General features: G+C 38.4%; 4 protein-coding genes across 4 annotated transcripts; all 4 read left to right on the top strand.

The window, feature by feature from the left end:
• The first annotated feature begins 14899 nt into the window (after positions 1 to 14899).
• LOC143568567 (uncharacterized) lies at positions 14900 to 16030 on the top strand. Its single transcript, XM_077054693.1, has 2 exons — positions 14900 to 15054; positions 15169 to 16030. The coding sequence occupies exons 1-2, from the start codon at positions 14900 to 14902 to the stop codon at positions 16028 to 16030; spliced, it is 1017 nt and encodes a 338-aa protein (XP_076910808.1).
• A 109-nt stretch (positions 16031 to 16139) lies between these two features.
• On the top strand, positions 16140 to 17180 carry LOC143568566 (uncharacterized). Its single transcript, XM_077054692.1, has one exon. It carries the CDS (start codon positions 16140 to 16142, stop codon positions 17178 to 17180), a length of 1041 nt encoding a protein of 346 aa, XP_076910807.1.
• Positions 17181 to 26591: 9411 nt separating this feature from the next.
• LOC143568561 (uncharacterized) lies at positions 26592 to 27803 on the top strand. Its single transcript, XM_077054687.1, has one exon. It carries the CDS (start codon positions 26933 to 26935, stop codon positions 27782 to 27784), a length of 852 nt encoding a protein of 283 aa, XP_076910802.1. The 5' UTR covers positions 26592 to 26932; the 3' UTR covers positions 27785 to 27803.
• Positions 27804 to 31025: 3222 nt separating this feature from the next.
• On the top strand, positions 31026 to 37520 carry LOC143568560 (beta-galactosidase 8-like). Its single transcript, XM_077054686.1, has 18 exons — positions 31026 to 31184; positions 32025 to 32120; positions 32296 to 32408; positions 32556 to 32622; positions 32813 to 32905; positions 32995 to 33138; positions 33302 to 33390; positions 33475 to 33580; positions 33666 to 33753; positions 34884 to 35002; positions 35170 to 35334; positions 35426 to 35628; positions 35764 to 35852; positions 35957 to 36066; positions 36340 to 36447; positions 36528 to 36638; positions 36704 to 36915; positions 36989 to 37520. The coding sequence occupies exons 1-18, from the start codon at positions 31026 to 31028 to the stop codon at positions 37374 to 37376; spliced, it is 2460 nt and encodes an 819-aa protein (XP_076910801.1). The 3' UTR covers positions 37377 to 37520.
• The last annotated feature ends 33193 nt before the right edge of the window (positions 37521 to 70713 follow it).

Here is a 70713-nt window from a genome sequence, read left to right as displayed (position 1 = left end):
GATCTTTCGTGTATAATCCTGCATAATCTCGAATGTTAGAGAGAGAGAGAGTTCAGCAAGAGAGAGAGAGAGAGAGAGAGAGAGAGAAGAGAGGGAGAGAGTATGGCGGGGTCACGAAGGCCGAAAGTTGCCGGAAAAACGAGGAAAGCTGAGAGAGATGATAGGGCTCGCCAGAAACGAGGGAAGGGAAAGTGAGGGTTCCGTGGTGGTGTGCTCGTCGGAAAAACGAGGGGGCTGAGAGGGTAGGGCTACGGTGGTGGTGTATCGGAGGCGGTGGCCGGAGGTACGCCGGAAAACGGCGCCGACAGGGGGTGGCGGCTGTGGTTTTTGTTTGTGATGTTAGGTTTAGGGTTGTTTATATATATAATATATATTTTCAAAATACCTCCCTCAAGTTTCAATCAAAGTTTAAAAGGGGATTAAAGGTTATTAAAACTTATAATAACTTTACAAAAAGATTAGTTTGGACCCCTTAAGTTTTTTTCTTAACGACACCATAATATAACCAATATAGATTTATTGAAGATTGAGGTCTATAGTAATATTATATAATAATTAAATAAGGTTCTAAGGATGTTGAGTCGGTTCTACAAATTAAAAGTTTACAAAACGAATATAACTCGAGACTCAAATTTGACGAATGTCACACCCGAGAGCTTGGTATGGCACGCTTGCCGACCATCTGACTGATAACGGCTTCAAGTGAGGGACTGTCGACTGCACTTTATTTTATAAGAATATTGGTGATGATCTTCTCATCGTTCAGATATATGTCGACGACATTATCTTTGGGTTAAAAAACGACAAGTGATGTAAGGAATTCGAGAAGTCAATGCAAACAAAGTTCGAGATGAGCAAGATGGGAGAGATGAACTTATTTTTAGGGTTGCAAGTTCACCAGTCTGCGAAAGGAATCTTTATTCACCAGACTAAATATATGAACGATGTCTTGAGCTGATTCAAGATATTTGCCGGAAAAATCCCTTCAACTCCTCTCCCCGTGGGTCATAATTTATCACCGGATGAATTGGAGGACACCGTCGATTCTACCCTCTATCGTGCTATGATTGGATCTTAGATGTATCTTACTACTTCTCGACCTGACGTTATGTTTGCGGTTTGTTTATGTGCTAGGTTCCAAGCTAGTCCCCGAGTGACTCACCTGGCAGCGGTCAAGCGTATTCTTCAACATCTGAGGGGCAATCCAGACATCGGGTTATGGTACCCCATGGACGATAACTTTGAACTTACCGCCTTTTCTGACTCAGACTATGGAGGGTGCAAGATTAATTTCAAATCGACTACGGCAGGATGTCAATTCTTAGGAAGCCGGCTTGTTTCCTGGCAGTGTAAGAAGCAGACGACGGTCTCCACTTCAACCGCTGAGGCAGAATATGTTACAGCTTCGAGTTGCTGTTCCCAGGTTTTGTGTATCCAACAACATCTGCACGACTACGGTTTGAAGTTTCTTACCACTCAAATTTTAATTGATAACTCTGCTGCCATTAGCATCACCAAAAATCCCGTACAAAATTCTAAATCGAAACATATCGAAATTCGATATGATTTCATACGGGATTGTTTTGAAAAGAAATTAATCTATCTTGAGAAAGTACATGATGACCGTCGTTCAATTCAATCAAAAACCTAATTAAACTACCTAAATAGGATAAGTAAGGTATCGTATCCACCAGGAGTATGTGTTCAATGTGATTCGTGTACAGATTTAATATTATGAAGTAACTGATTTTTAGTGCTGATCACACAAGCGAATAAAGTGTATTTATGGAACTACGCAAATAAGCAAGTAAACGTGTTTCAAGCAATTAACAAAGCAAATTACACCCGGGAATTCAAGTAAGCAACCTACAGTAATCTCATGCAACCTAACAGATAAATTATTAATGATTAACTACAGGCTTATCAATCAGACAAAACCTTAGACATCAACAATCAGTTTACACACGACACTGGTTATCAAACAGTCCTTGCCAGTGTGACTCAGTTAATGGCAATCGTATGTTTTATCGTATTCAATCTAACCAAACAATCATAAGATCAATTATCTAGCAACTGGTAACAAATCGTTCAGACTAACGTAAACCTAAACTGACTGAACACACAGAAATACCAAACATCAATAATCATATATCAATCATCAATAATTATACAAGAGTGTTCTTAATCACATGACAAAAACTGTAAAAGTTACAAACTATACTTCCCGGGTGAGATTCGAGGAGATTAGCCGAGCCTTGACATTGTTAAATCTTCAATATGGATGATATGGATCATATGTAGGGTCTTGGCACGAGCTATGATGGTGAAATCACCTCTTGGAGCAGCTGGAAATCGCATCTTTTCGTAAAAAAAACGAGCTAGGGTTCTTTTTGATGAATAATATGATTAAAACCTAATTTTCCCGTCTGCACCCCCCATCGCGATACACAATGGGGTCATCACTGGTCCATCGCGTATTGCGATGGACCAGAAAGTCAACATCAGAATTAAAACCCATCGCGATACGCGATGGGCCTTCAGCCAAGCCCATCGCGTATCGCGATGGGACTTGTCACCAGCAATCATCTATAAAACTCTTCGTTTCGCGTGCTGGACATCCCGGGTCTTCATTCTGTGCCACAACAGGTCCAAATTGAGTACTTTAATGCCTGTGACTTGAAATCCAATAATGCACGTATGAAGTATCGAAATTCCTAAAATAAACGATTAAAACTAAATAATAAACGAACTAAAACATATACAAACTAACCGACCATCACATCCCCACACTTATATTTTGCTTGCCCTCAAGCAAACTCTAAAGCAAACATCAACCTCCATCATAGGTATGTAGATTATCGCCATTAATACTAGTAGGGTTTAAGGTCATACCCAGTTTCCCAGACTGACACTTTTTTATATTGATATCCCACAAATACGGTTATGTGCTATAATAAAAAAAAATAGAGCCTCCCAGACAAGTGTACTTTGTTTCGGTTAAGGCACACATGATCATACTCCTCACAATATAATATAACTCTCCTCTCGGTTTAATATATGGACTAGCAAAAGATGTGCTAGTATCACTCTGCTCTCGGTATCACTCATAAACAGATATTCATCCATAAGACTTCTTTGACACAAATGCAAACTTAAAAAAAGGTTGTAACGGGGCTAGGTGTAAGGGTATGGAAGGGAAATTTTTAAGTAGCTCAAAAGATCCGACCCGGCTTATTACAAAACATCTAAATAAAAAAAACTAACATACAAACTGAATCTCCATTTTTTTAACACAAACGAACTACTAATTTGAATATAAACAGGCAACTTTTTTGGCCTTTTGCTATTTTTTTAAGCATAATAAACGTGATGCTTAATACTGAAAAAACTACAAAACAAAAACAAATACAAATACAAAGAAACCTATTAAGCCGGATCGTCTCGTAACATAATGTTGGGGTTAATCAAATGAAAAATAGGTCCAAGAAATGTTTTCTAAGGGAATCAACCCCCCCGCCCCTCTCATTACCCACGCTCATATGTATAATGTATGAGGCCCAACCCCCCAGTACCGACACTCTCGCTCATCCAGACGAGGCTTAACCTAGTTGCCTCTATCACTTTTGCATTTTACCAACTACGATCCCGTAATCCATGAACATCGATGAAAGCATTCAAATGACATGTGTGTACTATATATTATATGTGCATTATATATATGTGGTCAGCTCACACACGTACCGGAGGAATAAGGTTGCCGATATAAACATGTGTACCTGTCCCAATGACTCGTTATCCCCGCCTAAACGACCCCATTTTCAACTTCTCTTTATGAAAACATTTGTGAGTAAGACTATTGAGAAGCTGAAAAACCAACCATGACCAGAAACCTATAACTTGGTATTAATGGCAATAATTAACAGGTAACAACTTTGAGGTTTGCATTATCCTCAATGTGTAAATAGTTAAAAAATAAATGAACATTTGAGGGACAGGGTTGAAATTGACTTTTTGACTGTTAAGCAATTCTAAAAATTCGGGGCTCAAATGTGACGGTTCTACTAGCAACTATACAATTACACTTTTAACATTTAAACTACAAAAACAAAATAAATTATGAAACTAAAATCACCTGATATCAATGAGACTGGAAGAGGACCAGTCGGCTCGTAAACTCTCATAAACACTCGTATGCTCTCGTCTTGAGCAAGTACCAAACTGACAACCGAACTATCACACCCCGACCAAAGGCGGAACATGCCGGGGCGTAACGTATTGATTGGCCAGTAGCTCGAAAGACACTAATTAAAGTGATAATAATTATTTAATTCATTAATATCAATACAAGTACACAAATTCAATAAACAGAACAACAATTACATCATGTTCTGTATTTTGAATAATATCCTAAGGTAAAACTAAATTCTTCGATCTTGAACAATGTAACTTACTTGTACCTGTAGCATGTATAAAAATAGAGTTTGTCAACACGAATGTTGGTGAAAATACACAAGTTTTAGTTGAGATACATATACAGATAGAAACCACAATTTATATGTAAATGATGAGTATTACTATTTCTATGAAAATGTAAACAACTAAAAAGATGTGGACCTGTTCTTATTGATACGAAATCAATGTACTTGGGTAAATGTATGATCATACTAGATGAGGATAGATGAGGATGAGATACCAACCACCAAACATAAAATAAACAATTAAGCACATAGAGCATTATCATAGAGCATGCAGTAGTCACACATAAACATATATTGAATTGTGTTTTCAATAGATGTGGAAATAAAAATTGAGTAATTTAAATAGGTATACATGCCACTCCCAAAATTTAAAAGACGAAAAAGGGGGATATGTAAACTCACCTTATAGCGCAGGATAAACGAGGATGAGATAATAAAAGAAAAGACTATGATGGAAAACGGTCAAGCTCCTCGAGGTTCACCAACAAATATTCCTATTTTATATTAATATCATTAATTAAGATTAAAGAAATAATAACAAGGCGTATGACGGATATGGGATATGATAGGGTTTTTAGTCTTAGTGTCATATTTATTATGGTTGTTGTGATTCTTATCATTCATGTCATTATCATTATTGTTATTATTATTATGATTATTATTTGTTTACGTTAATAAAAGTTTATAAAGTGATATCAAAGTTGGAAAAATTAATACATACATGAACCTTTAAAATGAAAACAATTTGTATTATTAAACGAGTTATCCTTACATATATAACAGATTTTATGAAGAAAAGAGACAAGTCTAAAGGTTCGGTATGTTAATAATATACAAGAAATTGATTAAAAGTCTTTTAAAAAAAATTAAATAACAAAGAACCTGGTTTCGTGAGACTTAGAGGTTCAGTTTTAAGAAAAATAATATTTATTGCTTGATATTTATAAACATTAATAAGTATAATAAAGGAAAAACAATAATAGAAAAAGAAATACAAAAACCGGGTCCAGGGGGCTCGAACCCGCGTCTGGACCGGTTCCAAGGTGTTAACAGATCATGCACCAGCCATTGGGCTGGTGTGTTGATTTGTTATAAACATCAGTTTGTTTATACATTACCAGTTTACCAGAAACCATCATTCAACAAATAAACCCTAGATCTTTAATTGGTTCAGTTGGTGTTTGATTGTTGAAATTGTATTGGGGTTTTTGTTAATCGCACATAAACGAACATTATGCATAAACATGTTATCTCAATTGTTAGCGAATTGGGGGTGGACGGCTAACTAGAGCTAGCGGCTCAAGCTTGATTGTAGAATCAACTGTAACAATAGTTTAGAGGTTATTTGACTTAGGGGTTTAGGTCGTGGTGATGCAGAGATTGTGTGGTAGGTTTTAATTGAATCGTAAACGAGTTTATATAGGGTTTTAGGGATGAGGCCAGCCGTGGTTCGTTTTTTTGGTATGTTAGCTGTCGATTGTTATATGTTTCTACAATTAAATTGTCGGTGTAACGCGTTTAAGGTAAGTAATTGATTTGGCAAGATCAATTTGTTTGAAAATTGAGGAACAAGCAAAAGGGAGGGGGTATGGTGTCGGCAGTGAGAGGGAGAAGGAGAAAGGAAAAATTTTGGATATTATTTTGCAGGTTGGTCCTTGTCTTTGGTTGATGGTTCAAAAGTGGTTATTTTGATAGTTTAGGATTGAATTTGCACGATGCTCAAAGTTATAATTATTTATATTGAATAACTAAAAAAAATTAAACGAGTCGGGTTTTCGGGTCCGAAAATTGACGATGTTGCACGAACCTGCAAAATCTCTAGACGTGTAGAAGCAATATTCTCACAAGTGTAAGACATAGGTCTTTTACGAGTTATGAAAAAGAGTTTCTGTTAATTTTATTAAAACAATTACTGAGCCAAATTAAGTCGTTTCATAATAAATTTTGTTAAACAAGTTAAAACGTTAAAAGACCTAACTCACTTTCGTAGGAATCACGATTGCATTTAGCATATGCAACAAGCCCTGTAAACCTCCCGGTAGCCCGGGAGGACGAGTGGGGTCTCGTGAGGGTTTATAGCGAACAACACCCACAAAGTTCGATTACAACATAATATACAAATAAATCAAACATAGCAGCAATCAAAAGATATATAAACATAGACACCCAACCGGTTACCCATACAATATTCCCAATAATATAATATTAATATAATACAGATCATGAGAATAAAAAAACAAAATAAAGTAGAAAGGTAAACAAAAGCTACTACACTGGTGGATCATCAGCAATATCATCCTGCGGGCCCACAAGCTGCTCCACTGTGATAATCAATGATTGAGGGAGCGGTACCTGGTAAGAGACAAAAAATAAACGAAAATAATCATCATGTCATGCCAGGTGGTCCCTCGTCTCCTGTTTGTGTGCTCGGCCTCCTCCATCTTGGCCCGAACCTCCTGTCGATGGGCTCGAGCCTCCTCCATCTCGGCACGAGCGTCGTCCAAAATCTGCTGTTGCTGATAGATCATCGCGAGTGTGACTGGCGGCTGCGGTGGTGGTGGCTATGATGATGATGATGATGTCTCTCTCAGTGGATGCTGCTGCTGAGGGCGCTCAATGTGCGGGATCCGAATGTGCTGACGATGAGTAGGAATCCCCCTCTACATAGCCACATCAGCTGCATTGCCCGCTGGTGGTGGTACCTGCGGTCCCTCACGGGTCGGGATGAGCGTGGGTGGATCGTCCATCTCACAAATCCTGGCTCTTCGAGCATCCGCCAAATCAAACGTCACCGTTGTCGGTCCAGGGGTGAAGTATGCAACCGGATATCTGTCAAAGACCCCCAGACTCTGCGCAATCCGCGTGATATACGGCCCCAAAGATAACTGAGTCGTCGCCCCCTTGTAAACTCCGGCTCTGCCGAACGATGTGAGGAGCAGCATCGCTATGTTGTCCTCCCTGCCAGTGATGATAGATAGGAGGCACAACATATCGAAGTTGCTACACTTATCGCGGCCCGAATGACGACCAACGATAGTGTAAGCAACAATACGGTGTAAGTAGCGGTGGACGGGGTCCCGAATAGAGGATGCCACTACAGAGCTCGAGTGGGCCCCGCCCACGATCTGCCCCCAAAACTGGGATAACTCAGGCTCGATGAGCCAAAACTGTTGGTCCCGCTGTGAGTGCATCGTGTAACCACAAATGCTCTCTAAAAACGCGGGAGTCTGAACATACTCCCGCGTATACAGGCCAGTAAAAACAACAAAATCTGGTACCGACATCTCATACACGTGTCGTCCGAGTGAGAACGACACGACATGTGGCTCGTCGAAATCGGGGGCCGTGTATCGTAACGTCGAGTAGAACTCACGTGTGAGCTCGTCGTAGGATGTCGAGCGACACTCGAGCACCTCCAACCACCGATCTGAAATCATCCTCCGAAGCCGGGTCTCCACCTCCAATGTACCCAGCAACCCCCAATCAAATGTCCTCAAACCAAGGAGCCGCATACCTCGAATGCGCGTATACCTGGTGTACTCCTCAGACGTGATCATGAATCTAACCACCTGGTGCCGCGTGCGGTGTCCATCACCCATAATCTCCTCTGGATTGATGTTAGGAGTAACCGGCACCTCTTGACCATCGTACTATATAGTGCGAGGAATGTGCTGCCGAATGGGGCGGGATCTCCTGTGCCCATCTGTGATATCAGACATATAAACCCTGGGTTGCCTCCCGTAGGCGCATAATTTTATAGTCTACAGCTTGACAGTGCCTCGAACTCAATTATCTTCATATACCGGTGAAGTCACAATGAAATTCACCGATTCCTCCTCCATCTCGTGTATGTCTTTCATCTCCAAATATGGCTTCAGTTTATAGCAATTTACCACTTGCCTCAAATGATCATCAAAGTCCTCTATCTCGTACTGACCATGATTCCCGACTCTTACAATCGAATACGGGCCCATCCACTTACTTTTCAACTTACCCGGGAAGAGCTTCATCCTTGTGTTGTACAACCACACTTGTTGCCCAACTTCAAAATTCTTCAACCGGATGTTAGCATCGTGAACTTTCTTCATCTTTGCCTTGTAAGCAGACGCGCAATCATATTCCTCGTCTCTCAACTCCTTGATCTCGCACAAAGCCAATTTTCTCGCCTTACCTGCATCATTATAATCCATATTAACCTGTTTAGTAGTCCAAAACGCTCTTTGTGCAATTTCAACCGGTAAATGGCAATCTTTTCCATACACAAGTCTATAAGGAGTGGTTCCAATTGGCGTTTTATAAGCGGTTCGGTAGGCCCATAGAGCATCGGTCAACTTAGTTGACTAATCCTTTCGGTCCGCCCGAACGGTTTCTGTAAAATCTGTTTTATTTTCCTATTGGACACCTCAACTTTTCCACTCGTTTGTGGATGGTAAGGGGTTGCAATCCTATGATAAACACCATATCGTTTAAGCAATTTACCGAATTTAAAATTCTTAAAATGAGATCCCCCATCACTTATGATGGTTCGGGGAACTCCAAATCTAGAAAATATGTTACTTTGAACGAAATTGCAAGTGACTATGTGATCATTTGTCCTAGTGGCTATTGCCTCAACCCATTTAGACACATAGTTAACGCCACTAGGATGTACAAATTACCGTTTGAATTCGGAAACGGGCCCATGAAATCGATCCCCCAAACATCTAAAATGTCAACAACTAGGATCGGGTTCAAGGGCATCTCGTCCCTCTTAGAAATGCTCTCGAGTTGTTGACACTTTAAACAGTGTGTCGCGAACTCGTGAGCATCCTTAAACAATGATGGCCAAAAGAAACCACTCGTTATAATTTTTCGAGCGTTTTTCAGGCCACTAAAATGACCACCACATGCAGACGAATGTGCGTGTTCCAACACCAATTTGACATCCTCCTCGGGTATGCATCATCTGATCATCTGATTTACACCAATCTTGAACAAGTCTGGATCATCCCAAATGTACTGTTTAGCTTGGGAAATCAACTGGTTCTTCTTTCTTCTTGGCCAAGGCTCCGGTAGGTCACCTGAAACTTTAAAATTAACAATATGAGCAAACCAAAGATTTTGTGAGACTGCGAAGATCTGCTCATACAGGAAGGACTCGTTAATGGGCCCATCTGTGTTCCCATTTTCCACCATAATTCGGGACAAGTGATCTGCAACAACATTTTCACTTCCTTTCTTGTCCTGGATCTCTAGATCGAATTCCTGCAGTAGCAAAACCCATCTGATGAGCCTCGGTTTTGCATCCTTCTTATCCATGAGGTACCTAACTGCAAAGTGGTCAGAATAAATGATTACTTTACTTCCCCAAATATATGACCTGAATTTGTCTAGAGCATATACTACTGCCAGTAACTCTTTCTCGGTTGTTGTGTAATTTAATTGTGCATCTGTGAGAGCTTTACTCCCATAGTATATGGCAACGGGTTTCTTGTCAACCCGTTGACCCAAAACAGCCCCGACCACATAACCACTTGCATCACAAATTATTTGAAAAGGTAAACTCCAATCTAGTGATTGCAAGATCGGGGCTTCAACTAACTTTGACTTCAAAATGTCAAAGACTTTAGCACATTCATCATTAAAGTCAAACGGGGCATCCTTAAGCAATAAATTACATAAGGGTTTGGTAATATCACTAAAACCCTTAATAAACCGTCTATAAAACCCAACATGCCCCAAAAATGATCTAATGCCTTTGATATTCGTGGGATGAGGTAAAGTGGAGATAACTTGAACCTTAGCTCGGTCCACCTCAATCCCACGAATCGACATAACATGGCCCAATACAATCCCCTCTTGGACCATAAAATGGATCTTTTCCTAACTAAGAATCCAGTCTTTTCAACACATCTTTTCAAAACTCTTTCGAGTTGATTTAAACATGACTCAAAAGACGTGCCGAAAATCGAAAAATCGTCCATGAAGATTTCTAAAGAGTCCCCCACCATATCAGAAGAGATACTCATCATGCACATTTGAAAGGTGGCGGGGGCGTTACATTGTCCGAATGGCATTCGCCTAAACGCGAATGTGCCATACGGGCATGTAAACGTAGTCTTCTCCTAATACTCAGGATGAATAGCTATCTGGTTATACCCGGAATAACCGTCTAAAAAGCAATAAAATTTATGACCATATAGCTTTTCAACAATTTGATCGATAAACTGAAGCGGAAAGTGATCTTTCGATGTTGTCGCGTTCAGTTTTCGATAATACAAATGCGCCACCCGGTTACCGGCCGGGTGGCTATCTCGTTACCTGAGTCGTCCTTGACGACTTGGATGCCCGCCTTTTTTGGTACTGTCTGAGTCGGGCCCACGTGCTGTCTAATATGGAAAAGATAATGCCAGCATCCAACCACTTCAGCACTTCTTTCTTCACCACTTCCCTCATGTTCGGATTCAGTCTCCGATGAGCATCGTGTGCGGGTTTGACAGCCGGATCTGTTAAAATTTTGTGCATCACAATTGAGGGACTGATTCCCTTCAAATCCACTATCGTCCATCCGATTGCTTCCTTGTTCGCAACCAGCACCGCCATCAAAGCATTTTCCTGTTCAAAAGATAAATTAGAAGCTATAATAGCATGAAAAGTATTATTCTTACCAATAAAAGCATATTTTAATGCTTCGGGAGCTCTTCAGCTCGACTTTCGGTGCTTCCAACATTGACGGTTTCAACCCGGTATCGATCTGCTCGGGAAGTGGTTCCACCTGAACTGACCATGGTGGACGGTCTCCTCGCACAGCTGCGATCTCCATCTGTTTTTCATCCTCTTCCAGCAACCTGTCTGTTTCCACCTGTAACCTGTCAAACAAAAAACACGTATCCGCTGTGCCATCTGTGCTGACGACAGAATTGTAAAGCGGGATGCACTCGTCAATGACATCAGCCATGAAGCACTCGTCATCAACCGGAGAATTATATCCACGTGTGATAACATTAATCCTAAGTTTACGGTTACCAAATGCCATGTCAACAGTACCATTTCTGCAATTAATGTTGGCATTTGCGGTAGCCAAAAATGGTCTACCGAGGATAACCGTAGGCTGTTTGGTCCTTTCACCAGAAATATAATCGAGGACCAAAAAGTCAACTGGAAAATAAAAGTCTTCCACCTTAACAATAACATCAGTCAGTACTCCTCGGGGAAGTTTTGGTGTCTGATCAGCCAGGGCAACCGTGGTGGCGGCTGCCCGAAGCGGCCCAAAGATATACTGATCGTATAGACTTCTTGGGGGAATACTGATGCTAGATCCAAGATTTAAAAGCGCCCGAGTCATTTTAAAATCACCCACTTGAATGGGTATAATGGGCGTTCCCGGATCTTGTAGCTTCGGTGGAAGCGAACCCGAGAGAATTGCACTCACATTGTAGGTAAAGTCAATCTGTTTAGGAATCTTATGACTCCTTTTTTGTGTGCACAATTCCTTCAAGTACTTAGCATAGGCGGGAATTTGTTTTTTGGCATCTAAGAGGGGTATATTGATTTTAACGTGTTTAAAAGTTTCCCACATTTCCTCTTGATGTGGGCCCATTTTGATGCCATCTTCGCCTTCGATGGCGCCAACAAGGCATCGGGATAGGGGACGGTTTTCACCTTCTCCTTGTCCTTAGAATTGTTGGTGTCTTCCTTCGGAACTGGTTTGTTAATTTTAGTTTCACTTTGATTAGGTTCATTTAATTTAACCAGTTCTAGATCGTCATCACTGAAGAGATTTTCATCAATCTCTTCCACCACCCCCTTAACCAATGGTGGTGGAACCCCAACTTTATTATCATACTTTTTACCATTACGTAAAATACTTACCTGATTGACGTGCTTTTTCGAACAGGAACTGTAGTGGTTCGGGTTTACTGTGGTGTCGCTCGGGAGTTGTCCCGTATTCTTCTGTAACTTTGCCACATCTGCAGCGAGCTGACCAATCTGCTTCAACATCGTCTCTGAAGATTTATCTCGCTTTCGTTTCGGCCTTATGATCAGTCAGACATTCAACAATGCATCCAATTTTAAATGCACCGACTCATCCGAAGTTCTCGATGACCCTTTCTGTTGGTCCTGATTACCCGAAGAGTTTCCACCCCGGTTATTGTCTCTCTTGTACCCCCTATTCTGACTGTACGAACCCTGCTGCTGATAATCGCCCTGGTGGTAATTACCCTGCGACCTCTTATGGCTCGTTCCCTGAAAGTTCGGGTTCAACTGAGAAGACGCGTTCCCGTAACGAAAGTTCGGGTGATTCCTCAGGCCCGGGTGATATGTGTTTGAATTGAACCCTTGGCCTTTGGAATCCCCGTAAGCATAGTTAACCTCTTCAGTTTCATCCTCCTCGTTATCATAAAACTCGGGGCAATTTTCTGCTTTATGCCCGAGTTCACCACAATCATCACAAATCGGGAATTTAACTCCAACTTTCCCAACTTCTTTCTTCTTACCCTTTCTATACCCAACCAGTTCACGTTCTAACTTAGAAATTCTTTTAGATTCACTCGTGACTGATTTAACCAACCTGGAGGAATTACTAGGTCTTCGTCTCTCAGCTGCTGCTTCTGATTTTGAGTCTTCACACATAAACTCCAAAAAATCCCAATCATCCTTCTCAGGCTGATTCAGAAACTGACCATTATATGAGGCCTTAAGATGCTTTCGATCCTTGTATGTCAAACCATCAACAAAATACTTTACCAGTTCCCACATATCGATTTGATGATGTGGGCATTTTCTGATCATATCTTTATACCTGGTAAAGGATTCATGGAATAATTCGCCAGAAAATTGTGAAAAGTTGCGAATTTCCGAACGGGCCTCGCTAGTCTTCGACTGTGAATAAAAATCATTTAGAAACACCTGCTGCATCTCGGCCCAATTTCAGATACTATGCATCGGCAGCAAATTAAACCAGAGTTTTGCTTTTTCTTTTAGGGAAAACTGGAATAATCGCAACCGAACCTCATCCTGATCAAACGTACCATCACCAATATACCCGCAAATAGCCAAAAAATCGGTCAAGTGAGAATGAGGGTCCTCCGAAGCCATCCCATGGAAATGAAGAACAATCTTGATGTATGATGGCTGGGACTTAAAAGTTTGTTGTCCGGCACTCGTTCCTGTGGGACTAACGGGGATGCTCCATCTGAGATAGGCGGTCTAAACCGACTGTTAACACCATGAATCGGAGCCATATAATTCCTCCTGAGCCCCCCGGGGTTCGCCAAACCGCCCCGCTAACCTGAATACCACGAACTCTTTCGGGCCGTTCCGCCCGACCCTGTCTCGACCCCTTTCGTTTCTGTTAACTGCTTCAGCCCGTCTTCGATTAACTGGCTCTTCTACCTCTTCATCCCCATTATCATCACCCACTTCCAGGGGCGGATCCAGCCCAATACGAGGGTGGGCCAAGGCCCACCGTCCAGCCCATATATTTGGTGTATATATTGTACTGATTTTTTGATTAAGGCCCAAATGCCCACCCTCCTTTAACCTCAAATGCCCACCCTCCAAGCCCAAAAGTCAAGCCCAAACCTATTAAATCTTTTATGATTTTAAGTCTGGATGTAGCATGAAATATCAACTGTTCTATCGTGTTTTGCTGCAGAAACGTCAAACCCTCCCGGCTTCCGGTTGCCACTCCGTTGCTGCTCCACTTCCCACTCCTTTTATTCGCTCGGTACGGAAACAGATTTAATGTTTGATGCCCGATGGTCTTAGTTTAGCTTTGTTGAATTGTTGAATTTAATTGATTTTTATTTGTTAAATATAATAGTAGTTAGTGGTAGTGAAAGCAATACCATAAATCATAATACACTCCATTTGTTTGCTTTTTTGGAAACGGTAGCACACTAGCACAAGCAACTGTTAAGCTGTTGTGTTACTTGTGTATATATATATATTTTTTGGGTCAAAAACTTTATTAAGTCATTATCATTATTATTGTTGTTTGTTTATTATTTTGCTAAAGTTTGATAGTCCACTGTTTATATAACAATTTTATAATGTTTTATAATCTTATTAAATGTTAGTAGTTAAGTTTTTTTATTAAATTGTTCGGTTTGTAATTTTATAGGCCTTTTAAGTTGTAGCGAACATGCCTAACCTTTTCTTGTTTACATAATTTTGTGTAGATCCTTTTTAGCTTATTTGGTGAATTGCTCGTTTAGTAAACCGGTGATGTCTTCACAAGTAAAACAAAAACAAGGTACTCATTTTTACCCTCTTATATAATTGTGTATATGTGATAATTGTTTTTGTTTTGTTGTGTAAATTAATTAATTTAGTTATAATCTAGGAACTCTTAACAATTTCTTAAAAAGAAAGGTTCCATCTCAAGTGAAATTCCATCTAGTAGTAGTGATGGTCTGGTTCCTATCTCTACTCCGACTATGCCTAAGTTAGTTGATTTGGATAATCTTCCGTGGGATCCCGTTGATAGGATAAAAATTTCTAATTACCATCCAAATCAAAGAAACGAGATAAGGAGAAAATATTGGTTAAAAGGACCATGCCAACCACACGATCATGAGTTTCCAAAAACAATGTACGGGGATAAATACCGCAGCTTCCAACCTTCTTGGTTTGATTCACATCGCAGATGGTTAGATTATAGTGTAAAAGCAGACAAAGTATTTTGTTTATGTTGTTATTTATGTAGAGACACTATCAGGATTGGAAACTCTAATGAAGGTGGGTGTAATGCATATATTACAATGGGCTATAAGAATTGGAAAGAACCAAGATTTGATAAACATGTGGGTGATGTTAATAGTTTTCATAATAAAGCCCTACAAAGATGTGAAGATCTAATAAACCAAGCTCATTCTATTAGTGTTGCTACCAATAAACAAGATGATGCTGTGAGGAAAGCAAATCGAGTTCGACTGATTGCTACGATTGATGCTTGTAGGTTCTGTTTGAAATGCGCATTACCATTTCGAGGTCATGATGAGAGTGAAGCTTCTAGTTTTAAAGGAATTTTTTTGGAATTAATGGATTTGATCATAATTCAATATGTTGAACTAAAAAAGTTACCAAGAGCATTAGGAAATAACAAATATTTATCTCCAAGTACTCAAAAGGATGTTGCTCATTGTTTTGAAGATGAAGTGCTTAAACGTATCTTTGATGAAATCGGTGATGATGTGTTCGCTTTATTAGTTGATGAGTCTAGTGATGTATCCGGGAAAGAACAAATGGCGATTTTTTTGAGATATGTTGATACACATGGACTTATTAAAGAGAAGTTTGTGGGACTTGTACATGTGATGGAAACATCTTCTTCAGTTTTGAAGTCGTCTATTGACACTTTTTTTGCAAAACATAACTTGAGTTCAAGCCGGTTACGAGGTCAAGGTTATGATGGAGCAAGCAACATGCGCGGTGAATACAATGGGTTGAAGGCAAAGTTTTTAGAAGAAAACAAGTTATCGTATTATGTGCATTGTTTTGCTCACCAGCTTCAGTTGGTGGTTGTGGCGGTTGTCAAAAAACATTTGAGTGTTGGGCGTTTTTTTTGATAAGATAGCCACTTTGTTGAATGTGGTTTGTGCTTCTTGTAAGAGAAATGACATTCTTCGAGAAACCGAGAGAGAAAGGGTAGCAAAGGAGATTAATTGTGGGTTAATTATGACCGGAAGTGGGTTAAATCAAGAGCTTTCTCTTATACGTCCAGGAGATACACGGTGGAATTCTCACTACAAAACACTTATGCGCTTAATTGATATGTTTCCATCCATTGTTAATGTGCTTGAATATATTGTAAAGGAATGCCCTAATGAACCTAGCCAACGTCAAGCGGATGGCATTTTAGAATACTTCGAAACATTTGAATTTGTATTTTATCTACATTTGATGTTTCACATTTTAGGGATAACAGATACTTTATCAAGAATACTTCAAAAGAAAGATCAAGAAATGGTAGAAGCGGTTTCAATGGTGGAGTCAACCAAAACGGTCTTGCATAATTTTAGAGAAAGTGGATTTGATAAAGTTTTAGCAAAGGTATCTAAATTTTGTGGTAAGCATGATATTCAAATGTTGGACATGAAGAAAGATTATGTTTCTTCAAGATCTCGGAACCAAAGGAACAAAATCACCAATCAACATTATTTTAAAGTTGATTGCTTTAACGTTATTATGGATAAGTTGCATCAAGAATTTGGTGATCGTTTTAATGAAGTTGACATGGAATTGCTTAAAAACATGGCGGCTTTGAGTCCGCGCGACTCTTTCTCTCAGTTCAATGCATCAACGTTACTTCGGTTGAGTGAGTTATATCCGTATGATTTTGATGATAGGGAAAAGATAAAGCTTGAGCATCAACTATCCTTATATCATCAGAGTGTTCTAAAAGACACAAATTTTGCTAACTTGAAGACTATCGCCGACCTTTCTAAAATGATGGTGAAGACAAGAAAACATCTATCTTATCATTTGGTCTATCGACTATTAAAGCTAGCATTGGTTTTACCTGTTGCAACTGCATCCGTGGAGATATCTTTTTCGGCGATGAAACGAATAAAGTCAAGTTTGCGCAATCGTATTAGTGATGATTTCTTGAACGCTTGTGTCATTTGTGCCGTGGAAGTAGATAAACTTGTTAATGTAACTAATGAAGATGTAATCGAGCGTTTCCAAAAGATGAAAACACGTAGAGGACAATTGTAATCGACGTACTTTGAATTTTATTTCGAATATTTAATAAATGGTTATTTTAACATTATTTTTTTTGTTGATTTATTTTGTGTCGGTTCGTATTGTGCCCACCGTATAAAAAATTTATGGATCCGCCACTGCCCACTTCTTCTGGTTCCACAGCCTCGTTCTCGGGCTCAACCGCCCGATTTCTCCTAACTCACCGATCTACCTCGTTTTCAATCTCAAAACCCTGGTTCCTATTATTATTTTCCCCCTCTTCTTCATCTTCTGTCGGAATACTCGGTTGAACATCATCGATATCTATCCGAACTCTGCGGTTGGGGTTATTATTTGGAACTGATGGTCCGGCTTGGTCAAAGTTGAGGTTTAGGTTTCGATTTCGGTTTTGGTTTCGGTTTCGGGTTTGGGTTCTGGAAGCACGAACTGAGTGATTTTGGTCATTTAGGTTATTGAAGTTTGGTGGGTCAGGTATGTTATCTGGGTGAAACTCGTTATTTTGTGGGAGTGGGTCTTGGTTTTGGTTTTGCTTCTGGTTTTGATTTTCGTTTTGGTTTTGGTTCTGGTTCTGGTTTTGATCTTCCATCTCCGAATTTCTGTTATGAACTCGATTCTGCCGAGCTAACCTCTCGATTTCGGGCTCGAAAATTAACGGTGACTGTCGGCCCGAGTGGCGGGTGCGCATAAACCTGTTATCTGCACAACTAACACAACCCGCGTAAAATAAAGAAATCTAAAATTTAAACTAAAAACTGAAAATCAAAGCTAAAATTAAAACTGATATAAACACAAAAATCAACTAACACGAATAACACTAAGCGCACTAACTCCCCGGAAACGGCGCCATTTTAATGACCGTCGTTCAAATCAATCAAAAACCTAATTAAACTACCTAGATAGGATAAGTAAGGTATCGTATCAACCAGGAGTATGTGGTCAATGTGATTTGTGTATAGATTTAATATTATGAAGTAACTGATTTTTAGTGCTGATCACACAAGCTAATAAAGTGAATTTATGGAACTACGCAAGTAAGCAAATAAACGTGTTTCAAGCAATTAACAAAGCAAATCACACCCGGGAATTCAAGTAAGCAGCCTACAGTAATCTCATGCAACCTAACAGATAATCTATTAATGATTAACTATAGACTGATCAATCAGACAAAACCTTAGACATCAACAATCACTTTACACACGGCACTGGTTATCAAACAGTCCTTGCCAGTGTGACTCAGTTAAGGGCAATCGTATGTTTTGTCGTATTCAATCTAACCAAACAATCATATGAACAATTATCTAGCAACTGGTAACAAATCATTCAGACTAATGTAAACCTAAACCGACTGAACACACAGAAATACCAAACATAATTAATCATATATCAATCATCAATAATTATACAAGAGTGTTCTTAATCACATTAGAAAAACTGTAAAAGTTACTAACTATACATCTCGGGTGAGATTCGAGGAGATTAGTCGAGCCTTGACATTGTTAAATCTTCAATATGGATGATATTGATCATATGTAGGGTCTTGGCACGAGCTATGATGGTGAAATCACCTCTTGGAGCTGCTGGAAATCGCCTCTCTTCATAAAAAACGAGTTAGGGTTCTTTATGATGAATAATATGATTAAAACCTAATTTTCCCGTCTGCACCCCCCATCGCGATACGCGATGGGGTCTTCACTAGTCCATCGTGTATCGCGATGGACCAGAAAGTCAACATCAGAATTAAAACCCATCGCGATACGCGATGGGCCTTCAGCCAAGCCCATCGCGTATCACGATGGGACTTGTCACCAGCAATCATCTATAAAACTCCTCGTTTCGCGTGCTGGACATTCCGGGTCTTCATTCTATGCCACAACAGGTCCAAATTGAGTACTTTAATGCATGTGACCTGAAAATACAAAAATATTGTACTTTCAGTTTGTATAGATAAAACCCAAAAACATTGAAAATTTTGAAAAATCAAAAATATTGTGTTTTCTTGTTTTAATGTCTTTAAAAAATATCTTGAAAATCCAAAAACAGTTTAAAATCTTGAAAAACAAAAAATATTGTGTTTTCAGTTTGTATAGAAAAATTCGAAAATCCAAAAAGATTGTGAAGTTTTTATTATGTTTTATAAGAAAATTGAAAAAGATAAAAAGAATGTGTTTTATGTATGTAAAGAGAAAAACCAAAAAGATTTTTGCATACGTTCGTTGAAAAGTATGTCAATTACTCATATTTGAAGGAAATATACATGTATATGTTTGGTCCTGAGATTTACTCGTAAATGTTCGGGATACCCGTTTACCTGATAATAGAAAGTAGTTGGGGCGTTTGTTATGCGTTTTACTTTATTTTCTCGCTGAAAATTATGTCGGTTATTTAAGTTTGTGGAGCATGCTTGCATGTCTTGGTTCTATTATTCTCTTGGGAATTGATAGGATAGCCATTAATCTATAGACTAAATGTAATTTGGGCGATTAAATTCATTTTGTTTTATGCTTCTCAAAATTTTGAGTTTTTGAAGCAAAAAGAGAAAATGATAGTACATTGATTATTTAACCCCATATCCAGCAAGAAATACGCTTAAAAGACTGAGTGCTTAATTGCATTGGTACATTGGTAGGTATTAAACAAGCTTTTAAAGTAAAATATGTGATATAAACTTAAAGATATGCCAAATTGAAAGAGGTGTTAGTCTCTAACAAAAATCTCGGTGAGGATAGCAGAGCAAACCCAAAGTCAAACTCATTAAACTTGATCACTGTTATACATCGTACAAATTTAAACTACTGACTTGATCAAATCCCGCTGTTAGTCATACATTTGTTTCTCCCTTGCGTGCGTCTCAATACCATTAAGAAACGGACCCCAGGGGATACAGTATATATAAGCCGACAGATGGACTCGTGCATACTCACTCATAGTAAAGGAAACTCAATGCATTGCTCATAAATTTCTATAAAATTAAAATTTTAATCAACAATATAATGGTTTAAGTCAAGTTGGGATGATATGGCAAAAATTTAATTAAGCTTGAACCGAGATTAGAGGCTGATAGTTTCTGATATTCTGTGCTCTAATTGAACCATTAATCATATCACAAAAATGCTTGAAAGTTTGTTATTAGATTTAAATGGACAACAATATCAATGACCGATTTAACGCCAGTCACAATATCGCTGAAATATAAAACTGTGATGGAAGGGCAATTTGGTCAATATGATTCTCTGCTCAAACTCACCAAAAATACAAAAATATGTACTACTTTTGAAAACTCATACAAAAACACAAAAATATTTTCCTACTTTACATTTCAATTTTCGAATATTTTTCTTGTAAATATCTTTCATTAAAAATTCAAAATACCAAAAAGATTTTGCTTTTTTAATTTACATATTATATAATTCTTTTTAAGTTAAGTGTTTTAAGCGTGAAACTCGTTAAAGTATTTGATCATCGAGATAAGGGATTTCGTTGATTGACTTTTTACTCAATTGGTATCAATATTTAATTATTCCTTTAATTTAATTTAATTGGTTTACTTATTTAATTTAAAATTACATAAAAGTAATTCGTTAGTAATGTATAACGAATTAAAGTCATTCTTAACGAACTGAATTCTAATTCGTTAACTTATTTCGCTTCCGCTACTCTGTAACGAATTACTCCTAATTCGTTAATCATAACTTAACGAATCAAACACGAATTATAGCTAATTCGTTATTGTTTCGCCTTAAATTTTAACGAATTACCTTTAATTTATTATGCCACGTGTGCATAAGTGATAACGAATCACCTGATTTGTTAATTTAAATTTGAACGAATCAGATGCCTCAGCACATTGGAGACTGTGCATTGTCAGAGTATATAGGGATATGTGAAGGCTGTTCGTCTTCACTATTCACCTTTCTTCTTCACTAAGTAACAAAACTCTGCCAAAATTTTCTCTGAAAATCCGATCATCTTTATTCTCTATAATACTCAGTTTTTCTAATTCATAAGGTAAAGGCGATCAAGGCGTAATGATTTTCGTTATACCTAATGAACATTTGCAGGGTTAATTTGTTGATTTTGTTAACGGTTTTCATGTTATGTGTAAAACCATAATTAACCTATGGTGTATCATGATTTGATACAAATGCTTGATACGACTCGGTTTGCGATGTATTTTCGAGATCCTTGTGATCATTTATTTGGATTTCTATCGTTAATCATGTGTGTATTAATTTTAGTTTTCTATTTTGACTTTTGATGTTCTTGGCAATTTTGACCTTGACAAGATTAGTCAAATATTAAGCTTAAAGGCCATTCGTTATATTGTAACGAATTGGAACTTTTTTGTGTCCAATTCGTTACATAGATCACACGAATCAGAATTTTAAATCGAAAAATTATAACGAATCATACTTTAATTCCTTATTTATAACGAATCAGACTATAATTCGTCATACTTTCAATCCTGATTTGTTAGATTTAATTCGCATTAATTAGTTGATAGCGAAGTAGCTAATTCGTTATATTGAACTACCAGTTCGTTATAACGAATTAAAGTTTTTAACGAATGACATTTTTAAATTATTATAAAATTTAATAGTTTATTTAATAGTATAATGTTATTTCCTTTTTAAGATTACTAATCCTTGGATTTATTTTATCAGTCATGGCCGATAATGTGGATCAGGATCCTCCCGCTGCTGCACCACAACAACAACAACATGCACAGGATATTCCTTTACTTCCGTATGACAAAAGACACAACGTTTGTGCCTTTGTCTGTACGAATTTTGCTGACGAGAATGTGTTTGGAGAGATGTTGGCATTCTTACATCGCTCGTGTATTCATTATGCTATCACTGCTAATCTTGATGTCAGATTTAGCATCGTTCGTCAATTTTGGAATACTGCGAGATATGTGGAGACTGAGAACCACATTTGCTGCTGAAGTGAATGATAGATCAGTTGTGATATCAACTGAGACTGTTCTAAGGGTGCTGAGGTTTGATGCTACTATGGATGACCCGAGTGAGTACCACAAAGATCTTATCAAAGGGTTGTTTGGACGATTATTTTATTCTGACGAACTTGATGAGTCCATGTATAACAAGGCATACTTGTGTCCCACATACAAGTTTTTACTGCACGTTCTTATACACTGCCTTGTTTAAGACGGAAAGGGGGTTTTGACGAATGTCGAATCATGCTTCAATCGGCGTTCGTTGCGTTAATACTGAACAAACCGTTCAATTTCTCGGAGATGATCTTCGATCATCTCAAAGAGAATTGTATTAATGTGAAACGGCGCACAAAATTTTTGATGTATCCTCGCTTTATTCAATTGTTTGTTCAAGATGCAATCCGCGATTTGGCGCTCGATCCAACACGCCTCGATGATAAATTAAAGTTGGATCTCATGTCAGCGGATATTATACGAAGGATGAAGTCTTATCGTCAAACTCCTCATCCACGAGTCAAGCGTTTGATTGGTCACATAGCCAATCCTGATTATGAATGTCCTCCCAATGATCGATGGATCCACGATGACTCGGATTCTGAGCGTGAAGAAGGACCAGGTGGGAACGATGGTGATGAGGGTGATGATAATGATGGTGGTAATGATGGTGACCCAGCTCAACAACAACGTGTTGAGGCTGAGGCAGCTGTTGAACGAAAAAGAAAAGGGAAAGATCTTGCTGGTGAAGGGTCCTTGAAACGTCGAGTGACATCTGAAGCTGGTATTTCATTTGGAGTCCAGCCTCCAAGGTCGCCCATTATTCAACGCCCGGCGGTGCCGCTTACTACTAGCACCCCGGAACTCATGTTGGCGACCACTCTTACTTCTGATCCTAGGCTAGGCATGATTCCACAGTCATTTCTATCTACTATGCTAAGGCCTACGACTGCTACCTCGGTGGTTTCACCTACACCGACGATGATACCACCACCACCTCTGGATATTTCATATATAAGATTCAATCGTCCTCAAGGTCCTGTTCAGCCGATTCCTCCCTTGTTTAATTTAATGACGCAGGATTAACAGACGAATATGCTTTTGAGCTTACTGCATCTCTATGAAAATCAAATGTCTACTGATCGTCTGAATCAAGAACGTCTGATGAAGAATCAAAAGAAGCTACTGAGTTATGTCTCTTTCTACCAAAAAGAGACCAAAGCCCTCCGTGAGATTGTTACGTCTCAGGGGGTGACGATAAAAGAACAAGAGGACATAATTTTGCAGCTTACATGAAAAGACGATGCGTTCAAGAATCTGAGAAACGATGAGGAAGATCCTGACGAGTCTGGTGCTGGAGGTGAGACGAAACAAAATCATAACTCATCCTCTGGTGCAGGTACTAGTGCTGGTGATTCGAGTAAACAGGTGATTGTTTATCAAGATTCGACAAATGTCAAGCCGATTGAGTCGATAAAGGCTGACACTGTTATATTTGTTGATGCCGGGGGGTGATAAGAAGCATTGTAAATGCTGATGAGATTGAGGTTGGGCAGTTTGTTGAAAGGTCCTTAACACGAGAGCAGATTTCTATACTGCTTGGTCTTAATGACGATGAACTAACCGTGTTATAGGCTGAGGTTGATGTGGAGGTCATGAATGATGAAGAGGTCTTTGATGATCCAAATATTCAGATGAACACGTCTTTCATTTATGAAGACGAGGAAGTTAAGGTTGAAGATATAACGGCTGAGGAGTATCCTGACTTATTTAAACACTCTAGCGTTGATTAGGGTGCTACGGTATTTACTGAAGAAACTGTCAAAGCAGCCGAGGATCAGTTGGAGAAGGAATCAAAATGCAAAACTGTTGATACAAGATTTGATTCGATGACTGATCCATCAATTGAAGATATTCAAGGGTGGTTTGCTTTTAGAGACAAGAAAGCTCGTAAGATTATTGATGCATACAGATATGTTGATCAAGAGTTGAAAGTGGAAGCCGCTGCATGTGCCAAAGCTAATCAGATGACTTCCTTCAAGGTCGTGTCAAAAGTTCGAGGTGATATTATTTCATGGCTTTTTGATTCTGATTTAAAGGTTTGCATCATCAAATGGGAGAACGACGTTCAGTATTATGAAAAGATGACTGACGTTCTCTCATTGCCAAGATGGGACGTACATACTCTTGCCTACCGTCCTTTTATTAACCGTGGTGGGAATCACCAAGCAAGTTGGTTTCACCAACATTTGATGTTTGAGGTGAACCACGGATTTAAATACTTTAAGCCGCAGATCCCAATCCGGAAGCGTATTGATGAGATCGATCCAAGGACGGGTTGGAGGAAGCTGGTACTTAAAGTAAAACCGCCAAAAACGATGAAGCGTGTACGAGTCAAGACGCTGAATCAACACATGTATTTATCTTTCAACCGTTGGTATTATGACAATCGAACTGGCGAGGCCGTTATTGTTTTGGGTAAGGGCTTAAGACCGAGTTGATAAAGATCATTGATCAGATGTGGCTCGTGCTTGACAAAGACCGACAATGACGTGCTGTGCAAGAATAAAATATCGATTGAGCGTCGTGAAGACTATGACCGAGCAATGCAATTCCAACGTGTTGTTCGTGTGTGTCATGAGCATGGGATTCACAGCTGTAGAGACTGGCAGTCCAAGCGTTTCAAGTAACTTAAAGACAAAGAGCTCAAGATGAGGGGGTGTCTGTTAGTGCACGGTTTTGCGTCTCGAGTCTTTGTATTTATGTTTTGTATTTATTAATGAAAGAATTATTATTATATAAGCTAGTTCGTTAAGAAGTCTCTAGTTCGTTAAGGATGTTTAACGAACTAGATGTTAAGTTAAGTTTCCTCCTGATTCGTTAAGGATGTTTAACGAATCAGGGGATAGTTCGTTAAGGTTTATTATTTGTTTGTAATGTAACGAAGCTGATGTCTAGTTCGTTACGGAATGTGTAACGAACTAGACCTGTCTTCTATATATAGTGGTGTTTCTCCACTGTTTAATTTAAGTTTTGATTTAACCTTATTGAATGCTGTCCAAGTATTCTCCCGATCAAAGCTTCATCTTATTAACGTATTGATATACTATATACAACTAATATAATATATAACCTAACTAATAGTAATCAGGATCTAGATCCTTCACGGTATTAGATCTAATCGTTAAACGTTCTAGATCTGAGTTGAGGAGATCCGTGTATTTACACTAACTGCGGTTGTGTTATTCAATGATATAAGGAAACGCCATTTTCTTTCACTTAAATTTTTTTATTGAAGTCTTATTATATATTAAAATTGCAAATTCACATCACGACATCCAGTAGCTTCATATATGTTTTTTGTATTATATATACACGTACGTGTGTGTATATATGTATAATTTTAGTTTTTACATTATTTAGTACGAGACTCGGTTCTTAAATTCGTTTCAACTAGCCAACCGATCCAATCAATAAGCCGATAAGACGGCCTAACTCTTTCGGGTCCATTTATGAAAAGAGTGATTTTTTTAACCGATCCAATCAATAATACCAACACTAGAAAGAGTCGTAAACGTTTACAACACACTATAAAATTGATTTATCTATAACCCTCATCACTACTTGTATCTCGTGCTTCAGATTTTGTACGTTTGCTGTATTGTATGCGATGATGCACAAATTCTAAAGCAGTTCATCGGCTCGTCTGAACCAGTGGATACATCGACCCATACAATACAGGTAAAATTATCCTTATGTATTTGTGTTAATTCTGTATGTGATGTATTAGTTCAGGTTTACTTGTTTCAGTTGCAATTCAAAACCCTAATAATCATTTTTTTCAATTTGGGGATGAAATTTTCGAATTGAGAAATAAGATTATAAATTTTTTGGTTTGATTTTGCTTTCAGTTTATATAAATACCTAACAACGATTTACAATTACAATTCCCTAATTGTTAGGCATGCAACTAATTCTCACCGAACGAACGGCATGTTCGTGTTCGTTCATTTAACTTTAACCGAATATGTACATGAACATATAATCGAACTTTTTTTTTTTTTTTTGAAAATGGGCATGTTCGTGATGGCTCGTTTAAAACTAAAAGAACAGTTCCCGAACCAAACCCGTTCCCGAAAATCATTAAAAAAATTTGGGCCGGATGCAAGAAAAATTTGGGCATCAAGTAAAAATGGTTTTTTATTGGGTTGAGACTAGGAAATTTTTAAATGGGCTTGATGGGTTGTGCAAAATTTCTTTTCATAAAAATGGGCTTAAATCAATTGGGTGGTTGGTTTTAACACTAAGAATACATTTATTTTCAAAAACAAATTTATATAAATTCTTTTAAGAAAATATTTCGGGCCTACCGGGATGATCAGGCCGGGAGTAGTCACTCACCCTGCCCCCCCCCCCCCCCTAGAAGTTGGCAGTGAAATGAATATACACAAACAAACTTAAACGAACACAAATGAACATAATTGACCACATTCCTTCACGAATACAAATTCTAGTGGATGATCATGATGATTTATTTTTGTACAATAATAGATAACCAAGTAAGTATACATTTATATTATACAATTTAAACGAGCCCCTTCTATTAATAACCTTCAAACGAACATAAATGAACAAACAAAGCGTATCACGTATGTTCATGTCCGTCCGTTTAGTTAAATGAAAGAACATAAAAAGAATTTCCTGCCAAACAATTCATGAAGGTTTGGTCCATTTACAGGACTAGTTGTTAAAAAACCTTTCAATTGACATCAAAATATCCATCATCTATCAAGAAACATTACATCTTAAAGCCATGATCAAACTCTTTGATGCTCACTGTCACCTACAAGACCCGAGAATCTTCAACAAGGCCCCAAGTCTCATCAAAACCGCTTTAGAACACAACATACAGCATTTTGCAGTCAATGGTGTCTGTGAAACCGACTGGCATTTAGTAAAGCAGATGAGTGACACATACCCGTGTGTTATCCCATCATTCGGGCTTCACCCGTGGTTCATCACGAACCGAACCGCCAACTGGCTAACAATCTTACGCGAGCTCTTTAACGCGAACCCTTCGGCTGCAGTCGGCGAGATCGGTCTAGACAAAAGGTCACATGGAAAAACAATTGATTACGCAGATCAGGTTGAAACATTTCGTGTGCAGCTTCAACTGGCTAAAGAACTTAAACGGCCCGCTTCGGTGCACTGCGTACGTGCGTTTCGTGATGTTCTTGATATTATGAAATCGGTCGGCCCTTTTCCCGAGGGGGTGATCTTGCACTCGTATTTAGGGTCTGCAGAGATGGTGCCTGAGTTTGTTAAACTCGGTGCATATTTTTCGTTCTCGGGGTTTGTTATGGGAATGAAGGAAACAAAGGCGAAAAAGATGGTGAAAACGGTGCCGTTTGATAGGTTATTGTTGGAAACGGATGCCCCAGATGCGGTACCCAAATTGAACGGGCCAGGATCCCTTTTTTTGGTGGAAGAAGATAAAAATAATGGTGACCCGAAAGAGATGGCTAATCATCCGGCTAATATTCACTTTGTGCTTGCTTATGTGGCGTCTTTGCTTGATTTGTCTAAAGAAGAAGTTGCTGATGTAAGCTTTAGAAATGCAGTGAGGCTGTTTTCTTATGAAGGATCTAAATTGCAACCAGGTTAGTTTGTTATTATATTGTGTTTTATATACTATATGCATATAGCTTTGCTCATGTTTTAGATGTTATTATGGTAAAAAAATATTATAGTTTTCTTTTTGATATCACATTTTCTTTGTTTGTGACTTTGTACTAGATCTTTTTTATAGCTTTATTAACTATACTTAGTGAAATTAGGTTAGTTTTAGGTATTCAAACATCTTTTGTGTAGGGGCTTGTCTAATAGTAACTGGTACACCTAAAATTGTAAGATGAGTATACAGAGTTTTCTAAAGTTATTTAGTTACACTCAAATGTCAATTTAAGAATAAATGTGTTTGTATGGCTCACTTTATTTAGTTTGTATGCAAATATATGTTTAGTTGTGTGTTGGATAAACTAGCAGGTCACATGCTTATCGTGTTATAATGTGTAGGGTGTAACATACTAACTCTAGAACTTATGGGTTATAAATATATGTTAAGTTGTGTTTAACCATTTTCACTATTACACATAATTATCTTGCTGGTCTTTGATTTGAATTTTTGGGTGAGCTTGAATCATATAATCATGTCTCAAATATATCTAAAATAGCTCCCTAAGTTGCTTGACTTGCTTCAGCACTTGGTGAATTGTTTTGCTAACATATGAATTGGCTTTTGAGACTAAACCATCGATATTTCACTTATCATCATCATCATCATCATCATCATCATCGTACTCAGTATATCCCACCAATAGCAATGCTATGGTAGGGTCTGAGGAGGGTAAGATGTACACAACCTTACCTCTACCCCATAGGGATAGAGAGGCTGCTTCCGATGAGACCCCCGGCTCGATAGTAGTTTTGCATCAAGCCTTGGACATAAGGCACATAGCACTCAATCATCGGGACACCGGCTGATTGGTGCATGTGCCCTTGTCTTTCGGCTATCAACGCCACCACATGATGCCTGAATAACCTTCCCCCACTTTTAACGTTATTTTCACGAGATTAGTAAAATAACGTCAAAATTAGTGCAATTTTACTTTTGCCCACCCGAGAGTTCACACATATATACATTATATGCGTGCACCGCCAGCAGGGCAGATATTTCACTTATCTTTCAGGTAAATCAGCGAAAAGAGACTAAGCGGAATAATTGGCTGGCTCAGGAATGGGTCGAACAAGACTTTATAGTTTATAGTTGTATAACATAATAACTACATTATCCCTTTTACTACTTAGCCTTGTAAATTATCATGTAAACCCTTTTAAAATAGTCTCCCCTTATGATACCAATGTCATGATAAAGTTGGGATCAATTTTGAATATGGGTACCAAAACCTTTATTTCTACTGAATAACTTTTCATGCAATGTTGGAATAGGTTTTGATGTACATGTTTATGTCATAGATCAAGTTTACAAAGTTGATTTATTGTTGTAACGAGTTTTGTACACATTTGTAACAGCGGTGCGTCAAATGACGCGTCGAATTGTTAAAAACTTTGATTCTGTGTAATGGTCTAATTAAGTCAAATGATGCGTCAAATTGTTCAAACTTTGATTCTGTGTAATGGTCTAATTAATTGTTGTTGTAGTGAGTTTTGATTTACATGTGTATAACGGTTATTTTCTTTAATTTCAAACTTTCTCCACACGGTCTTCCTTTCAATTTTTCAGTTCCAATCCAAATACAGTCACCAGAGTATCTAATAGTTAAAATACTAAAAAACTTGTAATAAACAAAAGTCAAACAAGCGAACGGGCTTAAATGAACCCATTATTGAAGATTCACAAACACAAAACAAACGTAATTTCTGTTCATGTCATTTCATTGGATCAACTATACTTCCCTTGCAATGTTCATTAACGTGTTAAACAAACGATCATAAATAAACACTTTGCTAAAAAATTCATGAGCTGATCGATCCGTTCATTAATATTCCTTTAGTTGATTTCTTTTTTAAATCAACCCCAATCCAATCATTTTTTCCTAATTCTATTTATTAGTATATTAAAAAGCAGGTTACTCACAAAAATACCCTTCAATCTTAAAGGGTTTTATTAGTTCATGAAACTATAGTTTCTAAACAAAAAGTTAAAGAGCCCACCTCCCAATTTTGTCATTTAAGTTATTTTATTTTATTTTATTTTTTTTTTTAATTTTTTTTTTTGAAACTGAATAATATCGAAGTTTTATATAATTTACTATAAAACGATTACAATAAAGTGGCAGGCAAACGGACAACAAGTTGCGCCGCTACCCCCCTTTTGAACGTTTGCAACCACCGGGTCCACACAAAGTCCTTAAACTTTCAACTTTATACAAATGTTTATTTTACTTTGTAACATCATTAAAGTAATAACAAAGTGTATAGTTTTAGTTAAATTGATTAATGGGTTTAGGCCTTAAATTATCCTGAACGAACACGACTCATGTATTATTGGTGTTTTACCTTTGCAATGCACGTGCCACATTTACTAGTAATATTAAAAAGCAACATTCAAACTTTAACTTTAGTTTGTTGCTTTTAAGTTATACCTAGTAACTTGTGTTTCTTAAAATTTTTGCTATCAATCTTTTACTATTAATTTTTTGATCTCTCAACTTTAACTTTAAAAATAAACTTTTTTTACCTTTTATCTCACTATTTACATTTTGACCTTAATCAAACTTTTGATCTTTTTAATTTTCATCACAATAATTTTAGCAATAAAACTTTAACCATAAACTTTTATTATTTCAACTTTGATCATTAAAATTTTAAATTTTTAAAAACTTTTAAACTTTCAAATTTTACCTTCAAATTTTGGCCACATAACTTTTACTGCTAGGAATCGAATCGTTAAACTTCCCGTCGCGTAGTCACCGACGCGTGCTATAGCTTTTGTACATGTCACAGTCCGCCGCAATGCACGAATAGAAATAATTTGAATCTCAAAATTTCCCGGGTCAAGAAAACCCATAATAAAGTAGATAGAAACAAATAGTAACATAAGAATGGCGGGAAGGCAACAGAAATAGACACAGCAGTGTCGTCGTATCCATTAAACCATAGCTAATAACAATCTTACGAATCAAGTTTAGGGATCATCGTTTGGAGTAATCTCAACAACAGCTACAATCCAAAACACATTCCATATTCCGTCTTATTACTACATCATATTCGAACATGCTACAAACCCATCACATCAAAACAATCATCCAATTCTATTTAATTAATAACACGGAATAAATATAAATAAATTCTTCTGCCTGAAACTTGAATATCGGACCGAGTTCATGGGGAAATTTGGATTAATTTTGTTAGTAATAGTGGTTTATGGTGTATTAGGTGGGGTTTCTGTGACAGTAACTTATGACAGTAAAGCTTTGGTGATAGATGGAAGGAGGAGGATTCTGCAGTCTGGATCTGTTCATTATCCCAGAGCCACTCCTGAAGTCAGTACTTCAGTTTTTATTTATTTTAATGTTTTTTTGTTAAGAAATTGGATTTATATAATCTCACTATTGTCAAATAACAGTCCTAACTAATGAAATGTTTGCGGGTGGTCCTACCTTTTAATTTTTTTTTCTACCAACAGACCCTGATTGACTAACAAAACCCTAACGCTGTAACTGCCGGAAAAACGTTTTTGGCCGGAAAACTCAACCTTTTTGTCCCAAAGCTCTTTGTAAATTTAGATTGGACCTTTACGAACCTTTTTCTAGTAAAGTCCATTTTATTTAGGTCGTTGGAACCCTAGAGGCTAGAACCACCATCAGAGTCAGTTGGTGGTGCTTAAGTGGTGGTGGTTGGTTGGTGGTGAGTAAGTTGGTGGTTGTCGGCCATGGTGGTGGTGGCTTTTCGGCGAAGAAGGTTTAGTTTTCTGGCAAAAACATTTTTTCCGGTGACTAACGGCATTAGGATTCTGTTAGTCAGGGACTCTGGGTCCATTGGCGGAAAAAAATGTTAAAAGGTGGGACCGCCAGCAAACATTTCATTAGTTAGTTGGGATTATTTAAATCCACTTTTTCGTTTCGTTATGTTAGTGGTGATTTTGTTTCGTGTATCGTATGAAAATGTGTTTGATGCGTTTATTAGACTTGTCATGTATTTATTTAACTGTAATTAGCATAATTTATAATGTATAACCGACCAATAGACGATTACTTTTGTAGTTTATCTTGGTACACCTATGTGTAGTGTTAAGCTTTATATATAGAGTTTCTATGTAACTCTAATGTGTGCACAATCAATATACGAATAAAGTTTTTTGGTTGATCTGTTTTGAATTATAGATGTGGCCGGATATCATTGAGAAAGCAAAGGAAGGAGGATTGGATGTGATCGAGACTTATGTTTTCTGGAATTATCATGAGCCGGTGAAGGGGCAGGTATAGTATTGAATGCACATCTCTATATGTTTATATAATGAAGATTGTTTTTATGATATAATATGTTGTAATATAAGGGAAAACCAAAGTATATAAGAAGCCATCAAAGCGAATCTATAGAGTTCATGGAAATGAGTTGTTGTAATGACTATTAATTACCTTCTTTATGTGCCAGTATTACTTTGAAGGGCGGTTTGACTTGGTTAGGTTTGTGAAGACGGTTCAGGATGCAGGCCTGTTTGTTCATCTTCGTATCGGTCCATATGCATGTGCCGAATGGAATTATGGGTTGGTTATTTCTTGTTATAATCTCTAGTTTTAAAGTACAGTTTGGCCCATATGCATGTGTCAAATTTTATTCGTCTGTTTTTTAAGTCTTTGCTGAATTTGAAACTTTTCGTCCCTCTACTTCAAATTTTGTGTTTTGTTGAGCAGAGGGTTTCCTCTTTGGTTGCACTTCATTCCAGGAATTCAGTTCCGGACCATAAATGGCCCGTTTCAGGTACTTCAATGCCACGTACAATCCCGAGACCTGTCTGACCCGAACCAAATTGACATGTTTTTCAAAACGACCTGTTTTGATCCAAGCCTAGCTGAGCCTGAAGCTGTATCGATGCTTGACCGCTCGGGCCATTTTGTGAGGCTTATTAGTGAGCAGTTATTGCATATTTTAACATTGAAATGTGGTGCAGGCAGAAATGGAACTTTTTGTTGCTAAAATTGTTGATTTGATGAAAGAGGAGAATCTTTTTGCATCACAAGGAGGCCCAATTATTCTGGCTCAGGTGATTTCTATTTACACTTTTGAAGCTCTATCTCGTTTGTGCTTCCGGGTCTATATCCATTTGTGATGTGGCTTGTTCTGTCAAAACAGGTGGAGAATGAATATGGAAATGTGGAGTGGGCCTATGGAGTTGGTGGAGAGTTGTATGTAAAATGGGCAGCAGAAACCGCTCTAAGTCTTAACACATCTGTTCCTTGGGTGATGTGCTCACAGAGTGATGCACCTGATCCGATTGTAAGTTAAATTATCTCACAACTTATAGTATTATATATATTTAGGGGTGTAAGCCATTCAATCCCGAGTTCTCATAAGGGGTTTGGCTCGTATTCACCCCTTCAAGGTTATTTTTTAGAAAGCATATCTCAGTTTCTTGGATAACTGACACACTATAATCCAGATAAACACATGCAATGGATTCTATTGTGATACTTTCATCCCAAATTCTCCCTTAAAGCCGAAGATATGGACCGAGGACTACACGGGATGGTACAGTTAACCTTTTTATGTGGATTGCTAATCTCCATGAAAGCATATACACAGCCGGTATCCTATCTCTCTTTGCTTTTGCAGGTTTCTTTCATTTGGTTACCCCGTTCCTTACCGACCCGTTGAAGACCTGGCTTTTGCTGTTGCACGGTTTTTCGAAAAAGGAGGCACTTTTCATAACTATTATATGGTGAATTCAACCTATTCTTTTGCTTCATGTCAGCATACATGTATTATTTAGCATAGATTGACATGCACTTCAAAAACCCTTGCAGTATTTTGGTGGAACAAATTTCGGGCGGACAGCTGGGGGCCCACTGGTTGCTACAAGCTATGATTATGATGCTCCAATTAATGAGTATGGTAATTTTCTGATTTCAAATAAACTACTACTAAGGGGGTGTTTGTTTTTTCTTCAAACATCTTCAAGGGAGCTAATGTCTGCAGGCGCGCAGACATTACCCTTGAAGACTGTTTGTTTTTTTTCTTAAAACAGATCTGAAGTTATCTTCTTTCATCTTAAAAGAAAAGCAAGGAAATCTTGCTTAAAACATCTTCACAAAAAAACCCTACTCTTCTCCCTTTGCAGCCACCCTCTCATCCACTGCTCCTACCACCGTCCGCCAACACCACCACCCACCGTACGCCGCCACCACCACCCCCGTACCCCGCCGCCACCGTCCACCACCATCCACCGCCACCACCACCGTCCACCACCCACCATCCATCACCACCACCGTCCACCACCCACCATCCATCACCACCACCGTCCGCCACCACCACCACCATCCATCACCGCCACCACCACCACCACCATCCATCACCCACCACCACCACCATCCATCACCGCCACCACCACCACCATCCATCACCGCCACCACCACCGTCCACCACCCACCATCCATCACCACCACCGTCCACCACCCACCATCCATCACCACCACCGTCCGCCACCACCACCACCATCCATCACCACCACCGTCCACCACCCACCATCCATCACCACCACCATCCATCACCACCACCACCATCCATCACCGCCACCACCACCATCCATCACCCACCACCACCACCATCCATCACCACCACCGTCCACCACCAACCAAAACCATCCATCACCACCACCCATTGTCCACCACCACCATCCACCGCCACTACCCACCGTCCGCCGCCACTACCACCATCCACCACCACCACCTTCCACCACCCACCAAAACCAAATCGGCATGGCAAGCAAAGACTAAAAACTAGATGTAACTTGAATAAATGACTTCTATCTTGTGAGATAAGTTTGACAGTTATGCAGACAGTATCAGCTTATAAAAACAAACAGTCTTATATTTTCAGCTTGCAAATCTTCAGACCACATCTTCAGTTGCAGACATGAAAACAGATGAAATCAGCTTGCAGACAGTTTATGTCTGCAAAAACAAACAGCACCTAACTGTATTATTATTGAAGTATCAGTTAATTAATGAGGATAACTTTTGCAGGATTTATCAGACAGCCAAAGTGGGGTCACTTACGGGACCTACACATGGCAATAAAACATTGTGAGGAGTATTTGGTGAGTGGAGATCATGTTCATCAATCTCTTGGTATAAACTTAGAGGTATGTTACAGCCTAAATACATATTTAATTAAAAACTGAAGTATTTTTTTATGGATATTACCGGACCAAAAAATACTTAATTTATACAAATCTGTAAATTTTAATTTATATCAAATTTTACACTGTACCGTGTCTACAATTATTGACACAATCGATTTATTCACCAGGCAGATGTATACTATAAAACAGGCGGAGATTGTGCGGCTTTTCTTGCAAATTATGGTAGCAGTGTAGATGCAAATGTGACATTTAAGGGAAAATTGTATTTTCTCCCTGCATGGTCTGTGAGCGTCCTTCCAGATTGTAAGAAGGTTATTTTCAACACAGCAAAGGTAACTTAACGATGTTTTATTATTCATTAAAGCGCAAACAATCTGACATCTGGTGTGTTTATATATGTTTTAATGTTGCATCTGGATAAAGGTTGTTGCTCAGAAAAGTATTGGTGATGCCAAATCAGCTCCCGGTACTGGCGGCGTGAATGAATTATCATTGTCGACTTCACCTTGGAGCTGGTATATTGAAAAGGTGGGCGTTTGGAGTAACGAATCGTTCACGGAAACTAGTTTGCTAGAGCAGATAAGTACCACAAAAGACACGAGCGATTTTCTATGGTATAGTACAAGGTAACGTGTTGTAGTTATATTATCCAAATCAATTGGTTTATTTAGGAAAGGGCCATGATTGCCATTTGTAATCATACAAATCTATTGTGACTACTAAGTACTAACTTATATGATAATATTCTGTCACCTCTGCAGCATAGAAGCAGATGAGAAGAAAGATGCATTTTTGCTCATTCAAAGTTTGGGACATGCTGCTCTGGTTTTCTTGAACCAAAAGGTTTTAGGTACTATTATTATAGGGTAGTTACTGTATTTTTTATTCATATGTGAACTCAAATTAACTATTCAGTATGCTATGCAATGCTTACTTTTCTTCAATCAATTGTAGCGTTAGGATACGGTTATCATGATGATGCAAGCTTCAACATAAGTGAAAAGATTAGTCTCGAACAAGGAAACAACACATTGGATATAATTAGTATGTTGATTGGTGTACAGGTGATGGTCTCTTTCCTCTTTTTGCTAGTTACTTGCCTATATCTGTGGTCATATTCGGGTTGACTTGTTCAACCCGTCCTGTTTAATTAAACAGGTGGTCAATCTTTTTAAAATTAGAAAAACAAAAACATTTTTTATAAGATCAACCCTCTAACCCATTCACCCTATTTATTTAACCTGTTAGTGGTCTAGCGGATTATAGCAAGTCAAAAAGGCAATCTTGATTTTAATATATCCAACTTTAATGCCATCATATCTATATTTTTTCTACAGAACTATGGTCCATGGTTTGATGTCATGGGGGCGGGCATATATTCAGTCATCCTTGCTGACCTGAAGAACACCAAAAAGGACTATTTGTCCAACAAGTGGACCTATCAGGTTCATGCTTTAACATTCATTTTTAGTTTTTTCTTTACCTCAAGCACTGGTCTTTTTATACAGCATTTGTTTGCCTTCAGGTGGGAACTGAAGGAGAAAGCCTTGGACTTGATAGAACCGATCTTGCTAATAGCTCCCTGTGGACCCAGGGCGCTTACTTACCCATTAATCAGAGTCTCATTTGGTATAAAGTAAGTAATACATTGTATATATATTCGTGTGTGATCAACGCTCTAATTTCAGTTTCTTATCTCAGTCCACATTCATGGACCCTAAAGGAAAAGGTCCTATATCGCTGAACCTTGCTAGTATGGGGAAAGGTCAAGCTTGGGTCAATGGTCAAAGTATAGGACGGTACTGGTCAACGTACCTTTCACCATCGACGGGGTGCACCGATCATTGTGACTATCGAGGAACCTATGATGCACAAAAATGTCAGAAGAAGTGCGGTCAACCTGCTCAAGTATTGTAAGTAGCATACCCCCCCCCCAAAAAATATTATATTATAAAGAGCGTATAGTGATTGTAAGAATATGTCTAGATATCACGTGCCCCGAACGTGGGTGCATGCTGGTGAGAACTTGCTGGTTCTTCACGAAGAGATTGGTGGTGACCCGTCAAAAATTTCTGTGCTGACACAGACCGGGCAGGCGGTGTGTGGGCATGTAAGTGAGGATGATTCCATTCCTGTTGACCTCTGGAAACCCAACTCTGATTCCACTTCTCAAAACCCTCAAATTCGGTTAACTTGTGACCAAGGCTGGAAAATTACATCCGTCCGCTTTGCTAGTTTCGGGAATCCCAAAGGAGACTGTGGCGCTTTTACTTATGGAAGTTGTCATACAGATGCCTTGTCTGTAGTTCAACAGGTATTATTGTTTGTGTGCATAATTCAACAACATAGACAAACCTCAATCTGGCTAAGTTAAATCACATACATTGTATACTGTTTGCGTGCATAATAGTTGTTAAGCTTTCATGTATACTCCGACATAGGTACCCTCTAGACTATAATAATTACAAATAACTATATAAGCAGTCTAATATTAAAATAAGCACGTAAGTAGTTTAACGAGTTATAGCATATCGTAGCACAAACTTAATAACGATCTGAATTTTTTGATTGATGAGCATAGTAAAGCCATGTTTGATGAACAATGCAGGCTTGTATAGGGAAGAAACAGTGTTCGGTTCCTGTTGAAACGGCTACATTTGGCAACCTGTGTCCCGGTGTGACAAAAAGCTTGGCGATTGAAGCTTTATGCAGTTTTTGAAACAATAATATCTTTTTTTTTTCTTTCTGATTTCTTCAACATATTGGTAATACATGATGCTGCATTTATGGTTATTTCTTTTAAAGGGTTGTTTGTTATGAGGGTTTGGTAATGGTGGGAAGAATGTTTCATATTGTTTACTTTAAATATATGCCGCCATGTAGGGCTTTTTAAACTTGGTTGATAAACATTAGACCATCCGTACTCGGGCGTTTTGGGGGTTTGTTTTTGGCCCAAAACGCCGGGGAACACCGCCCCCCCCCCCCCCGGCGTTTTGGGTTTTTTTTTGGAGCGTTTTGAGTATAACGCGAGAAATGGGCGCAAAAATCAAAAATCTATCCGTTAATAATTCATTAGATCTTCTGTATACATTAAAAAATAGATAAAGAAAAAAACCTTAATTGCAAAAAAACCATAGAGATGGATGTGGGGATTTCGGAGCATCCGTAAAGGGAAAGAGGTGGCAATAAGAAGAGAAACATGCTAGGATTTGTTGTTTTATAATGGTTGTGTGTTTTTGTTTAGTCCCTATGGTACTTTTTATTTATGTAGTTAACCTTGTTTTTAATATTATTTGCATTGAAGTCGTTGCAACTTGGTACTTTGTTTAAGAGATTTATATATAGAAAAAAATAAGAAACAAAATGTATTTACGATAATAAGATGCCATATGCCAAAGTTGATATAAGAATGAATTTTAAAACTTCTACATCCGTTAAATGTATTTTTTAAATTTTAATGTAGTTTTTTTAATTTTATATCTATTATTTAAATGTAACATCGAGAAAATTTCGAGTTCAAAATGTCAACTTTTCAAAGACAGGGGACCAAAATGCCAAAATTCCAAACCTTAGGGTTTAAAACAAAAATTCTGATTTCTTGTCCTATCGCGATACGCGACGGGACAAAAGACAGGCCCATCGCGTATCGCGATGGGGCTTGGTCAAAGGTTCTGGAAGCAGTAAACAGCGATACGCGATCGCTGTTGAACCCAACGTCATCGCGTATCATGATGACGTGGCCTGACACATTATGACACGTGTCACCAAGTGGCAACACGTCCGCCACGTGTCGCCACGAGGCACAACTCCTGCCACGTGTCGCCACGTGGCAGGTCTACATGCTGACTGGCTGAGCCTACATCGCGATAGGTGATGGGCTTAGCCAGGAAGCCATCGCGTATCGCGATGGGCTCCAATTTTTGCCTATAAATAGAAGGTTACGGGTCAGTCCATTCACACCACAATTCACACACACAATCATCTCTCTAACATCTCTCTACAATTCCACAATCATACCCTCGATCTGCCTCGTAAAACGTGCTCCGATTCCTCGATAAGCGTGTCTCGATCCTCGATTTCTGTGTCGATGTTTCCTCGAAGTGCGTGTCACCCTCCACCCACATACGACCAAAGAGGTGTTTATTCTCGAAAGGCGTGTCGGCAATTTTCGAAGATTGGTGTTGTCGTTGGCGTGCCCAAGTTGATCGAGAAAGTGAAGCGGCGTTGGAGTGCTACTCAAGTTCTAGGGTTTCTAAACGCCTACAAGGTTAGGCATAACGACAAATGGATATAATATAATATTATATGGCTTAAGCCTTTAGTCGAGGTTATACTCGATACCTCTATAAAAGAAATATAAACATAACAAAGAAAAGAATAAAAAGAATAAATTGTGAATACGTATATATGTGTAAGTATATATGTATATTCTTTGTTATGAAAGTATTATTTAAGTAATAATGAGTATTCTTAAATAATAAAAGAAAAGAATACGTTTCTTGGAGAAGAAGAAACGTCGGGTTTTTATATAAACTAAAGGTTTATAATTTACTTTTAAACTAAAGGTTTTCAAGTAAAAGAGATCTATGAACTAAAGGTTCATCGAGGTAGAGATATAAAATGAGACTAAAGGTCTTAAGCAGGATTGTATATCCGACTAACAAATGGTTATACTCGTACTATATGTGCGAGATAGAAAGGGAAAGACCCTCGGACGGTGTTGAAGTCGATCCCAAAGAGATAAGGTGAATACGCCCCCAAACTTTTATAAACTTGTTTTCAAACGAGTCAAACATGTTATATGAAAATTATTTACAAGGAACTACGTGTTCCTAAAACCATTATAAATGAAAGTATAAACCTAGCCCTCAGGCTGTGGTATACGTATGTCTGGATCCTTACATAGGTGGTACTACGCGATGGGCACATCGCACCACCATGATCGTAGGACGCTTTCCCGCGGGAAGTACGATCTTTATGTATATTTACGGGTACTTAACTAAGTCGAACGCTGCGGTGTTTGCTGAGGTGACCTAGAGTAGAGACTTGAATTTATAAATGTGTTATTTAACTTTGTTATTCCTAAGCCACGTTGGGCCGAGGCAGGCGTAGTCTCGAGGGGTAATAAAGTAAAAGAAAATATTTTTGCGTCAGCGTGTTCACCAGCATTCGTTGCTGACGTATTTTATTTACATTTTGCAGGTGAACAAGGATTGCGCTTGGACTGTCGAAGTGCTATATATATCCGATGGCTCGGATTTTCTTTTGTATTAACTTAAATATATAATGGTGGTTTTGTAATGATAAAACAAGTAATACTTTTATAACTTAAACGGGGTATTTTATAATCCCGTCTTTTGTAATATTTACAACTTAAATCCACAAGTTTTATAAGACTTCCGTTAATATAACGTAACTCTGATTTATATACACTTTTGGTACCAACTATTGGGTCATATGCCTAGGCCTTAAGTGAGGATGTGACAAGTGTTGGTATCAGAGCCATCGATTTTAGCGAATTGGGTATCATAAAACAATACCCAAGTTTCGATCCAAGTATAGGAAATAATTGTTTATGTGTTTTAGGGATAGGATAGGTTGGTAACCTTTTCTTTCCTCCACATTCTAAACCACCCATAATGTAGATGTTATTCAAAAGTTGGATGGAAAACTATGTACGCAAAGCCAAGGAAGCGGGAATCGCTGAACCTTACCCCGAGGATAACATGAGTGATGGATACTATGAAGCGTATTTTGACCAAGATGTGGAACACGACTTGACCAAACCTGTGTACTACCCCGGAAGTAGACACTATCCAATGGACGTTCCCGATAGTCCACCTGGACAAGGAATTGAACCACCAAGACACTCAAGCTACCATCCGCCAACCATACCCATGTATCAACCCTCTGAAGTACCAACGTACCATCCCTCGGAGATTCCCACTTACCAACCATCACAAGTGCCACAACACTACCCAACCGGTTATTTACCAAACCCACATCTGTCCTATACTTTCCTCTCAAACCGACCAATAAAGGAAGAACCAAGATCCCCATCCTCCAACTGGATGCAATGCCACTCCGATCAACGAAGATGGCATACCGGAAGCTCCACTTTCAATGAAGTCAACTCACAACCCAACAATGGCGAAGGGCCGTCCCGCAAGCCCAAAATAAGGTAATGATGCCCTAGGAAAGTTTTAAAATGCCCCAGATAATCAACGAGACCACCCAACATATGGAAGAGAAAGAACCTGAAGAGGAAGAAGAACATATGGAAGAAGAGGAACCATAAGCGGATGAGAACCCCAAAGAAGAGGAGGATCCTGAGGAAGAGTATGAGGAAGAACCGAAGAAGAGCATCCCAATAATCTCAATGAGACATCAATGGATGGATCACTCACTTCCTAAAACCCGAGCTACGGTTCTGTGGTTCCATATGTCCAATATCTCGAAGCTCTCAAGAACCAAGTTTCGTTAAGCTTCTCACCTTTCCAAGGAGAAATTCCCTCGATTCAAGAGCAAGCTGATGAGATCCGAGAACAGAACAAGGCTGCTAAAGCTTTCTTCTACCTTGCATCCGACATGACTGAGGTCCCATATCCTGAGCCGAAGAATCACTACGAGATGGTGACATTGGGTTACCGCGACCCACCTCCACAATATGGATACCCATATAAGGTCCCACAGTCATATGAAGAACACTTGGACCGCGCTCTGCACGAAACAGACGATGAAAGAAAGAAGGTGGCTGAAGAAGGAAAGAAAAAGAAGAAGATAGTAGAGAAGCTTCTTCATAAATGTAACAAGCTGACAAGGGTGGTGAAAAAGTTCATGAAGGACTGAGGATGGAGAAGGAATGTGAAGGAGAAGTGTGTGTGTAATATAATCATGTATGTTATGTGAAATATATGTAACAAGAACGTTGAAACGTTCTTAAGAATAAAGATAGGATAATATATATATCAATTGATTGATATATATATACGTGTATGTAATGTGTGAAATAAATATATATATATCCTTTGTGATATATATATATATATGAATGTATATTAAAATGATATGTTTAATAGAAGGAAACGTTGTTTGAATTTCAGATATAAATCAAAAAGAAAACGATAAAATGTCTGAACAAAGTAACAACATTGATATAATTCGAAAAGAAAAAGAATTAAAAGAAAAGGGGAAAGGCCCTGAGAAAGAACAAGAAGAACCCATCCCCGATAAATATAAAAGTCAAATACAAAAGATAATTAAGGATGCGGTGAGAGAAGAGTCCATGGCTAGGTCTCAATCTCGAAATTCAAAACATTCTCGTTCTGTTAATCCTTCCCGAAAATCTGTTTCTAAACCTCATTCTAGACCTTCACATAGGGAAGAAAGTGTTCATGAGTCTAACGCCGATGGTGGGGTTAGGCGAGAGTTCAAGAAACTTAAGATTAGTGGGTGCTCATTTAAAGATTTCAAATACTATGGACCAAAAGAGTTCCATGGTGACAAAGGAGCCCTCACGACTGTGAGATGGCTTGAGGAGATGGAGACGATTGTGATAACGAGCAAGTGTTCTGAGGAAGAAAAAATCCAATATTCTGCCCTTATGTTTAAGGGAGAAGCGCTCGAGTGGTGGAATACAATGTTAATAAGTAAAGGAAGAGAAGCGATGTACAATTTGAGCTGGAATGAGTTTAAGGCTTTGTTGATGGGAAAATTTTGTCCCATGCATGAAACTGACCAAATCCAAACCAAGTTTCTGAATCTTAAGGTCATAGGGACAAATCTTCGTGAATACAACACAAAGTTTCACGAATATTGCCAACTGGTTCCCCAGCTAGCGAATCCGGAATCTAGCAAGGTTACAAGGTATATATGGGGACTGCCGCGGGAAATCCGTGACATGGTGAGGTCACACTTACCTCAAACCGCTGACTCTGCAATGGAGTTAGCTGGTTACCTTATGGGCGGAATGGTCCGCAACAAAGAAGAAGACAAGAAGGATTCAACAACAAATCAAGCGAGAACAAGTGGAGGTGCCAACTACAAAGGCAAAGGCGTAAACCGACACCAAAATCAGTTCAATTCAAATGCTACGCCATGCAAGATCTGTAGGAGGTATCACAAGGGACGATGTAATTTCGCTCCGCCTCCTAAAGTTTGTGAATCATGTAACCGTACGGGTCATACGGCTGCTGATTGTTGGAAGAAGAAGATGACATGCTTTAATTGTAAGGAGATGGGGCACTTGAGTTTTGAATGCCCAAAAAACAAACCCGCGACTGGTGGTGCGGGTGGAAGTGGCAAGGATAAGAAAGGAAACGCACGAGTCTTCGTACTCGACATAAAGAAAGCCGCTGACATGCCGGAAACCATTACCGGTATGTTCCTAGTCAACGACACCTATGCTAGAGTTTTATTTGATTTGGGTGCCAATTTGAGTTTTATAGATTATAGTTTTTGTAGTCTATTAAACGAACCATTAACAAAATTAGATAAAACTCTAAGCGTCGAGACTGCTAGTGGCGAAATCCTTAAGATCTCCGAAGCCCTTGAAAACGGAAAAATTCTTTTAGCTGGTTATATTCTGCCTATCTGTTTGTTGCCCATGAGTCTGCCTGGTTTTGATATTGTACTTGGTATGGATTGGTTATCCGATAACCATGCCCGTATCATCTGCAATAGCAAAATCGTTGAACTTCAAGCCCCCGATAAACGAACGATTCAAATTGAACGGGACAAAGACGCTGGTCAAGTTAGCATGATTTCCATGATTAGGGATAACAAATGTTTAAACCAAGGATGCTTAGCATTCATGGCCTACGTCACTGAAGAGTCAAAGCCAAAGAAGATAAAAGACGTACCTATAGTCTCCGACTTTTCTGATGTCTTTCCTGATGAACTTCCAAGAATCCCTCCCGATCGCGAAGTAGAGTTTAGGATCGACCTCATTCCTGGTACCACTCCGATCGCCAAAGCTCCGTATCGCTTAGCGCCAACTGAGATTAAGGAGTTAAAGAAACAAATTGATTAGCTACTAGAGAAAGGTTTTATTTGACCAAGTTCGTCACCTTGGGGAGCTCCAATTTTGTTTGTCAAGAAGAAGGATGGTTCCATGCGTATGTGTATCGATTATCGTGCGTTGAACAAAGTCACAATCAAGAACCGACATCCACTCCCTCGAATCGATGATCTTTTCGACCAACTTCAAGGTGCTAGCTTCTTTTCTAAAATCAATCTTCGTTCCGGCTATCACCAACTCAAAGTCCAATCCGATGATATTCCAAAGACCGCGTTCCGAACAAGGTATGGACATTATGAGTTCATGGTTATGCCATTTGGACTTACTAATGCTCCAGCCGCGTTCATGGACATGATGAATCGTATCTGCAAGCCTTACTTGGATAAATTTGTTATCGTATTCATCGACGACATACTTATTTATTCTAAGTCCAAAGTCGATCATGAATTCCATCTTCGAACGTTGCTTGAAATTCTTAGAACCGAGAAATTGTACGCCAAGTTCTCGAAATGCGAGTTCTGGTTGCACGAGGTACAATTTCTTGGACACATCATCAACGTCAACGGAGTTTAAGTCGATCCCGCTAAGATTGAAGCTATCTCTAAGTGGGAGATTCCAAAATCGCCAACCGAGATCCGATGTTTCTTAGGTTTGGCCGGCTATTACCGTAGATTTGTTGAAAACTTTTCTCGAATCGCTGTTCCCCTAACTTCCTTAACTCGCAAGAACATCAAAATGGGGAACAAAGCAACAAGAGGCATTCGATACACTCAAACACAAACTCACCCAAGCACCCATACTGGCCTTGCCAAAAGGTACTAAGGATTTTGTTGTATTTAGTGACGCATCTCACTCCGGTTTGGGATGTGTACTAATGCAACGCAAGAAAGTAATCGCTTACGCCTCTCGTCAACTTAAGGTGCACAAAAAGAAATACACGACTCACGATCTAGAGTTAGGCGCCATAAACTTTGCACTTAAGATATTGAGGCACTATCTCTATGGAGTAAGATTTACCGTGTACACCGATGACAAAAGTCTAAAGCATATATTCGATCAAAAAGAGCTTAACATGCGCCAACGGCGATGGATGGAGAAACTCAATGACTATGATTGTGAGATTGTTTACCATGAAGGCAAAGCCAACGTCGTGGCCGATGCCTTAAGTCGCAAGGAACATAAAAAGCCCAAAAGAGTTCGAGCATTACGCCTAGAACTTCAAATCGACCTCTTTGAACAAATCAAATCCGTGCAAACTCAAGCGATCAATGAAAACCAAATCTCCGACGAAAAACGTAACGACACCATTGACTCGCTAGTTAAGGGTGACGATGGTATCCTTAGACTCGGTAACAGAATTTGGGTACCAATCGTTGGAGGCTTGCGTGAGAAAATTTTGAATGAAGCTCACAAATCCAAGTACATGATGCATCCCGGGAGCGACAAAATGTACCATAATCTCAAGTCTAACTATTGGTGGAATGGGATGAAAAGGGATGTCGCTTCGCATGTGGCGAAATGTTTAATGTGTTTGAAAGTCAAGGCTGAACACCAAAAGCCTTCGGGATTGCTTCAGCAACCCGAACTTCCCGTATGGAAGTGGGAGTTAATCACAATGGATTTCATTACCAAACTCCCTAAAACGACTCGACAACATAATGCAATTTGGGTTATTGTGGATCGATTGACGAAATCCGCACACTTCATACCCATCAATGAGTCGTACTCGATGGACAAACTAGCACGTATCTATGTAAACAACATTGTCGCTTTGCATGGGGTACCGCTATCCATAATTTCTGATCGAGACAGTCGTTTTATGTCTCACTTTTGGAAAAGCTTCCAACAAGCGCTCGGCACAAAGCTTAAACTTAGCACTGCCTATCATCCGCAAACCTATGGGCAAAGCGAAAGGACAATTCAAACGTTGGAAGACATGCTCAGAGCTTGTGTGATCGTTTTAGGTGGAAGTTGGGATGACCACTTACCCCTAATGGAATTCTCGTACAATAATAGCTATCACACAAGTATACAAGCCGCATCATTCGAGGCGTTATATGGTCGAAAGTGTAGAACGCTCGTGTGCTGGTCTGAAACCAGAGATAATCAATTATCTGGACCCGAGATAGTCCAAGAAACCACCGGAAAGATTCTCCAAATCCGAGAACGACTTAAGACGGCACGTGATCGCCAAAAGAGTTACGCTGATATCCGTCGTAAGCCGTTGGAATTCAAAGTTTGTGACAAAGTATTATTGAAAGTCTCGCCCGAGGCGTGGTTCGCTTCGGTAAGAAAGGAAAGTTAAGTCCTCGATTCGTCGGACCTTTTGAGGTGTTCGAACGAATCGGCACTGTTGCATACCGTTTGCGACTGCCTGAGGAAATGCAAGGGATACACGATGTATTCCATGTTTCGAGTCTGCGTAAATGTTTGACCGATGAATCTTTAGCTATGCCGTTAAAAGACGTTGAAATAAATGAAAACTTAAAATTCGTAGAACGTCCAATTCAAATTGAAGATTCGAAAACTAAGAAATTAAAATGAAGAACGTTGAAAATTGTGAAAGTTAAATGGCACTCGCGTAGAGCGCCCGAATACACATGGGAACTCGAATCGGAAATGAGAGAGAAATACCCCCATTTATTCTTGTAAAGCAATCTGGAGGAAGAGATTGTTTCAAGGTGGGGAGGATGTAACATCGAGAAAATTTCGAGTTCAAAATGTCAACTTTCGAAAGACAAAGGACCAAAATGCCAAAATTCCAAACCTTAGGGTTTAAAACGAAAATTCTGATTTCTTGTCGTATCGCGATACGCGATGGCCCCTCGATTATATTTTCTTTGTGAACCTTTAGTTCAAAACATTCTTTCTTTACTTTAAACCTTTAGTTTAAAAGTATCTTTTCTTTCATAAGTTAAAACTCTTTCTTTTAACTTATTTACTTTTCTTTTCTTTTATAAGATAAACCTCTAGTTTAACTTATTTTACTTTTCTTTAAAACCCTACCTTTCTTCTTCTTAAAGAAACATATACTTTCTTTTCTTTATTATCCAATATTGTAATAATTATAACTTAAATAACATGTATAACAAAGATTCATATCATATTTCTTTCTTTTCTTTTCTTTGTTATGATTTCTTTTTGTTATTTATCGAGGTATCGAGTATATCCTCGACATAGGGTTTTAAGCCTTTTTAATATTTTATTATTGTTTTATATGGGCATTATGACTACCTTGGATGGCTTATATACACCCTAATCACTTTGGTAGCACTTCGACGCTTTTACTCTTTTAACCCTTACTTGGTCAACCCTTTTCTTGGCACGCAAAACGATACACACCAATAATTTTTCACACGTCGGACGCTTATCGATACGGGTCGTCGGGACGTATCTTGGCAGCACCTTCTTGAGGTAACATCGTTGGAACGTTGGGATGTTGTTGGTTTAATGGCACGAAACACGAGGGAATGGCACGGAAATCGAGAAAACTTTGCACGTTTATAGAAGTAGTGATAAAGAGAGAGAGGTGTATGAACTTTGGTGTGAGGAGTGAGAGAGCCCAACGCCCTCTATTTACAGGCTGATCAGGGGTCCCATCGCGATACGCGATGGCCCCTTGATCAGGCCGTTGCGTATTGCGACGTAGGCTCGGCCAGTCACCCATAGGGTTGCCACGTGGCGCCACATGGCGGACTTTGTGCCACATGGTGACACGTTGCGAGACCAAGTGCCACCGGCTGACACGTGGCGACACGACACGTGTGTTGCCTGTCAGACCACGTCATCGCGATACGCGATGACGTTGGTTGTTTAGCTGTCGCGTATCGCTACGTACCCATTTATTGGGTTTATAAATAGGCCCTTCATGATACGTGATGTGCTTGTCTTCTGACCCGTCGCGTATCGCTAAAGGTCAAAGAGACAAATTTTTTTTACATTTTGGTACTTTTTCTTTCAAACTTGGTATTTAAAACCCGAAACTTTCATGATGTTACACGTTGAACCCTCCCAGAAAGCAATCGGGTCTCACGGTTTATTGAGATTTATGTGCATTGCTTTCCCTTAGGCTCAAATGGAAATAGTTCTAAGAACAAGTGTGCCCCCCCCCCCTTCAGTTACTACATATCCGTCACACGAATCATCCTCAATGAGAGAGGAATAAAAAGGTGGGATTTTCTTAAGGAAATTCTCAAACAAATAACAACTAGGTTTTGAGAGAAAAAAATTATAAATAAATAAATAAAATGTTTTGATATAAGACATAGCCTTGAAATAGTGTGTACTTTTGTGTATAAGAGTAATATCAAATCATTAAATACCATTCATTCTACGAAAATCAATAATATATTTAAGGTGCAAACTCGTACAGGCATATTATGTATACGGACCCTAAGCATGTTATTAGGTCGGTATGTCTAACCACATATCTTATAGCCTTCGACTCTGATACTAATCTGTCACACCCCGACCAAAGACGGCGGAACATGCCAGGGCGTAACGTATTCATTGGACAGTAGCTCAAAAGACACTAATTAAAGCGACAATAATTATTTAATTTCATTAACGTTAAACAAGTACACAAATTCAATAATCAGAACAAATACATCATAATTTCGTATTTTAAAGTAAATATCCTAAGGTAAAACTAATGTCTTCGATCTTGAACAATATCAACTACTTGTACCTATAGCATGTATAAAAATTTGTTTTGTCAACACGAATGATGGTGAGAATACATAAGTTTAGTTGAGGTATATATAGATAAAAATCACAATTCATATGGCAATGATGAGCATTACAATTCTTATGAAAATGTAAATAGTTAAATAGATGTGGACCCACTCCCATTGATACAAAATCAATGTACTTGGGTAAATGTATGATCATACTAGATGAGAATAGCTGAGGATGAGATACCATACCATCAAACAATAAATTAAACATTTAAGCACATAGAACATAATCATAGAGCCTGCAATAATCACACATAAACATAATTTGAATTGTGTTTTGAATAGATTGGTAATAAAACTCTAATAAAACATAAGGTATACATGCTACTCCCAAAATATATAAAAGATTGAAAAGAGGGGGGCGGGGGGTATGTAAACTCACATGAAATAAGGATTGCAGTAACGAGTTTATGGTTTGAGCGAATTGATTGGTCACACGAGTAATTCCCGGCAATTTTACCTAATTTAAAATAATGTTTGACATAAATATCATAACGAGGATAAACAAACAAGACACGAAAATCGAGATTCATAACGGATTTGGGATCGTTCTAAGGTTTAAGTGAGTAGAATTAAAATGTAAATAAAAATATGATTGTTTAAATATTCTTAACTAATTATATTTGTCCTTTGTATATATATGGAAACATTAACCGGCCATATTATTCTGAAAGTTTAACTAGGTTCGGTTCGTTAAACGAGTTATGCTAGTTAAAAGAATTTATAATAGTAATATACAAGAATAAATCGTTAAAAAGAAATAAACAAAAAGAAAAGGACTTAACCGGCCTAAGGGGACTCGAACCCGTGCCCTTGGCTGATTCAAAGCCTTAACGCAAGTGCACCAGCCAACTAGGCTGGTGTCTCACCTGATGATTTCATGGAATTGAAAACTTATAAATATTGTACAATGAATTAATATGATCCCAAAACCATATGAACCCTAAATATGGAATCCCTAAATTGGATGTTGCTTACCCTCTATAAATTTAATTTGATAGAGGGCTTTGCTTTAACAAGTCTCAACGAACGAAAGGCATACGACAATTACCTGGTATGAATTCAAATTGAAGGAGAACGAGACACATAGGGTTCGGCTTAGATCACGAGATTCAAATGGGTTCTAGGCCGCTTCTGAGTGTAAATTGGGTTAGGGTTTTGCGACGTGGTGGTGTGAGGATGGTATTCGATGTGAGGTCAAAGTCTCACTCAAAAATAAACCAATTACAACTAATTAGATATTAGTAAGTGGGTGTCGAACACATGGAGTTTGTGGAATGCGTGTTTACTAGTAGATTTATCAAATAATTAAATTAAACTAAATTGCTAGAAAATGTAAATTCAGATTTGGATTGATTGGTTTTAATTAACTAAAATGAAATTAAAACACCAACCCGAATCCATCCCATGGTATCTCGATTGCTAATGGCACCAAGAACGTATGGTTTAGACTACGATCAAACACAAGAAACAATTTAAAACCAAATATTCAAACACCATAACAACTAAACAAACATTGCAAAGTCATTATTTTAGAAATTCAAGAATAAATATAGTGTTTCAAATAAACCTTACATCCAAGATGATTACCAACAAAATTAGTCGCTCATGGTGTGGTGAATCATCATCACATCAATTGTATTGTTCATATGAATCAAAATACATAAACCAAATGTTAGAAATCACCCAAATGTTGTTTTGTGCTTACAAAATCGCCTCTAGGTCGTTCCTCCTTGAAAGATTATGATTAGATACCCAAAAGGCATCTAAAAAAACTTAATAAAAACGGTAGTTACGGTCCGGACCATGGCCTATGGTCCCCACCGTAGGCTACGGTGATGACCACGGTGCCCTGTTGCACCACGGTACGGTGTGCTCTGAGAAAAAAACTCAACTTTTGCTTTAGGTTGACCGTGGCCTATGGTCAACACCATAGGCCACAGTGATCTATTTTTCTAGCATTTTTACTTTTTGACAGGTTTGGTCCCTTGAGCTTTCCTGAACCGTCTAGTAGCTTCCAAACTTCCAAATTAACTCCCAAAAGCTCCTTTTAACATGCAAATAAGTCGTGTGGTCGTATTTATCCATTTCTAACAATTTAACATTCAAAACATAGATATTTAACTCATTTAAGCTCAATTACGAGTCATTCTCTAATGCACCCGTCAGTATCGAACCAATTAATTGAGCCATGGACGATTATTTATAGTGTTTCTAAGTCAATCAAGTCACGGTTCGTTAGGGATGACAATTCGAATCAATTTGTTGTCAATTAAGCACATTTTACATATCATTTGATTTCGTGATGGACAAGAAACATGTAAACGAATCAAATCTCGGGAATTACAGATTGGATTGATGCCATAATTAATCGTTGTGGTGGGGTGTGTGTGTGTTTGTTGGGGGGGGGGGGGGGGGGCTAGGCCGTCGGTGGTAAAGGGGAAGAAGGAGGGAAAACATATTTTGTTAATTTGCAATTTGGTTCTTAGACTTAGGTGGTGGGTGCAAAAGTGGTTTAAGGTTAGATAGAAGGGGTATTATTGCACATAAGTAAATAGTTTTAATGATTTATCAAATAAACAAAACCAATGCGTGTGGCGCATAACAAAATAAATAGCCATATAAAATATGAATGCATTCGAATAATAAATGAAACAAAAAAAAGTATAAACGGGCCGGTTTTTCAGGTTTTGAAAATTTGCGATTGTTACAAAGTGTGTCTTTTTGAACATGCCACTAGATTCGAACATGTCTACTCGGTTGACGTATGATCATACTATGAGGATGAGGATTAGATATCAACCAACCAAAAAAACAGTAAATACATAAATCATATAGCAATCAACAATCAATCGAGCAACATCACAAACACGCAATTAATGGAATTGTGTTTTCAGTATAATAACAATAATAATAATATATTCTAGTACGCATAATGCCCCCAAAACGATAATAGGAAAAGGGGGATGTGATCACTTACCTTAAAATAAATAAATACGGTAATGAGAAACCGGGTTGTAAGTCCCAAAGACGGATCTTTCAATATGATATCAACCAATCCTGTGAGTTAGGCGGAAACTAACCACAAGACGATTCAAGAAAAAGATGAAACAAACAAGAAAAAACAAAAGGCTTCAAAGCACATGCTATATTAAAGTCGGGCACTTAAGCCCTTGAATCTTACAGAGAGATATATGTGTATACCCACCGCAACCACAACCAAAAACTTAACCTAGCATAATAAATATCACATTAAAAAAGGTTGATCTACCAAACGGCCCAAGCCCACCGAATTCAACATACTGAATTCGGAATTACAAGACATTAACCCGAGAACCCAATACAAAGTATAAACCATAAATATATCCCAATAATCTCCCCCTTGGTTTATAGCTTTATCTACTATTCTTGCTCCATAACTTTAGCATCGGATTCACGATAAGCACCTGCCTATAGACCAATGTAGATTATTGATCCCACTATTCTGGTATACTCCTTAGCGGCTGGCTCATAAAGTGGTGAAGCTTCAATATGAAATCCACTAAGAGTCTTGATATCCTTTTCTCCAAACTTTAGAAGGGCTGGTGGGTCAACTATGCAATACTAACCCTTCCTTAGCCTAATGACCACTGTAGCTGTTTCTCCATCATAACCCCAAAACTTCATGCTATTAATAGCACCCTCAAGAAATCTCTTGGTAATCGGAATTGATTTTACTTTTGCAGTTGGAAGCCACATAACGTTCAACATTGGTTTGTTTGTGTAAGGATCGCGAACCCCCTTTGCTCTTTTAACGAATGATACAGCAGTAGGCATATCGGGGAATCCTCTCTCTACTTGTTTACTCAAAAAATTCCAGAATTTGCTTGCCTTTATATCATTGTTTGGATTGTGGAATGGAGATCTTATTAGGTCACCCTCTTCTTGCAGATCACAGGATTTTCTCGCACGGCATGAGATACATGGCATGTGTTCAGCCTGACTATCATGGATTTGAACTCTTTGTGTGCCAGGGGGGTCACACAAGCATGTTGTGCGAATAAACAAACTTGAGTGGTGCTTTATTAGACATAACTGCAACAAATGAGTCAAATTAGATATTTAATATAATAAATTGAGTCCATAATAAACTTTCTCTCATCCCCTTTAAATTTGTAATGAATTATGTCCAAATAGTAATCATTTGGCCATTTAATAAGTTTTCAGGTTCAAATTGATCGTTTTCGGTCAACAAAAACGTTTTTCTGTCAATATAAGGTGTTTTCGGCCGAGAACAGGTGTTCTCGGTCAACCATAACCCGAGAACTACATTTTCTGTTTGTGTGTCCCTTGACGACCGAGAACCCTGAGTTCTGTCAATTTCCAGGGTTCTCTGGTTGACCCCTAGTTTTCAGTCAACCCCACCCGAGAACCCCAACGATTTTCGGATAAGGAAACTCCTTAAATTCCGTATCGAAGTTCGTGTAGTCTTCCCCATTATTCATATTCGCCATGGATACACTTGCAACTTAGTATCCTCTTAAAAAAGCCATATAAAACCTCAGATAATCACATTCAATCATTAAAATCAATTCCGATTACGATACTAAACCATCCAATCCTCCCTATCAATCCAATAGTGATCCGCTAATTATCGACACTAATCCGAGAACAAAAATATATATATTTACCTTTGTATGATATTGAAAAGCAACAAACAAGAAGAAGAAGAAGGTTTTGAGGTGTTTCTCGTGAGAGCAGAAGTTTGTCTTTTAATTAACTTCTTATTAAGATGAAACAATTTAAATCCGTATTTGCCTTTTATACATCAAATATTTCAAGTATTGAATGGGCCGAGAATGCAATGGACTTGGTTAAACATCTGGACCAGGCCCCAAGGGCCAAGAACAAGATCTGATTTATAAATTATTTGATAAAACGGTTCCCTAACGCACTTGTTTCGACGAGAGTAAAATTGAGGTAAAACATGAAAAACGTAAGAAAAAAATAAAATAAAGTAAAAAAAAAATAAAAATAAAACTAACTAGTTTTAACACCCAATAACCTTTCAATAGTTTTAAACAAATTTTGGGATCAGATCATTTTGAGTCTAGATAAGAAAACCTTTTAGTACACACCTAATAAGTTAGACCTGGTCGATTGTTAGTATGGCTGTCCACTTAAACTCACACTTCAATATTTACTAGGATAAATTGAATTAGACATTGTTTAATTTTGTATGAAACTAATGGGACCCACACTTAGAGATCAAGAAACCACCTTACCACGTTTCATTGAAGTTTCACGGACCAAGTCACCCCAACTTGACTTAAACCTCAAAATCTAACGATTAAAACTTTGTACAATATTGTACAGTTACCAATATATGTTAGACACAATGATCAAGGATATTTTCGTCTACCCAAGCTTAAGCATTAAAGTCTGCCAGATGGCGATTAGATATGCTTAAGGTATATCTTAGAAGCCAACTAGTTGATGGACCCTACTACATGTCATACCCCTGTTATCAAGCGATATCCAAAACTATTACTAGAAGTGAGTTTGCATGGAATCATCTGTCGGCTTACATGCGGCATATCCCTTGTTGGTTCTTTTCTTATTAATAATGAACGCAGGAAATGGGACCCCACATGACTAACGTGTGGTTAATCAAGTCAGTAATTTGTTGTACTGAGAGGTACTATTTGATGATCAGTTTTATGACTTTGTATCACTATGTTGAATAAGTGATTCATACAATGTTGGCAATGGTAATTGCAGGTTTGCTCTTTGAGCTTATTTAATTCCCGCCACACAGGTGGAGTACCTAGATGATATCCTGCAAAAAGACTTCTGGTGTCCAGATCTCATGTAACATCTCGGGTTTTCCAATTTATTTTACCCGACCCGTTAAATTCAGGAAGTTTTATCAATAAAAACATCATGTTATTCGAGTTAATATTATATTAATATTATTTGTTTTTATAATTTATTTAATACATAAAATAACTTTGATTTATATTTAAATTTAACCCTAAACTAAAATTTAAACTCAATTTGATTCCATCTTTATTCTTCAAGGACTTATCTGCAAATCTGAAACATTAATATCCATTAACCCATTTCCCTTACCCGTTTACCCGATCCATTTCTTAAACTGTGACCCGTTTATGTTTCTTGAGCCTAAATCATCGCGTCTAAATTGGAATTGAATCATGGTTTTGATACATCATACCAAATCAGCCTAATCGACGCTATGTATTTGGAAATGATGCTAGATTGTCGCTATCTAGTAAAAAACAATTAAATCAAGTTCCTAATCACCTAAGCAAGCTAGGATAAGTAAGGTGTCGAACACAAGGAGTATGTGGTCAATGTAATCGTGTAACTAAGTTATAATATTATGAAGTAATGAGTTTTAGTGATGAGCACACAAGCAAAATAAGAATGAGTTTTAATACTGATTAAACAATTTCAAAAATTCAAGCAATTAACAAAAGTGAATCATCCCCGGGGTTCAAGAATGTAATTGAACAATTTCTCATGCAACCTAACCGATTAATTATAAAGACTGACTAAAGACTGATTAATGAGTTAAACCTTAGGCACCAACAATCTCTAACACACGGCACTGGTTATCCAACGGTCCCTGCCAGTGTGAATCAATTAAGGGCAATTTTAGGCTTTGTTCTATTCAATCTAGTCATATCAACCCTATGAGAAATTACTATAGCAACTAGAAAACTAATCATTCTGATCAACGTAAATCTAAACTGATTGACTTTGCAGCAATACCAAATATCAATACACATATATCAATCAACGATAATTACAAATTGTATGTTCTTGGTTACATTAAAAACTGAATAAAATACAAACTTTACATCCCGGGAATGAATCATAGAGATTAGCCAAGCCTCGACATCATGGAATCTTCAATTATGATGATATATAACATGAATATGGTCTCGGTATGATTTGGAATGATGAAATCGCCATCTTCTAGCTCTGGAAACTTCCTGATATAAGTTGATGAATGATAGGGTCGACATAGGATGAAAAACATAAAAACCCTAACTTTACCGTCTTCGTAACCCATCGCGATACGCGATGGGGTCTTCTGGGGTCCATCACGTATCTCTATGGACCCTGGTCAATGAAATAATAATTAATCCCATCGCGATACGCGATGGGTCTTCAGGCCTGCCCATCGCATATCACGATGGGCCTTCTTATAGCAATTATATATTAAATCACTCGTTTCGCGTGCTAGACGTACCGGGTCATCATCTCGTGCATAAATAGGTCCAAATTAGGTACTTTAACATCTATGACCTGAAATACAATAAACACGTATGAAGTATCAAAGTTCCCACAATAAACTATTAAAAATAGTAAATAAATGAACTTAACTATATACAAATTAACCAACCATCACATCCCCACACTTATCTTTTGCTTGCCCTCAAGCAAACTCTAAAGTAAACATTAACCTGCATCATAGGTATGTGAATTATCACCATTAATACTAGTAAGGTTTAAGGTCATACCCAGTTTCCCAGACTGACACTTTCTAGATTGACATCCCACAAATAAGGTTAAATGATGCTATAAAAACAATAGAGCCGCCCAGACGAGTGTACTTTGTTTCCAGTTAAGGCATACATGTTCATACCCCTCACACTATCAACACTCCTCTTGTTTTAATATCTGGACTAGTAAAAGATGTTCCAATATATGTCTCTGCCCTCAAATACCAAATATGAGTCACAACTTAATAAGCTTGCAAGCCAGTCTTATTTCCACCCATTACCCACCGGTTGCATAAAGACTCGGACTAAGGTTTTGGTGAGGCTTAGGTTGGGTGCGGATTAGGAATATTTAGTGACTAAGGTGGATGAAACCCAGTTTTACCAATACACAAACAACTAAAATGAATATAAACAGACTTCTTTTTGGCTTTTTGCTGATTTTTTTTACTAAACTGATAAACAATACACTAAAATATAAATATACAACTTTGACGATCACATATTTACAACTCTTTTAACTATATACAACTCGATAACGAACTGGATTTCATCACACATGGTTAAAATAAAATGAAGGCCAAGGTTGAATTGGTGTGTAATGTTCGGGGTAGCAAATGAAAAGGAATAAGGTCCAAACGGGCTCCTAGGGGGATAACGTTGGGCAGTGAATTTTATTTAGTGGGGGAAATGTATGTACGAGTTTTCTAGAGTCTTAATCTCCATTCAGGTGGTGGTATTAAGATCTCGACAAGCGTATGACAAGAAAGTTCTAATTCTGTAAAACATACCGGTTTCCCTCAATAAATGATAAGACATGTTTTATATTTATTATATAATATGTGTATAAAGTATAAGGGGATATCTCACAATATATCTGGAATTATGGGCTGCCGATATGAAACATGTATACTCGTCCCCTTGACTCGTTATCCCCGCCTAAACGACCCCATTTTCAACTTCTCTTTTTTTTGAAAACATTTGTGAGTAAAACTATCGAGAAGCTGAAAAACCAACCATGACCAGAAACCTATAGCTTGGCATTAATGACAATAATTAACAGTTAATAACTTTGGTTTTCGAACACTCTTCGAGGTACTATCGGGCTAAAATTTTCAAATTCCCCCATCCCCACACTTGAGGTTTACATTGTTCTCAATGTTAAAATATTTAAACAATTAATGAACATTTGAGGGACGGGGTTGAAATGGACTGTTTATCAATTTAAAAACTCGGGGCTCTAATGTGATGGTTCTACTAGCAATTATACAATTACATTTCTGACACTCAAAATTAAAAATAACAAAATAGATTATGAAACTGAAATCACGTTATATGAATGACAATGCAATGCAAAAATGTGGGTTGTAAACTCTCATAAACACTCGTCTCGTCCAACTACCAACCGAACAACTAAATCTGCTAAATCTCGAGACGTGTAGAAGCAAGCTTCTCATAAGTGTAAGACATGGGTATTTTAAGAGTTATGTAAAAATGATTTTTTCTGTTAATTTTATCAAAACAATCACCGTGCCGAATTAATAAATTTCATAATAAACTTTGTTAAACTAATTAGAAATGTTAAAAAACCTAACTCAGTTTCGTTGGATTTAAGATTGAATTTAGCGTATGCAACAAGCCCTTTAAACCCCCCGATAGCCCGGGCGGACGAGTGAGGTCTCGTGAGGGTTTATAGTGAACTACACCCACAAAGTTCCAAATACAACAAACTATACAATAAATTTTAGTACACGGTTTTGCATCTCGAGTCTTTGTAATTATCGTTTTATTTAATGTTAAAGATATTATTAATCTAAGCTAGTTCGTTAGTGGATCTTTCTAGTTCGTTAAGGATGTTTAACGAACTAGACCTTAAGTCAAGATCCTCCTGATTTGTTAAGGATGTTTAACGAATCAGGGGGTGTTTCGTTAATTTTATGTGTTAAATGTATTGTAACGAAGCAGGAGGCTAGTTCGTTACGGAATGTGTAACGAACTAGACCTGTCTTCTATTTATAGAGGTGTTATCCTCTGTTTAATATAAGTTTTGAGATAAACTTATTGAAACTTTGTCCAGATTTCTTCTCAATCAAAGCTTCATATAATTATTCAATCTATAATATACCTATACACATATATACAACTAATACTAATATATAACATATAATCGTTTAAGAGTAACAATGAACTAGATCCATTTATAGTTATTAGACCTTAGATCTGAGATCGATCTAGGGTTTCACAATAAATCAAATACACAGACATTCAACTAAAGATAAATATATACAAACTACCCCTCCGGTTACCCATGCAATTTTTCCCAATATAATAATAATATATAAAGACCATGCTAATCAAAAACAAAATAAAGGGAAAATAAAACAAAAATGTAACCAGTAGTCTGCTGAAATCCACGCTACTCATCCATCGAAGCATCGCCACCAGCATCTGGCTATTCGACATGCTCTGCAGACTCTACGAGTGTAGGAGAAAGTGGTACCTGCAAGTGAGTAAATAATAAACTGAAATAATCATCATGACGAACCAGATGGGCCCGTGTCTCCTCCAGATGGGCCTGTGCCTCCTCCTACATCGCCCGTTGCTGCTGATATATCATCTCCAATGTGACTGGCTGTTGCGGCTGCGGTGGCGTCTGGCGGAGGGGATACTGGTGCTGTGGCCGCATCATAGGCGGGATCGGCACATGCTGCCGGTGTGTTGTAACTCCCATATGTAATGATACAGAAGTGGCTGATCTTGGAGGTGGTGGCACCTGTGGTCCATGTCTGATCGGGACTAGCGTGGGTGGATCCTATAGCTCGCAAATCCCGGCCCTCCGAGCATCCTCTAACCCAAAAACCTCGGTAACTGGTCCAGGAATAAAGAACTCAACTGGTGTCAACCCCAAACCACGTCCTGGGCGTGTGACACTTATTTGATACCACACTTGTAAATATATCAGAGTTACATATTAAAAGCGGAAGTTTATATTTATGTGGATTATAATATTTACATTACCAAATACGGGATTATAAAATACCCGTTCCAAATATTACTTGTTTATACAAAAGTATAGTTGTTATAATAAACCACCATTTATATTTATAAGTTTAACAAAACAATCCGAGCCATCGGATATCTTAAACACTTCAAGCATTCCAAGCTCCTATTTTGATTACCTGCAAAATGTTTAGAAAATACGTCAGCAACACATGCTGGTAAATAACCTGACACATAAAATTATTTTCTTTTCTTTTATAAGTTAAAACTCTTTCTTTTAACTTATTTACTTTTCTTTTCTTTTATAAGATAAACCTTTAGTTTAACTTATTTTACTTTTCTTAAAACACTACGTTTCTTCTTCTTTAAGAAACGTATACATTTCTTTTATTATTTAAAAATAATATTAAACTTAAATAACATTCATAACAAAGAATCACATCATATTACATTCACATTTCTTTCTTTTATATTCTTTGTTTATATTTTCTTTTGTTATTTATCGAGGTATCGAGTATATCCTCGACTTAGGGTTTTAAGCCTTTATTTTTTTCTTATTATTTTATTCGGGAATTATGCCTACCTTTCTTGGCTTATAATAACCCTAGACAATCGAGCAACACTTCGACGCCTCTTTGTTTTCTTGAGTCTTCTTGATCAACCCTTTCCTTGGCACGCAAAACGATACACGCCAATCTTCAACACTCGTCGGCACGCTTATCGAGGCGGGTCGTCGGGTCATCTCGGGATGGATTTGGACTTCAAAATAACATCATTGGTACTTCGGGATATTTCACGCAAATCGAGGAAACGTCGGATTTTGGCACAGTTTACGAGGTGATCGAGGGCACACTTTACGAGGTTTTTAGAGAGAGAGAGATTGTATGTTAGAGAGAGAAGTGAGCTGTGAGAGGATGGTGTACAAAAATGAGAGCCCAAGCCTGGAATTTATAGGCTGATCTCTGGGCCCATCGCGATACGTTATGGCCCTTAGATCACCCCGTCGCGTATCCTGACGTAGGGTCGGCCAGTCACCACTAGGCTGCCACGTGGCGGATGCGGTGCCACGTGGAGAGACCAAGTGCCACCGGCTGAAACGTGGCGACACGTGTCTTTGTCTGTTAGACCACGTCATCGCGATACGCGATGACGTTGGCTCTCAAGCGATTGCGTATCGCCTTCCTTTCTTTTTCTTCGGTTTGTAAACATGCCCTTCGTGATACACGATGGGCTTGTCCTCTGATCCATCGCGTATCGCGGTGGGTCAGGAAAAGAAAATTTTCATTTTCAACTTTGGAGTTTAGAACTTGTCACTTTTGGTCCTTTTTACTTTGAACTTAGCAACTTTGATCCCAAAATTTCGTGATGTTACATCCCCCCACCTTGGAATAAATCTCGTCCTCGAGATTTGCTTCTTAGAATAAGTGGGGATACTTTTTCTTCATTTCGGATTCAAGTTCCCAAGTGTATTCGGGGCCTTTTCATGAGTCCCACTTTACTTTCACAATTTTCAAAGTTCGTCTCTTTAATTTCTTTGTTTTCGAATCTTCGATTTGAATTGGTCATTCTACGAATTTTAAGTTATCATTTATTTCGGCGTCTTTTAAGGGCATTGACAAAGATTCATCATTTAGACATGTACGCAAATTAGAGACGTCGAATACATTGTGTATTTCATTCATTTCTTCAGGTAATCGCAAACGGTATGCGACGGTACCTATTCGCTCGAGTATTTCGAATGGTCCTACGAATCGAGGACTAAGTTTTTCTTTCTTATCGAAGCGAACAACGCCTTTCCATGGCAAGACTTTTAATAGAACCTTATCACCTACGTTGAATTCCAACGGCTTACGACAGACATCAGCGTAACTCTTTTGGCGATCACGTGCCGTCTTAAGTCGTTCTCGGATTTGTAAGACTTTGTCGGTGGTTTCTTGGTCTATCTCGGGTCTAGACAATTGATTATATCCGGTTTCAGACCAACATACCGGCGTTCTACCATACAATGCTTCGAACGGTGCGGCTTGAATACTTGTGTGATAGCTATTATTATATGAGAATTCCATTAGGGAAAGATGGTCATCCCAACTCCTGCCTAAGTCGATCACAAAAGCGCGGAGCATATTTTCAAGCGCTTGTATTGTTCTTTTGCTTTGCTCATCAGTTTGAGGATGATAGGCGGTGCTAAGATTCAACCTTGTGCCTAACGCTTGTAGAAAACTCTTCCAGAAACGAGATGTGAATCAACTGTCTCGATCAGAAATAATAGACAACGATACTCCATGCAATGAAACAATGTTGTTCACATAGATACGCGCTAATCTATCCATTAAGTATGACTCGTTGATGGGTATAAAGTGAGCGGATTTTGTTAGTCTATCCACTATGACACAAATAGCATTATGCTGAAGAGTTGTTTATGGAAGTTTCGTGATGAAGTCCATGGTTATTAAATCCCACTTCAAACGAGAAGTTTGGGTTACTGAAGTAATCCCGATGGCTTTTGATGTTTAGCCTTGACTTTCAAACAAGCTAGACATTTCTCAACATGCGAAGCGATGTCCTTTTTCATTCCGTTTCACCAGTAGTTTGGCTTTAGGTTTTGGTACATTTTGTCACTACCGGGGTGCATCATGTACTTGGACTTGTGAGCTTCGCTCAAGATCTTTTCACGCAAGTCCCCAACGATCGGTACCCTAATCCTATTTCCAAGTCTAAGGATACCATCATCACCCTTGACTAGCGAGTCAATGGTGCCATTACGTTTTTCGTCGGAGATCTTGTTTTCATTGATCGATTGGAATTGAGCGGATTCGATTTGTTCAATGAGATCTACTTGAAGTTCTAATCTTAACACTCGGACTCTTCTTGGCTTTTCATGTTCTTTACGATTTAAGGCGTCAGCCACAACGTTAGCTTTACCTTCGTGATAGACGATCTCACAGTCGTAGTCGTTCAATGCTTCCATCCAGCGTCTTTGATGTTGAGTTCTTTTCGTTCGAATATGTTTTTTAGACTTTTGTGGTCGGTATACCTGATAAATCTTACTTCATAGAGATAGTTCCTCCATATTTTTAAAGAAAAGATTATGGTGCGTAACTCTAGATCGCGAGTTGTGTAGTTCTTTTCGTGTACCTTGAGTTGATGAGAGGCGTAAGCGATCACTTTCTTTTGTTGCATTAGTACGCATCCTAATCCAGAATGGGACGCGTCACTAAAGACAACAAAATTCTCGGTACCTTCTAGCAAGGCCAGTATAGGTGCTTGGGTGAGTTTCTGTTTAAGTATATCGAACGCCTCTTGTTTTTTAGTTCCCCATTCATACTTGATGTTTTTACGAGTCAACGAGGTTAGGGGAACAACTATACGAGAGAAGTTTTCAATGAACATTCGATAATAGCTGGTCAAACCTAAAAAACTTCGGATCTCAGTTGGTGACTTAGGGATCTCCCAATTTGAGATAGCTTCAATCTTAGCGGGGTCCACTTGAATGCCATTCACGTTTATGATGTGTCCAAGAAATTGCACTTCGTGTAGCCAGAATGCGTATTTCGAGAACTTGGCGTACAACTTCTCGGTTCTAAGTAATTCAATTAAGGTTCGAAGGTTCATGATCTACCTTAGACTTAGAGTAAATAAGTATGCCGTCGATGAATACGATAAAAAATTTATCTAAGTAAGGCTTACAGATTCGATTCATCATGTCCATAAACGCGGCTGGCGTATTAATGAGACCAAACGACATGACCGTGAACTCATAACGGCCATACCTTGTTCGGAACGCGGTTTTCGGAATGTCTTCGGTTTGAACTTTGAATTGGTGATAGCCAGAATGCAGATCGATTTTAGAGAAATAGCTCGCGCCTTGGAGTTGGTCGAATAAATCGTCGATTCAAGGGAGTGGATATCGATTTTTGATAGTGACTTTGTTTAAGGCTCTGTAGTCGATACACATGCGCATTGATCCATCTTTCTTTTTGACGAATAGAATTGGCGCTCCCCACGACGATGAACTTGGTCGAATAAAACCTTTCTCAAGCAGTTCGTCTAATTGTTTGTTTAATTCCTTCATTTCGGTTGGAGCTAGAAGATACGGGGTTTTAGCAATTGGGGCAATATCAGAAATAAGATCAATCCTAAACTCGACTTCTCTATCGGGAGGAATACCAGGAAGTTCTTCGGGAAAGACGTCAGAGAATTCAGAAAATATAGATACATCTTTTATTTCTTTGGGTTTGGATTTTTCGGTGACATAGGCCATGAATGCAAGGCATCCTTGATTTAAATATTTGTTTGCCCTAATCATGGAAATTATGCTAACTTGGCCAGCGTCTTTGTCCCCTTCAATTCGAATGATTCGTTTATCAGGGGCTTGAAGTTCAGTGGTTTTGCTATTGAAAATGATATGAGCATGGTTGTTGGATAACCAATCCATACCAAGTACAATGTCAAAACCAACAAGAGTCATGGGCAGCAATTGATTAGGCAGAACATAACCAGCTAATAAGATCTTTCAGATTTCTAGGGCTTTAGAGATTTTAACGATTTCACCACTAGCGGTCTCGACGCTTAGAGTTTTATTTAGTTTTGTTAAAGGTTCGATTAATAGACTACAAAAGCTATAATATATAAAACTTAAGTTGGCACCCTAAACATACAAAACACTAGCTTACGTGTCGTTAACTTGGAACGTACCGGTGATGGATTCCGGCATGTCGACCGCCTTTTTGGTGTCGAGTGTAAAGACTCTTGCGTTTCCTTTCTCTTTTTAGCCTCTTCCACATGCACCACCTGAAGCGGGCTTGTTATTGGGACACTCGAAACTGAGGTGACCCATCTCTTTGCAGTGGTAACCCACATCGTCTTTTTCCAAAAATCGGCTGTAGCGTAGCCGGGTCAGTGACACGAGTTACAGACAGTTGCGGTCGAAGACGGAGCAAAGTGGAAGCGACCCTTGTGGTATTTCTTGCAAGTCTTTCATTGTGAGAAGTTGGAATTAAATCCATACTTGCGTTGGACTTGCGTTGGTCAACATTTTTGCCCTTGAAGTGGGCGTTTCCTCCTTTCTTATTGTCGTGAGACGGCACAACCTTTTTATCTTCTTCCTTGTTGCAGACAAGGCCTCTTATCAGATAACCAGCAAATTCCATCGCGAAGTTGGCGGTTTGTGGAAGGTGAGACCTTTCCATGTCGCGAATTTCCCGCGAAAGCCCCCATATGTAGTGAGTGACTTTGCTGGACTCGGGGGTTACCAGCTGGGGCACTAGACGGTAGTATTCATGGACCTTTGTATTGTATTCACGAAGATTTATTCCTACGACTCTATGATTTAGGAACTCTGTTTGGATTTGATCAGTCTCATGCATTGGGCAGAACTTCGCCATCATCATCTTCTTGAATTCTTCCCACATTAAGTTGTACAAAACTTGCCTTTCCTTTCTCATTATTAACGTATTCCACTACTCTAAAGCCTCTCCCTTGAACATTTGGGCAGAGTATTGGATTTTCTCTTGCTTAGAACACTTACTTATTATTACAATGGATTCTGTCTCCTCAAGCCATCTCACAGTTGCAATGGCGCCCTTGTCGCCATAGAATTCCTTTGGTCCAAAGTACTTAAAGTCTTTAAACGAGCAACTATCAATTTATAACTTTTTAAACTTTTGTTTAATATCAACATCAGCATTGGACTCGTGAGCACTCTCTTCGATATGAGGCGGTTTAGGACGAGATTTGACAGATTTACGAGAAGGTTCAACAGATTGAGATTGTTTGGTTTGAGACCTAATGTGAGATTCGGCTCTCATAACTTCTTTTTTCATCTTTTGTATTTGGTTCATGTATTTATCAGGTATTTTTTCTTCTTGTTCTTTTTCTTTATCTTTATTTGCTTGATTTTCTACTTCTTTTCGGGAAGCTTAAGCGTTACTTTCGTTTGACATGCTGAAATTTAAATTACATTAATTTCTTAAATACATATTTTATTCATTCACTTATATATATATTATATTGTCAAAAGACATATATATATATATTTATTCATTACACATAAACACACACACACACACACACACATATATATAAGTACTTGATATATATATATATATATTTTCTTATCATTATTTATTAACACACAACATTACATTACAACAACATATCAAACATTCCATCGTTTCATAATCTCTCATGAATTTCTTCACTATCTTGGTCATCTTGTTGCACTTTCGAAGAAGCTTATTTCCTATCTTCTACTTCTTGGCTCCATCAACAGCTACCTTCTTTCTTAGATCATCGGTCTCATGTAAGGCCCTATCAAGATACTCTTCTTGGGACTGTGGGATTTCGTTCGGGTATCTATACCGAGGTGGCGGATCACGGTACCCCATCATAACGATGTCATAGTGGTTCTTGAGGTATGGTTATGATGTAATGTCAGACGGATTGTTGAAAAAATCTTCAGCCGGTTCATTTTTCTCGCGGATCTCGTTTGCTTGTTCTTCGACTGACGGAATCTTGCCTTGATATGGTGGGAAACTTGATGATGACTTGTTCTTGAATTCTTGAAGGTATTGCATGTAGGGATCAACAGACCTAAAGTTTGAACTCTTGTGGAAGAACGGTTGCACACATCCTTGTCCAGATGGGCAATCACAGTCAGACGGTTCCTCCATTGTAGTTGTTACTTCATTAGGATTTTCCTCCTCGGGGTTTTCTTCCTCTTTCGGGTTTTTCTCCTCTTCGAATTCTTCTTCCTCCATCAACTTGGCAGTCTCCTTCACTATTGGATGCAGACAAAAACTCTTATATGGCATCATAACCCTCATCTTCGGCTTTTGAGAAGGATCATCATAGGTGTTGGGGTGAGAATCAACTGAGTCGAAGGCAAAATTTCCAGTGAGCCATCTTCTATGATTGCATCAAGTCGGACGAATCAGACTCAAATTCCTCCTTGATTTTCTTGTTGGTGAGGAATGCATATGATGGATGAGGATTGGGTGGTTGATATGTTGGAACATCAGATGGATGATACGTCGTTATATCGGAGGGGATACGTCGGGATGTTGGATGGGTGATACATCGGTATACTTGATGGGTGATAACTTGAGTGTCTTAGGGGATCATTCCTTTGTATTGGTGGATCGTCGGGAAAATTGATCGGACATTGCTCGGTTCCAGGGAAGTACACCGGTTTGGTTCGGTCGATCAGGTGATCTTGATTGAAGGAGGATTCGTAGTAGTCCTCGCTCATATTGTCCTTCGGTAGGGGTTCGGGTATTCCAGCTCTTCTCGCGTCTCTCATAATCCATCCATTATCTTCTTGAATGCCATCAATAGGTTGGGTGGTTTAGATTGAGGAAAAATAGAAAAGGTTTAACAGCCTATCTTATCCTTATTTAATATAAAAAAGTAATAAAATATTTTTCCTATTCACTCGGATCGAAGCTTAGGTATTATCTTTTAATACCTAATTTGCTAAGATCTATGGCTCTGATACCAACACTTGTCACACCCCAAACCACGGCCTGGGCGTGCGACACTTATGTTGGTACCACACTTGTAAATATATCAAAGTTACGTATTAAAAGCGGAAATTTATATTTATGTGGATTATAATATTCACATTACAAAAGACGGGATTATAAAATACCCGTTTAAAATATTACTTGTTTATACAAAAGATTAGTTGTTATAATAAACCACCAATTATATTTTTAAGTTTAACAAAACAATCCGAGCCATAGGATATCTTAAGCACTTCGAGCATTTCAAGCTCCTATTCTTGATTACCTGCAAAATGTTTAGAAAATACGTCAGCAAAACATGTCGGTGAATAAGCTAACGCATAAAAATATATTAATGTACTTGATTACCCCTCGAGACAAAACTTAGGTCCGGCCCATCATGACTTAGGAATAATCAAGTTTTAAAACAAAACACAATTATAAGCTTAAGTGTAAGGTCCGAGCCCCGGTGCGGAAGCGTGAATATTCGGTGTTATTAACGACAGTGGAGCTTGGAACTAGGGTTAGGATCGAATCTCACTCAGATTCACTCTTGAAAGATGTTTGGACGGATGAGGCGTATTGGGAGAGAGCCTGATTTGATTAACAATCAATAATAGGATGAACAATTGTAATCAAAACACAAACAAGATAGAAATGGTAGTATGATAATATTAATCGAATGATTCACACAAAGATGAAACACTCATACATACATTCTTACATACAATCGATTAAGAAATATCAGCCGCCACCAAGAGAGCTCATTCTGGAGGCGGAGACTCTCTAAAATGGATAAAACCCTAAATCTCACACATACACAATACAGTCACTCATACTAGACAAAAGAATAAAAACATCTATTTATACTAGCCTAGCATGACTTGGTCTTCAAGACATCCACCCTTGGTTGAGACCAAAATAATATATTTTTCACCCAAAGATTAATTCGATGCGTCGGTCTAAAATATAAGTCCCAACAATCTCCCCCTTAGACCGATGACATCGAATTTCTTCCATGATCACCTCATAACTCGTTGTCTTTCATTGAAATTCTCCCCCTCACGTTAAGCTTCTCCCGTTGTTCATTTCGAATCATCACTCTTATATCACTTTTGGATATAGTTGTATGGGCATATGAACGAGGCGTTGAACTTCAAAGATCAAATTCAAGTAACAAGGTTATCACAAAAAGAAATAAACTCATTGTGATCATCAAATAATCTTCAATTCTTCAAAACCATTTCTTCCCATGTAAATCATCTTCAAACCATTCCCTGAATTAAGATAGCATTCAAGTTAACCATAACCCGTTCTTGACTGTTCAAGTGACTATTTCATAGGAGGTTAGACTCTACTGATTATCCTTTCAACATTGTTGCTCGTGATGACTCCATCTTCTCATCCGTACTAGGAAATCTGAAAACTTACAAATGATGAAACGTCTTTAAAAAAAACTTGGATTATTGATCTTGATCAACTTTTCCTTAACTTGAGTCTTTTACTTGATTTGAAGCTAGCCATTTGCAATGAAATTCAAAGATTTTTACTCCCCCAATTTCGTTGCAATTGTCTTTAATAAATGTGTCTTCAAATCAAGTGTGGGTGAAACAATCTTGATCATCCTCATCAAGATTGTAAAAATCTCAGATAAACATATTCAAAAGTTGGTTGACACTAAAAGTGATTAAATCCTTAAGCTTGGTCAACGCTTGTTCTTGTAAAGCTTTTGATGAAGTCGTGAAATTGGATGAGGTTTGAATTCCATAAGCTTGTTGATGATTGGAGAGAAATTACCAAAATACCCCTGGCATATATCTTCCGTAGAGAACAACTTGGTCAAACGGTCAACGGCACCAAAAATCTCAAAAGTTTCTTCAAAACTTTGAAATGTTTCACAAACTCTGTTTCCTAGCACACAATGTGCTTGGGAGCACTTTCCTAGCACAAAGTATGCTTGGTTTCATTTCCAAGCACAAAGCATACTCTGATTCAATTTCCAAGCACAAAGTGTACTCGGAAGCACTTTCCTAGCACAAAGTCTACTCGGAAAAAAAAGTGTGCTCGGAAGCAAAGTGTACTCGGAAGCAAAGTGTACCCGGAAAGCAAAACACTTGTGATTTTTCAATTTTTCACTGAGCACAGAGTGTGCTCGGGAGAAAAAGTGTGCTCGGAAGTACTTACTATCACTAAGTGTGCTCGGGAATACTTGTGATTTTTCATTTTCTTCACTTAACACCAAGCATGCTCGGGAGCAAAAGTGTGCTCGGGAGCAAGGGTGTGCTCGACACAAACTTGAGTTTTCTCTTCACAAGCATAATTGTTCAAGACAAAACAAAGTATGCTCGAAAAAAAGAGTCTGCTCGGATAAATAACAAAGTGTGCTCGAGACTTAAAGAAGATAGTTTTCTTGAGAAGACAAAGGATATGCTCTGGGTTTCACAAAGTGTGCTAGAATTTGATGTGCTCGATATAAGATGTGCTCGAAATAACCTGTGCTCGAGCCAAACAAAGATGTGCTTGTGCAAAACACCTCCTGTGCTCGAAGCAACACTTAGTCATTTTTCCATACTCGAGTCCAATCTTATTTTTTATAGTGTGTTTGAGACATCAAAACTTCATTTCTGTGTCATCAGTCACTGATTTGCCCTTGCAGAACCTGCTCGAATATTCACTTTGCATCTGCTGCAACAAACAATGAAGAAATTGCCTTTAGTACCTGTTCGTTCTTGACTTGTACATTCTCCTTATCAGTTTGTACCATCGGCGATATTTTTCAACAAACATCTACTGTTTGTGCAGCACGAGCACACAAAACCCTAATTTTTCAAATCCAAAAACAAGTTTCGGCATCTGAAATAAATCATTGTAGCATCATCCAAGTCATCTCGAAATCAAAGAAACCTATCTTCATATCATAATCAACCTTTTCAGATCTAGAAATAATCAGATGAACAGTGTTGCCCCTAAAAGAGCAAAATAACACTGTTACATCAGATCTGGACCGTTCTGACCAAATAAACATGAAATTGATGTTGGATCTCCAAACAAGTCATCAACCCAAACATCAATTCATATACTTTTCTCCGAATCATCAAATAATTTCAAAACCCCCTAAAATAATTTCAACGAACTTCATCGTTTAACGTCCATGGTGGATTCAAGAGCGAAATAAATCTGTTCAACGGTTAGTCTGAATGATTCGGTAACCCAGGCTCTGATACCACTTGTAAGGTCCGAGCCCCGGTGCGGAAGCGTGAATATTCGGTGTTATTAACGACAGTGGAGCTCGGAACTAGGGTTAGGATCGAATCTCACTCAAATTCACTCTTGAAAGATGTCTGGACGGATGAGGTGTATTGGGAGAGAGCCTGATTTGATTAACAATCAATAATGATGAACAACTGTAATCAAAACACAAACAAGATAGAAATGGTAGTATGATAATATTAATCGAATGATTCACACAAAGATGAAACACTCATACATACATTCATACATACAATCGATTAAGAAATATCAGCCGCCACCAAGAGAGCTCATCCTGGAGGCGGAGACTCTCTAAAAGGGATAAAACCCTAAATCTCACACATACACAATACAGTCACTCATACTAGACAAATGAATAAAAACATCTATTCATACTAGCCTAGCATGACTTGGTCTTCAAGCCATCCACCCTTGGTTGAGACCAAAATAATATATTTTTCACCCAAAGATTAATTCGATACGTCGGTCTAAAATATAAGTCCCAACATTAAGTCACACAGAAGACACCCTATCAAACACCGCAGTGTTCGACATTACTTAGGTACCATACGTATACACATGATCAGTCTCACTCGGACGTAACTCAGGTCCGGCCAATCGTGGCGGAGGTCATGACCAAGTGTGGCGAGGTGTGCCTACCGACTTTTTACCACATATGTAAGGATCCAAACAAACA

The sequence above is a fragment of the Bidens hawaiensis genome, unplaced genomic scaffold (genome assembly GCF_021521415.1).
Source record: "Bidens hawaiensis isolate Kalapana, Puna unplaced genomic scaffold, B.hawaiensis_p1.1 tig00024008_1, whole genome shotgun sequence".
Taxonomy (NCBI): domain Eukaryota; kingdom Viridiplantae; phylum Streptophyta; class Magnoliopsida; order Asterales; family Asteraceae; genus Bidens; species Bidens hawaiensis.
The sequence above is the reverse complement of the archived record's forward strand: the minus strand, read 5'-3'. Positions and strand labels throughout refer to the sequence as shown.

Bases quoted from the DNA above. Each gene is read 5' to 3' on its own strand.
- LOC143568567 (XM_077054693.1), top strand. From the start codon at position 14,900: ATGCCTAAGTTAGTTGATTTGGATAATCTTCCGTGGGATCCCGTTGAT. The intron at 15,055-15,168 runs GTACGGGGATAA...TTATTTATGTAG, and splicing joins CATGAGTTTCCAAAAACAAT to AGACACTATCAGGATTGGAA.
- LOC143568560 (XM_077054686.1), top strand. From the start codon at position 31,026: ATGGGGAAATTTGGATTAATTTTGTTAGTAATAGTGGTTTATGGTGTA. The intron at 35,003-35,169 runs GTATGTTACAGC...TTTATTCACCAG, and splicing joins CTCTTGGTATAAACTTAGAG to GCAGATGTATACTATAAAAC. The intron at 35,853-35,956 runs GTACTATTATTA...AATCAATTGTAG, and splicing joins CTTGAACCAAAAGGTTTTAG to CGTTAGGATACGGTTATCAT.
- LOC143568566 (XM_077054692.1), top strand. From the start codon at position 16,140: ATGACCGGAAGTGGGTTAAATCAAGAGCTTTCTCTTATACGTCCAGGA.
- LOC143568561 (XM_077054687.1), top strand. From the start codon at position 26,933: ATGATCAAACTCTTTGATGCTCACTGTCACCTACAAGACCCGAGAATC.